The sequence below is a fragment of the Phacochoerus africanus genome, chromosome 1 (genome assembly GCF_016906955.1).
Source record: "Phacochoerus africanus isolate WHEZ1 chromosome 1, ROS_Pafr_v1, whole genome shotgun sequence".
Lineage (NCBI taxonomy): Eukaryota > Metazoa > Chordata > Mammalia > Artiodactyla > Suidae > Phacochoerus > Phacochoerus africanus.
In genome coordinates this window covers 172,297,429-172,357,807 of record NC_062544.1, presented here as the reverse complement: position 1 = coordinate 172,357,807, position 60,379 = coordinate 172,297,429, and the positions used below count along the sequence as shown (strand labels likewise).

The window sequence follows — 60,379 nt, the reverse complement described above, 5'->3', positions numbered from 1 at the left end:
GTATATTCTAGAGACTAAGCCCTTGTCCATTGCATCATTTGAAACTATTTTCTCCCACTCTGTAAGTTGTCTTTTTGTTTTCTTTTTGGTTTCCTTTGCTGTGCAAAAGCTTTTCAGTTTGATGAGGTCCCATGGGTTTATTTTTGCTTTTATTTCTGTTGCCTTGGGAGACTGAACTGAGAAAATATTCATGAGGTTGATGTTAGAGAGTGTTTTGCCTATGTTTTCTTCTAGGAGTTTGATGGTGTCCTGTCTTGTATATAAGTCTTGAAGCCATTCTGAGTTTATTTTTGTGCATGGTGTGAGGGTGTGTTCTAGTTTCATTGCTTTGCATGCAGCTGTCCAGGTTTCCCAGCAGTGCTTGCTGAATAGACTTTTCCCCATTTTATGCTCTTGCTTCTTTTGTCAAAGATTAATTGACTATAGGTGTCTGGGTTTAATTCTGGGTTCTCTATTCTGTTCCAGTGGTCTGTCTGTCTGTTTTGATACCAGTACCACACTATTTTGATGACTGTGGCTTTGTAATATTGTTTTAAATCTGGAAGAGTTATGCCTCCTGCTTGGTTTTTGTTTCTCAGGATTGCTTTGGCAATTCTGGGTCTTTTGTGGTTCCATATAAACGTTTGGATTGTTTGTTCTAGTTCTGTGAAAAATGTCCTGGGTAATTTGATAGGGATTGCATTGAATCTGTAGATTGCTTTGGGTAATATGACCATTTTTACAATATTAATTTTTCCAATCCATGAACGTGAAATATCTTTCCATTTCTTTACATCTTCTTTAATTTCCTTGATTAATATTTATAGTTCTTGGCATATAATCCATTTTGAGTTTATTTTTGTGTATGGTGTTAGGAAGTGTTCTAATTTCATTCTTTAACATATAGCTGTCCAGTTTTCCCAGTACCAGTTATTGAAGACACTATCTTTTCTTCAGGATATATTCTTGACTCCTTTGTCATAGATTAGTTAATCACAGGTGTGTGAGTTTATTTCTGGGCACTCTGTACTGTTCCATTGATCTTTCTCTTTTGGTGCCAGCACCATCTTGTTTCTATGACTGTAGCATTGTAGTATAGTTTGAAGTCAGGAACCCTGATTCTTCCAGCTCTGTTTGCATTTCTCAGCATTGCTTTGCCTATTCAACGTCTTTTGTATTTCCATACAAATTTATTTATTTATTTTTGGTTCTAGTTCTGTGAAAAATTCCACTGGTAATTTGATAGGGATTCACACTGAATCTGCAGATTGTCTTGGGTAGTATAGTCATTTTGACAATATTGATTCTTCTAATCCATGAATACAGTATATCTTTCCAACTGTTTGTGTCATCTTTGATTTCTTTCAACAGCATCTTATTGTCTTCTTCTTATAGTCTTTTCCTCCTAAGGTAGGTTTATTTCTAGGTATTTTATTATTTTTGATGAAACAGTAAATGGTATGATTTCCTTAATTTCTTATCTTTCATTGTTAGTATATAGAAACGTGAGAGATTTCTGTGTATTAATTTTGTATCCTGCAACTTTACTGAATTCATTGATGAGCTCTAGTAGTTTTCTGGTAACATCTTTAGGATTTTCTCTGTATAGTATCATGTCGTCTGAAAACAGTGACAGTTTTACTTCTTCTTTTCCATTTAGATTCCTTTCCTTTTTCTTCTCTGATTGCTATGGCTAGAATTTCTAAAACTTTGTTGAATAAAAGTGTCAAGTAGATATCCTTGTCTTGTTCCTGATCTTGATGGAAATTCTTTCAGCTTTTCACCATTGAGAACAATGTTAGTTGTGGGTTTGTTGTAAATGGTCTTTATTATGTTGAGGTAGGTTCCCTCTATGCCCACTTTCTGGAGGGTTTTTTTTTTTTAAATCAGAAATGGATGTTGGATTTTGTCAAAAGCTTTTCCCAAATCTATTGAAATGATAATATGAGCTTTATTCTTCAATTTGTTAATGTGGTCTATTATACTGGTTGACTTGAAGATATTGAAAAATCCTTGCATCCCTATGATAAATCCCACTTGATCATGGAGTATGATCCTTTTGATATATTGTTGGATTTGGTTTGCTAGTATTTTGTGAAGGATTTTTGCATCTATATTCATCACTTATATTGATCTGTAATTTTCTTTTTGTGTGGTATCTTTTTCTGGCTTTGGTATCAGGGTGATGGTGGCCTCATATTTGGGAATTTTTTGGAAGTTTCAGAAGGGCATGTGTTAACTCTTATCTAAATATTTGATAGAATATTTAGAAGCCATTCATGAAGCCAGCTGGTCCTGGACTTTCATTTTACACAATTTTTTAAAACACAGTTTCACTTTCAGTATTTGTAATTGGTCTGTTCATATGTATGGGATTTGCTTGTGGTACAAAAATGCCCCTCTTACCGTCTTTTTGTGGCTTCTTTTTTGTATTTGGGTGTAGAATTTATTAGTAGTTGCCACTATATTTTTTCAGCAGTTGTTCAGCAGTTAGTTGTGGTTTTGTGTTTTCATGATAGAAGGCGAGCTCAAGTCCTTCTACTCTGCTGTCTTGTCTTTAATCTTTTCATTATATCTTTAATAAAAGCCAAGTAATTAAACACAAATTAAATATCTTAAGTGCTATGTAGTGAATGGAGTAGTTTTGGAGTGAATAATGGAAAAAGCCTAAGCCAAATCTTAGGACCATTGTTTGGTAAACTGGGGAAAGATAAAGGACTGTGTAAAATAAAAGGCACTGAAGTAGAATTTCTAAGTCCAATTTATAAAGTGCATTTCTCAGTTTTATAACTTGCTCTTTTGAATTCTATCTTGGTTAATATATAAGCTCAATTGATATGTTATTAATTAACTCCACTGAATACTATCAGAAATGAAGATGTCCTACATGTGTCCTTTAGCCAATTCTGCTGACTTTATGTAAAATTAGTGTTTTATTTGTCAATGTTCTACTTTCTAGAAAGCAAGAAAAAATTTGGATAACTCCTTTTTCTATGTTGTCAAGGGAATTCTTATATAGAGGGTGGGTAGCCTAAAGGAAAAAATTTAATTTACAGCAAGCAGTACTTGCCCAGGAGAGAAACAAACCTAATGCTGTGTTTCACTACAACATTTCTAATACTAGTTATCTTAAATAGCATGAGATTTAAGTAACCCTGATCTGAATCTAACTGGAGATTTTTTGTTAATGATCAAGGGGACTTTAAACAGACATATTGACTCATCAGTACTATGGGGAGAGCTAGTTTTCAATTCTTAATTACCATAACCATTGTGGAGCATGCCCTTTCACTCTAGCTCTTAAAAAAAGTCTCCTTTTCCTCCTTTGAAAATGATTCAGTGAATTTCTTGTCTGATATGTGTACTCTGCCTGCTAATTAACTCAGCATAAAAACAAAAGTTTTCATAGTCTTTGTTTTATTATTTGACAGTAGGGAGAAAGCATTGAATAGGATTGAATAGTAGGTTAAGGCCTGTGTGAAAATGTTTAAAGATCACCTATTACATTTCTTTCTGTTTCTCTGTCTCTCTCTCATTCATTCTCTCTTTGCTTTATTCAACAGTCTCTTAAAAATATACACTTTAACTTTTACAACATTAAGGTGAAAATTAGTAGTAAGCCACAGTAACAGATATAAGTAATAGAAATTATAGGTAATAATTTTCTTATGAGAAAGCAAATATTTCTCAGATAAAAATAGAGAGGTGGAAAAACCTTTATTCTTTTTTTCTTCTTTTAAAAAATTTCTTCTTTAGGAACCTTCATACTGTTTTCCTTAGTGGAAGTACCAGTTTACATTCAATAGTGTACCAGGGTTCCCTTTTCTCCAAATTCCCATTACCATCTATCTCTTGTCTTTTTGAAAACAGCCATCCTAACAGATATGAGGTGATGTATCATTGTGGTTTTGACTTGTATTTTCCTAATGACTAGAGATATTGAGTACTTTTTCTGTACCTATTGGCTATTTTAATGGAAGAAATTTTCATATATTGGGTTACGGGGAAGTCATTCTGGATTCTACACAATTTGGCTTGAACTTTATGCTAACTAGAATAGCCTATCTTATAGCCTGTCAAATATCCAGGGCATATCTGTTTAAACCATTAAAGAAATGAATGTAGTTACCAGATTGTTTAGAATGTCCACTTTCAACATAGGGATAAGTGCCCCACTCATGTCACTAATGCTAGTACCTCTTTGAAGACAAGGTTTTCTTCCCAGACACCAACATCATGCTATCAATGTGTACATGCTATTCTGTCTCTTTTGAAACCTTGAAAGAATGTACCTGTCATATTTGATGTTTATTCTTTTTTTTTTCTGACAAAATATAAAAATGTACTTCAAGCATCCAAAATGGAACCATGTGGCCATTGTGAATGTGGTTTTGGACATGTTCCTGCATCACTGAGAATTTGAAGTTTCTGAACTATATAAAATTCAAGACCACCACCAGCCATTCTCAAAACGTGTGCAAGAGTTACTGAACCTGAATTTAGGTCCACTCAACACACAGGAAAGTCAGTCTACTGACACTGGACTGTGGTGAAGGAAAGTACAGCACTTATTGCAGGGTGCCAAGAAAGGAAAATGGGCAGCTGGTGCTCAAAAGACCCAAGCTTCCTGACAGCTTTTGGAGAAGGGTTTTTAATTGCAACATTAGGGATGTGGGTTGTAGAGTACCTGATAAACTTGTGGATTGTCTTCTGATTGGTTGGTGGTGATGTAACAGGGTGATGTTTGGGGAGTTAACATCATCAGTCCTTTGCTTGCAGTCTGAGGTCAGTTTGCTTGTGCTCAGTAGTTTGTTTGTGAGAGTCTGGTTTCCATGAGAACAACTTAGGAAAGTGCGTCATTGTCACCAAAGTTCTTCAGAGAGGTCCTCTGTCTCTATTATGTGGCTCATCTACTGGTTAAAGTGTTACCAGTTTCCTGGCCCAATAGCTATTCTTTGTTGCTACATGTAGGTTATTTTCCTAATCATTAAATCTTGGGCCAGATGTTTGAGACTCAGGGGAGGCCTGAAGCAAATCCTTTCACATCAAGGGACAGGAGACACAAGGGGCTTGGATGGTCAAGAGATGCCCTAAAGGTCCTGCTTGGTTTCACTAGTAGCTGCCAGGTGCAACTTCATGGCCTCAAGGTCTCCCCTTGTGACTATTCAACCATTTCAGACTCTAATCAATCCTTGCTTAACAAGTACCCTTGCTTCTTGCCAGTTCCAATCCTAATTCCTGACAAAAATTTAACTTTGTGCATTTTGCTTATACAAACGTCCTTCATTTTGTAGTGTTGCAGAATATGATTCAAGCGCTTCCTGAATCTATGAATCCTGAGCTATGTCTTCAATTTGGCTCAAGCAAAACTCTTTTATATTCCTATTATAGATTGTTTATTAATTATTCCCATCAACAATCTGCATGTCTCCTTTGAAAAATGTATATTCAGATCTTTTGCCCATTTTTAAAAGGTTTTTTTCTTGCTATGACTTGTATGATTACTTTATATATTTTGGATATTAACCTTTCATTGATATGTCATTTGCAAATATTTTATCCCATTCAATAGGTTGCTCAATAGGTTGCTCAACAGTTTGATGTAGTTCCACTTGTTCATTATTGCTCTTGCTTTTGGTGTCAAATTCAGGGAATCATTACCAAGACCAATGTCAAGATATTTGTACCCCCAGGCTTACTGCAGCATTATTCACAGTAGCCAAAGTATTGAAACCATTATCAAAAAAAAAAGGGGGGGTTTGCTGCCCAAAATATATAGAAGCCAACATATGGCACTGGTTTTTGAGGAAAGAGCAAGATTTATTGCCAGGCTGAAGGGCAAGGAGACAGGTTCAAATCTGTTTTCATGATTCAGGGTTCAGGGGAAAATTTAAGGGGCTGGGGATAAAAGCTAGTATGCAGAAACACTGTGGGGCAGGTTTTAATTGAAGGGCTTTGGAACTTGGTCATTTATGGTAAGGATGGTAAAGGGGCTTCAGCATCAGATCTTTAAGACATTTCCTTTGCTTCTGAAAGGGTTCTGGCACTCAGGTTCTAGTCATTTCCCATTCCTTTGGTTTGGTGTGAGGGAAGAACTTCGGTGAAGTAAAAAATTTCTCTTCTATACATGCCTTGATGCATGACCAATAGTCCTGTTTTATTTTTTGTTTTGTTTGTTTTAGTATAATGACTTTTATTTTTTTTCCATTCTATCTGGTCCTGTTTTGTGGTCTTTGAGATACAACTCACTATCTTGTTAGAAACAGGATATAGAACCAGTTTGGGCTCTGGTTCTGTGGTTAAAACCTAAATAAGCATCTATAAACAAATGAATGGATCAAAAAATGTGAAAAAATATACATATTTAATCTTTACAAAAGGAGATCCTCTTATTTGCAAGAACATTGCTGAACCTGGAGGGCATTAAGCTGTGTAAAACAAGCCAGACAGAAAAAGACAGATACTGCATGGTATCATTTACATGTAGAATCTGTTTATTTATTTATTTATTTATTTATTTATTTATTAAAGTGAAACTGAGAACAGAAAAGTGGCTCCCAGGAGCTGGAGTGGGTGGAAGAAATAGGGAGAAGTTGGTCAAAGGGTAAAAACTTTCATAGTAATATAAGATGAATAACATTTGAAGATTTAACATGTAACAAGATGACTACAGCTGACGACACTCTTATATAACTGAATTTTGCTAAGAGATAAATGTTCTCATCAAAAAAAGGATTGGGTTTGGGCAAAGAAGATATGGGACTTCTGCCACTCTTCTATAGTACTGCTCTTCTCCACCCAAGATGATACTTAAGGGAAGATCTTTCAGGATTCTCCCCAACTTTATGTTTGTGTGTGTGTATACCTTTCTCTTCAAAATATAATTTTGACAGGTTGTCTTTCTGGTAACTTTCACTGCTTGAGAAGGAAGCCCTCGTAAATTCTATTTAACCAATCCATGTTTTATGTACAGAATCACAAAAAGAAACAGAGGATTCCAAATGTGAAGAGAGAATACTAGGATCAGTACACTTTGGGTAGAATTCTATCATGTTTCAGTCTTGCATTCATCACTTTGAGGCCAGTTCAATTCCAATGTAATCAAAGGTTTGCCATGTGCTAGAGATCAAGAAGCTGATGTTCTAAGTAAGATCAAGGTACAGAATGCTAATAAGCAAACCCTCTTCTGTTCAATTATAACCTATCTAATGAAGATATTTATTATCTAAAATATAAGTATACTATGATTACAATATTAAAATGAGATATTGAAACTTACATAATTATTAGCTCTATGACCAAAGGGCAAGTTCTTAAATTATTCTTGATGCAATTAATTTCATTTATAACATCTTATAGATGTTGCTCATGATAATCCACAGGAAGAGGTTGTGGAAAAGACAAAATCAGAGACAGGGAATGTCTTACAAAGATTAGGATGTGGGATTGAAGGGTAATTAGGAGTGATGACTGATGTGGAGAGGGGTAAAGACCTACTAGTAATAACCAAACCTGATGGCTTAGGATTCAGGAAGCCACCCGACAAGGTAGGGAAACCTATAATTATTTATCCTATTTTACTTTACAAAAACCAAATAGGGGTCTGGATGGACTTTATACTAGAAAGTTAATCTAAGGTAAACAACAGATAATTTTATTGTTGCTGTTGCTTTGTTAGCTATTGCTCCCTCCCTCTACTATATATTCAGGCTAGAGTTCTAGGAAAACATCATAGAGTTAATATCAGTTTGTTGCATCATTATTATTTGTACAATTTTTCAAAAGTACTTTCTGTCATATCTCATGTCCACATTTAAATGTATCCTTCTATTCCAAATTACAACCATGTCCTCCAGGTAGTTAACATACATTATTTTGATTTATGGGTAGGTGGTTTGAAGGAGGTAAAAGAGTGAGAGATGCAAGTAAAAAAGAAAAATGAAAAGCCCTCTCCAACTGAGTATACAATTATTAAAACACACAAGTATCCTAATGATGTTCCATGGGGAACCATAGGTATGATTCATTTATACATTCAACCCATGTAATATATGACCACAAACATTCCTATTTATTTTCCACAAGTAATTTTAATCATTTATTCCTATAGAATTTGTGACCCAACCGCTAGCTGCTGCTTTATTTCTCACTTATGGTTTTATTTGAAAAGATACTAATTTTGTTTAGGATGATATACCCACGTTAAAAAAATATGACTCCTTAAGGAAACTTGATAGTTAAGGGTATCCACGTGAAACACAGTTCTGTAAAATGAGACACAAAATGAGGCATGTACTGGATGGGACTTCTAGTAATGCTATCATTTTTCTTGATTAAAAAGAGAGATGAAAAATTGTGATTCTCCCATTCCCCCAAAGCACAACTCTTTCTGATAGCTGAGCAGAAAAATAAAGAAACCTTGATTTCTGATGGCTGTGGGGAGACTCCCTGGGGGGAAGAGTAGCCCTGAGCTAACTTCCTCAATGTTTCTCCAAAATTATCTCCAAATATTACATAACATATGGTTATTACAGTTTATTCTCCATGGCCTATGTTATGGACTGAAAATTTATGTCCCCCTAAATTTTGTATGTTGAAATTCTGCCTTCTAATGTGATGGTATTATACGGTAACTAGGAGTAGATGAGGTGATAAGAATGTAGCTCTCATGAATGAGATTAGCCCTTAATAAGAGTCATGAGAGAGCTTACTTCCTTCCCTCTTCTCTGCCATGTGAGGATATAATGAGAAGTTGGCAGTGTGCAGTGCAAAAGAGGGCTCTCACTAGAATTTGACTATGTGGACACCATAAACTCCAGAACTGTAAGAAATAAATTTCTATTGTTTATAAGCCACCAACTCTATGGTATTTGGTTATAGCAACCCAAACTAAGACAGTCCAAGAACACAGAAATTTAATTGTACTTTTCCCGCTACTGAGTCCACATGGACAAAAGAACTTTCAGAGACTCAAATTTTTCAATTTGGTTTTGTGACTTCTTCCATGTCCTGAGCTTCACTCACCACTGCTACATGTAGAGCTACCATCTCCCACCTAAACGGCCCTAATCTGTCACAAGAATGGAGTCTTATGAGATGACTGCCATTAATTTTGGTATCCCAGCACAAGAATAGATTTGCATTAAGAAGTGAATTTTGCAGTGATAAACAAGTGACATTATACTGAGTGAAGTGCTCTGAAAAAAAGCTGGCATATAATTTATATTAGTGCCTATAAGGTAGCATTTCAAGGCTTTAAAGCCATGCCAATTGCAGCTCTGGCTGTTTGCAAGCCAGATGTATTCACTTAAAACTTTCTTCTCAACAGTAATACTATTAGCCAGTAAAAGAAAAGAAAAGGAAAAAACAAACAAACAAACAAAAAAATGGGGCTATAAATCAGAGCTATAGGAAATGAGCAACAGCAGCAAGAAAAAAATAGAAAATAGGTATTCTCTAAGGTACAGAAGTTAGAACAACACTTAGAATAAGGAATAAAGACGAATGTTGAGTTTCAAACAAAAAACAATGGCTATGAGGAACTTAGGTCACAGATGAGAAACATGCATTCAAACACAACCCTTTGATTCTCACTAATTTGTTTCCTATTCTGAAGCTCATATACTTTTATGAACCACTGCTGAGATTTTTACTATAAATTTTGACTTAGCCAACTCACATGTTGATTTTCTAGTCTATATCTGATTTTAAATCCTTGAATGGAAACTGCCCCATGGAATCCATCCTCAATGTGGTCATGGGTAACCCTAACCCCAGCTTTCTGAAGTCGGGTGACATACATGATTCCATCATCTCTTAAGACATCATACTGACAGGTGAGGACATAGGTCAGGGGCAATTTATGTAACTTGCTGTCATCAGCCAGCAAGGGGGCTGCCCTCACGTCTAGGAACCCTGGATATTTTTTAGCCAGCTCAGAACTCCCATAAGTTGGACTGTTATAAAAATGCCCTTTCTTAAACTTCTCAGGGAGCAAAGAACTCCAATTAACAAATTTGAATAGATGGCTTGATTCCACCGGTACATGTTGATTGAAGAACATGGCATTTTCAAGTGATCTGTCTGTAGTAAAGTATTCACTCCAGAACCTGACCATGAGTGATTTGGACAGAACTGGAAAATGTGAATTTTCCCGATATGATGGTAAATCCACATCAAGAATCTGAAGGGCAGGATAAATTAAAGACTGGGTCTTGAGTTTAATCTTGACATCTGGGTCATCTATGAGCTGAAAATAATTTAAAGTTAAGTTGCTAAAATAATTTTTATTGAAAAATATATTTTTATTCAAAAGCAATAGGCTGATGAGATAAATTCACAATCTCAAAAATATAATCAAAAACAACAAAAATATATCTCAAAGAATGTTCCAATTTTTAATTATATCCAAGAATAGATGCATATATTTAAATACTATGAATATAAAGTTATTTGTACTACTTACTTATGGGTGGGGAAAGAGATCATCCAATCTGTGATTAAATCTTACAAGCAAAAATGGCAATAAGAGGAAACTGATTTTTTTATGTAAAAAATTTATGGACATATATTATTATACCAACAGGCATTTACATATAAGGAAAATATCATGTCACCAGGAATTCTAATTTTGCTCTGACACTAAACAAATGAATCCTTGGTAAAAGCTTAATCCATTTTAATGTTTATATGTTTTAAATATTCAATTACTCTAGTGCATAAGACAAATTTATGTGTAAATTAATATTAATATATTTGGGATGTACTAAAATTTTCTTATCAGTAGGATGCATGACGAAAAATATCTGGAGAGCAGTAATATTAAGGATTCAGTTTAGGAGATTTTTTTAATGTACTTTTAGTTAGAATGGTCCCATTGTGTCTCATAGATTAGCTTCTCAAAAGTTGTGGTCCTTGGACCACTAGTACCTGCATCATTTGGAGATTTGTTAGAAATGAAAATTCTTAGGATCTATCCCAGACTCACTAAATCAGGTAGAGAGGAATCAGCAATTTGAGTTTTGACAAGTCTTTCAGTTGATTTTGATGCATGTAAAAATTTGAGATCTGGTGTAAGTCATAAAAAGTAATTATTGATGCCGTATGCTTCTGAGAGTAAAGTATAATAGCTAAACTGATGCCCATTTCTGAAAACCTTATACAATATTGAAAAAAAAGCACATAACTATGACATTTCCTTTGATATAAATATGACAATATTCAATACACACACATAAACACACACAACTGCAAAAGCAAATTTCAGCAATGTTCCATCTACTCTCAGTTAACCAACGTTACTATGACTTTAAATGCTTTTTCTGCAAGAGATCTGATTTTGCTTCTTAATCTATCAATGTGGCAAAATTCAGTTATTTTTATAAACTATACCTTTCCTTGCATTATTAACAACTTGGGCATAAGTCTGGACAAAACATTCATTCAAAAAGATATGCACCCCTATGTTCAGTACATCACTATTCACAATAGCCAAGATAGAAACCTAAATGTCCATAAAGAGATGAATGGATTAAGAAGATCTGGTGAATACATACAATGGAACACTACTGAGCCATAAAAAAGGACAAAATGATGCCATTTGCAGCAACATTGATGCAACTATAGATTCTCATACTAAGTGAAGTAAGTAAGAAAGGGAAACAAATACTATATGGTTTCACATTTATGTGGAATCTAAAATATGTCAAAAATTATCCTATCTATAAAACAGAGATAGATCATGGCCATGGAGAGCAGACTTGTGGTTGCCAGTGGGGAAGGGGGAGGGAGTGGGATGGATGGGGAATTTGGGTTGTTGGATGCAAACTGTTACATTTGGAATGGATGGGAAATGTGGTCCTACTGTACAGAACAGGGAACTGTGTATGACTGGGTCACTTTGCTGTACAACAGAAATTGAAGAAATATTGTAATACTTTACATACTTTAATTAAAAAAAGAACTTGGACAGGGTGTATGTTTGATATATATTTTGTCCTAATATTTTATTCATGATAGTAATATTTTAGTTTCCTGAGTGTGATTAGATCATTGTTTTCCTTTGTGAAACTGTCCTTGCCAGATTGGTCACACAGATCAAGCTTCTCTGAAAATAACTGGAAAATGTATACTTTTATCCTCTTCTCTGGCATATTTTTCATTTATCTGGAATTATTTCTTCTTGAATGCTTGATATAAATTACCTGTGAGGTTTCTTACTGGGACTATTTTTTTTTACTATTGATTTAATTTATTTAATAGTTATAAAATGGCTCAGATTTTTATTTCTTATTATGTTTGTTTTGCAAGTTACATTTTTCTTGGAATTTGTCAATTTAAACATTATTAAATGTTTTAATTTCAATTTTTTTCAAAATATCTCTTTCATGAATTAGAATGTACATTCTTAACTAATCAAAGGCTAATTCTTGTTCATATTGAAGGATCTGCAGTATTGTCCTGTTTTCAATCCTGAAAATAATTATTTGTACCTAATTTCTGTTTGTTCACATTTGTCTTTCCAGAGATTTAAAGGTTTTAATAGTACTTTAAAAACATTAATCTTTTGATTTTTGTTCACATCTACTGTAAACTTGTTTTGAATGCCTTAATTCCTATTATAATAATCTTCATTCTCTTTCTTTGATTTCTTGAGTCAAATGCTTATTTCAGGCTTTTTTCATTTTCTAACATACGCTTTTGAGGAAAAACAACTTCCTACAAATATCATCCTAATTGGGAAAAACATATAAAAGACATATATCATTTTAAATAATGACCAATTGATCCTTAATATTTTTTTCTTTTTTGGGGCCACACCTATGGCATATGGAAGTTCCCCAGGCTAGGGGAGGAATCGGAGCTGTAGCTGCTGGCTGTCGCAGAGGTTGTAGCAATGGCAACACAAGATCCTTAATCCACCGAGCAAAGCCAGGTATCAAAACTGCATTCTCACAGATACTATGTTGGGTTCTTAATTTGTTGAGCCACAGTTGGGAACCCCTTTAATTAACAGCAAAAAAGCCAATCACCCAATGGGAAAATGGGCAAAGGACCTGAATAGACATTTCTCCAAGGAAGATATACAGATGGCCAATAAGCACGTGAAAAAATGCTCAACATCGCTGATTATTAGAGAAATGCAAATCAAAACTACCATGAGATACCACCTCACACCAGTCAGAATGGCCATCATTAATAAGTCCACAAATAACAAGTGCTGGAGGGGGTGTGGAGGAAAGGGAACCCTCCTGCACTGCTGGTGGGAATGTAAGCTGGTACAACCACTATGGAGAACAGTATGGAGGTACCTTAGAAAACTATACAGAGAACGACCATATGACCCAGCAATCCCACTCTTGGGCATGTATCTGGACAAAACTTTCCTTAAGAAAGACACATGCACCCACATGTTCATTGCAGCTCTATTCACAATAGCCAAGAGCTGGAAACAACCCAAATGTCCATCGACAGACGATTGGATTAGGAAGATGTGGTGTACATACACAATGGAATGCCACTCAGCCATAAAAAAGAATGACATAATGCCATTTGCAGCAACATGGATGGAACTAGAGACTCTCATACTGAGTGAAATAAGTCAGAAAGAGAAAGACAAATACCATATGATATCACCCATATCTGGTATCTAATATACAGCACAAATGAACCTTTCCACAGAGAAGAAAATCATAGACTTGGAGAAGACACTTGTGCCTGCCTGGGGGGCAGGGAGTGGGAGGAATCGGGAGCTTGGGGTCAACAGATGCAAACTATTGCTCATGGAATGGATTTACAATGAGAGCCTGCTGTGTAGCACTGAGAACTATGTCTAGATACTTACAACAGAGCATGACAATGGGAAAAAAATTTATGTATACATGTATGTATAACTGGGTCCCCATGCTTACAGTGGGAAAAAAAAGAGTTGTTGGGGGAAATAACAATAAAAAATAAATTAAAAAAATGCGTTATTTTAAAAATTTCCATACAAAGAAGGGTACTTTGTTATTTATCCTTTCCTCATTGCTTTCCTATATTATTGCACTGTGGTAAAAGTCTAAAAGTTGTATGAACTAAATTCTGTGATTTTTTTTTGAGACTTGATTTATGGCCCAGTACTTGGTCAATTTTTAAAAGTGATTATGTGTACCTGTGCTTGTTTCTGTGTACTTTGTAGGTCCATTGAGATAAATGTATTGATTGTTATTCCAGTTCTTTATAGCATTATTATTTTTGCTGGCTCTTCTCTTAATTACTGTAAGAGGTATTTTTAATTAATTTCTCAATGTGGTTGTAAGCTTGTGTATTCCCCTGTAGTTTTGTTAATAATTTTTTTCATGTTTACAGCCATGTTATTAACTCTATACAGATTTACAATTGGTATGTCTAATCTTGCTGATTTAAACATTTTCTGTAATGATATGGTCTTCTTTACCTAACAATTCTTTCTGATGTTATTTCAGGGTACACCTTTTCCATTTATTTACTTTTATATTTTATGTATACTTATGTTTTTAATCTGACAGTTTTGGTCCTATAACCAGATAATTTTTAGACCACTAGTATTTATCTACTAAAATAACTGGTTTCAATCTACCATCTTATTTTGTGCATCTTTTTTTTTTTTTTCTCTATTTTGCCTTCTTTCAGGTCAGCTGACCTTTTGGACAAATTTTTCCTTGTGATAGTTTATAAGTTATACACTGTTTTCACTCTTTAAATGATTGTTCTAGGATGACAATGTGTATTCTCAACTTCTCCAAGACTAATGAACTTATCAAAGGCCAATTCTTAATCTTTATTTCTTCTTAGACAATAAAAAGAGCTTATAAAACTTAAAATCTATCTTGCCCTTTTTCCTCACATTTTATTTCTGTATATCTTATTATCTTAAATTACCCAAGTTTATTAAGATTTATCCACATCTTACCACATTCTTGCTCTTTTCTGCTGTCTTCATTTTCATTTTGTCTGAAACACTTTAAAGTATCTTTTAGTGTGTTCTGTTAAAAGCAAGCTCTCTTGATTTTTATTTATTTGAATATGTCTATACTTTGCCCTTATTCTTAATATTTTTGTGGAGTACAGAATTAGATTGACAGTTGTCTTGTGTTGCACTTTGATAATATCATTCCACTGACTTAAAATTTACATTCTTGCTATTGAGAAGTAAGTTGTATGACTTGTACTTCAGTGAAGGTACTCTTTTTTTCTCTGTCTTAAATTTTCCTTATTTTTGCATCATTGTTAGTTATATATAATTATTTTATTGTGGGTGAGAAGTTATTTTTATTTTACTTTATTTTCTTTTCTTTGGTTGCAGTTTTATTTGAATCAATATGACCTACCTTTCAGCTTATAATTTGTCTCTTCAGGTGTGTAAAATCACATGAGCAATTCCAGACAGTTTTGATTTTGATAATTTTATTTTCTAGTTTTAGAATTTTTGTTTTTCAAAACCACTTTTCTGTTGAAATTTTCAGTCTTAATTATAAATTAATTGAAAAAGTAGGGGAGTTATTTTATATTTGTGGTTGATAACCACAGTATCTACATTTTGTGGAATGTCTTTCCATTGACTGTTGATTTTTTGCTTTCCTTCATGACTTCCTGTTTACTTGTTTTCCTGGATATGTTTTATCCAGAGCCAGATACTGAATTTCCAAAAATAGTTACAGCAAGAATTTAAAGTCTATGATAGGAGTTCCCGTCCTGGCGCGTGGTTAACGAATCCGATTAGGAACCATGAGGTTGCGGGTTCGGTCCCTGCCCTTGCTCAGTGCGTCAGGGATCCGGCGTTGCCGTGAGCTGTGGTGTAGGTTGCAGATGCGGCTCGGATCATGCATTGCTGTGGCTCTGGCGTAGGCCGGTGGCTACAGCTCCGATTAGACCCCTAGCCCTGGAACCTCCATATGCCTCAGAAGCAGCCCAAAGAAATAGCAAAAAGACAAAAAAAAAAAAAAGTCTACGATAATACTATATTTCTTCAGGGAGAATTTGTATATGTTGCCAAGCCACTCCAATATCAACCACTCACACCACCTTAATTTAAATTCAAGGCCTGAGATTTCCTGTGACTATCTAGGTGATGTGAATTGAAGCAAAGCTCTAAATACACATAAGATCTATTTTATATCAGGTCCCCCTGACACTGACAGCATATCATTTCAGGGCCTCAAAGTGAGGAGTGGTTTATGAGTACCCATGTATTTGGAGGGCCCTGGAATTTGACTTCAATGCTATACCCCAAAAGACTTCCAAAAGCCCATCCTGGTTGAATATGCCTTTAATTGGCATATGCCTATAGGGCAAAGAGGACATTGAATGCTAGCTTATTTTTTTGTGTGTGAAAATTTATCTTATTAGTTTCTTGATGCTTTCCAGAATATTATGATATATTATACTATATAACATTATACTATACTATATAATATATTATCTGGGTTTTCTGGTTATCTGGTTTCTTAATAATTACAGGTCAGAATTGGTTCACCTAATAGAAGCCTAAACCACATAAGAGGAAGGGCTCATTATACAACACAGTAAAAAGAATTGATGCTTGAAGAGATTAGGTGGTCTGCCCAATGTCATAGCTGACACTGCTTTAGCTACAAAATTCTGTCTCTTGAAGTGTTCTTTGTATTGCATTGATGCCTTTCAGAGCAGCAATGTAGGGCTCAATTTCTGGGAAGTATCAGGTTTATATTCTCCTGTACTTTTAGAACAAACCAGAGAACTTATGTTTCCTTTGGCTAGAAATCATAAGATTACCCTAAAGGTACCAATAGCCAAAATTTATATACTCTAAATTTCCTATAAAACGAATAATAAAATAAATAAAATTAACAGAAAAGTTTGTTTTGTCACATAATAAATTTACATGCAATATTTATTATTAGAGTTAGTTATTAAATTGCAGACATTCATTTGAAAATCTATAAGGAATTTTTTTCCTATAGGACATTGTTTCTAAGCCATCAGTGCCCTGTGAACTTCCTAGGTCAGATACTTGGTGTCAAAAACACTTTTACTTACAAACTATCAGACTTATAGTAATGTAACACTTTAAGCTGATAGTTAATAGGCATCTGGTTTTAGCTAAATGCCACAGAAATAGTGTGATAAGTGATATCTGAAAATTATAATTCCTTGTGTAAATAAATATTATCTATTAACTTGCTAATATTTTTCTCTATAGGCAATTAGGTTTTCCTGATAAAAACAATTTTCATGCAAGTTTTAGCATACTCTGCTGAAGAATACTGGAATCATCTGATTCTCTATGGTTATGATGATTGATATCACTGGTTAATTTCACAGTATAACAAAGCAGTATGGTACTTAGATGACCTATTATTTTTGTTTAAACTGATGATCTAGAGAGGATTTTATCATTTTATTTTAAAAAATATGACAGGAAGTAAGGGTAAAACCACTAGATATATAATGTTCTCTAACACTGATCTCTATGTATCTCTAATCTCATATATTAATACAATAACATAATTGCATTGATATTTCTATGCTTGAAATAACTATATTTAACTATAGAATATTTTTTTAAAAAACAAAACAAATCAGACCATCATACCTGTTGAGTCACTGCTGCAGCTAAATTCCCTCCAGCACTGTCTCCCAAAATACCAATTCTTTCAGGATCTACACCATATTTGTCAAGAACATCTTGGTGTAAGAACCACTTCAGTGCATTATATACATCTTCAAATTGATTTGGAAAATGATGTTTAGGTGCTAGTCTGTAGCTGTGGGCAAAGTAACAATGTTCTGTAAGTCAGCTATTTTCGTTTTAAAAATGTGTGTGAGAATTCCCATTGTGGCTCAGCAGGTTATGAACCCAACTAGTATCCATGAAGATGCAGGTTCAATCCCTGGCCCTGTGCAGTGGGTTAAGGATCCAGCATTGCCATGAGCTGCAGTTTAAGTTGCAGATATGATTTGGATCTGGTGTTGCTGTGGCTGTGGCATAGGCCAGCAGCTGCAGCTCCCATTCAACCCCTAGCCTTGAAACTTCCACATGCCATAGATGCAGGCCTAAAAAGCAAACAAACAAACAAACAAAAATGTGGTGATAAATTTGTATTTATTATACTTTATTAGTAACCAATAAATAGCAAATAAATCTTAGGAATTATTCTATTCCAACTTAATGATCAAGTTGACATGCAGTCACTACTGTTTTTTCATTTTCTATTCTTTCTAAATTTATTGTTTATTATTGATTACAGACCTAGAATGCTTTTTGAGAATGGCTTTTTGCCTATATTCCCATACGTTATTTGGTGACTATTTTTACTTATTTATTTTATTTATTTATTTTTTATTTTTTGTATTTTCTAGGGCTGTACCCACGGCATATGGAGGTTCCCAGGCTAGGGGTCTAATTGGAGCTACAGTTGCCGGCCTACGCCACAGCCACAGCAACACGGGATCCAAGTCATGTCTGCAACCTACACCACAGCTCATGGCAACACCAGATCCTTAACCCACTGAGCAAGGGCAGGGACCGAACCTGCAACCTCATGGTTCCTAATCGGATTCGTTTCCACTGAGCCATGATGGGAACTCCTGGTGACTATTTTTAATGAAGGATTAGACATGAAATAAACTATGCTAAAAGATTTCATCACCTAGTCCTCAAAACAACCCAATGATATAGAAAATATATGACTCTCTGTTTACATATTAGAAAATGGAGCTAAAATGATATTTACTGGGCATAGTCATTTAATTAATTCTAGGGCCAGGCCTTGAACCTCATTATCTGATTCTGAAGCCCTCCTTCTTCTTCACTCTGCAAATTAAGAATAGGCTAAAAGTCCAGTGGAGGTCATTTGTCCATGAGATATAATAGTTTCATTTTATTCTAACAATTTGACTTCCTGTTTTAGATCCCTGTTTGACATAACTATACAACTCTTTTCTGGTCATGCTCAAGCTCACTTTCTCTATTCTCACCTTCTCAATTTCATTTGAAAGACTTCCAAAAGAATCAAGGAATGACCAAGACGTCTCTGAGCATCTTACTAGATAAGGCACCTGGCTAAAACCCAAACATATTCCAGTTCTCTTACTTGGTTGAAATGACAATGGCATCAAGTCTTTCAGCGGTCCGTCTTGACAAAAAGTCAGTATCAAACCAAGCTGAAATAAAAGACAATAAAATTATAGACTGACAGATGAACTGGAGGGTTTTTCCTTCAGCAGAAAGCCTACTACTAACATTGTTCCTCATTGAAATGTTCTCAGAAAAACATTTCTAAAGTTTCATCACAGCAACAGAACATATATTCTTCTGCTCAGTGATCCTTTTACATGCTCATTGTCCTTCCCCACATTTTCACAATGGATAATTTTAACCAGCTTCATTATCTTCAAAATACCTGCTCCCTTTATTTAGCAGGGGTTATGTATTGACAAACCCCAGGAAGTCACAGTCTACTGGAAACAGGAACAGGGAGGGGCAGGCATACCAAAAGCAATATTACAAAATATTACTTTTTTTTTTTTTAATTTTCAGGGCCACACCTGCAGCATATAGAAGGTCCCAGGCTAGCGGTTGAATGGGAGCTGCAGCAGCTGGCCTACACCACAGCCACAGCAATGCCAGATCCAGGCTGTGTCTGCGACCTATACCACAGCTCACGGCAATGCCAGATTCTCAACTCACTGAGTGGGGCCAGGGATCTAACCCATGTCCTCATGGACACTAAACAGGTTTGCTACCACTGAGCCACAATGGGAATTTCAAAATATTACTTTTTTAAATGGAGGGGTACAGAAAGTGCTGCATGGGAATAGTATTAGACTTCATCAAAACCACCAGAGGAAGATAAAGAAGTGTAAAGAAGAAGCAGGGAAAGCTGAGAGCTGATTAATGTATTCATATTTTCTAAAAGCAGACAAGAAAGTATATGTTTTCCATTTTTTGTTGTTGTTTTTTTTGCCATGCATATGAAATGGGGATAAGTTACACATGTTTGCTATTGGGCTTGGGGAGATTCTCCCTTTTGCATGTAAGAAATTTTAAGAAAATAAAATAGAACTTGCCAGAAACAATAGGAAGAAATCATAAAGTGCTAAAGGGAAAGTACCAGCAGTATGACACTGTCAGAAAGGTTACATCACATAGGCCATGAAAAGAGGAATACATATTATCTTGTGATTTTTCAAAGTTCAGTGTTGAATATTCTTAAAATGTCAAATACACTTTAAGTTTTAAACTTTTATTTAACATTTACTATGAAAAGTCATGCTTATATTCTGGACTAAAACACATCTTTTTATCTTTTTCTTTAAAATAGAAAGCTCAGTCAAACACTATTTTGTTTCAGGGCTTATTCTTACTAAGTTCCCTTACCTTGTAAGCATACTCCTATTTCTTCAGGTATACTCTGAATGCAAAGATTTTTCAAGAAGTGCTTTGGGCAGTGGGGACTCATGAAAACTAATGAAGCATGTCATAGTCAGATTTTGTCTTAGAAATATCGCTTTAATGCCAGCTAATGACTTTCCCACCTGAATTTGTAGAAAATGATAGGCAGGAGAAATTGCTCCAATTTATATTTCCAGTCTACATCAATACCTCTTTTCTTCCTATCACAGAGAAAGTTATGTTCCTCCTCATGTATGCTGTCACATCTCTCTGCACTGAGTCCAGTTTCCTCCTAGAATTCTCTAGGTCTGGCAAACATCATCCCATCCTTCCACTCCCACCACTCCCACTTCCACCTTTATCTTCAGCTTATAAACATGTTCATAGACCTTCTATATATAAATACAAAATATATAATGTAAAATACATATTTATATGTAAATAAAATATAAAATTTTATAAAAGTAAAATTATATGTAATAAAATGTTATATATTAAACATATATAGAAAACACATAAATAACTGAAATGGATATGTTTTCATAAAATAAAAATAAAATATCCTTACTCAATTCTGTGCTTCTTTTCCATCTAACACTTTCTTATTTCCTTCATATTTTTCTTATTTCCTTCATCTAAGCTTACTGAAAGACTGGAGTCACCATCTCCATTTCCTCACTTCTCATTTACTATTCAACTCACTTCATTTTGCTTTTCATTACAACATTCCATCATTTCCACAATTAACAAGTTTAATAATAAATCTATAAATTCAGGAAATACTTTTCCTTCTTACCTGTTACTTGCTATAGCTTTTGGTATTAATTATTCACTTTTGGAAAAGAGATTTAAAATAATTCCTTTCAACAGCATGTGTCCAAAGAAATAAATTTCAGAGAGCTGAATGTCCTCTGTAATAATGTTTAACAGATATGCCTTCCTGAAATGTCAGAGTCAACATCTTAACAAAATGTATGTTAGGTGATTAAAATTTTAAACACAAGATACATACCAGCACTCCCCAAACACCAACCTCCACCATGAATATAAAATAACCCCCTTCTTAATGTCTGTGACTTTCGTTTTGGTACATATGTACGGACAGGAACACTGTTGAAAGTTGTCTCCATCACGATGACATTTTCATCAGATGTGGGTGGGACTTCTTGAAAGGTCATTAAGAAATTTACAGTGTTTATGAAATGACTGATTCCCAATAGTTCAACAAACAGAGCCTAAAGGGAGAGAGAAGGGAAAAGAAAAAAAACAAAACAAAACCCAGATTACAAATATCAAATGCCAATGCTGTTTATGAACATAGAAATATGCGTTTGTGCTTATAAAGGTCCTCTGTCACACTGTCGAGTGAATTTTAATGGGTTCAGAATCCTTATTATAATAGTTGCCTCAAGTAAGAATAAGATATTTAAAGATTTACTGAGGTATAACAACTTGGCAGATTTTATGCTTTCTACTTTGAGTAAAAAGATAAGCAAGTTAAATTCTCCAAATAAGCTTATGGTCAAGTGGAAGAAATGGATACACAGACAATTATGAAACAACATGACATGTACAGAGAACTTTGACAGAAGTCAATAGGGAGATAAACTAGTTGCCTGGACATAGGACCCAGGGAGGGGTTTTCAAATAGTAGGTGAACTCTAATATGAGTATTGGAAGGGGAGTAGAGTTTGGCCGAACAAATAAAAGAGTAACTCTCACTTGAGGCCAAAGGAACAAACACAGGGAAACTCCTATTAAAATCAGAGAAATGCAGGAAGTAAAACTATGAAGTAGGAAAGCTAGTAAGACTATTTTAACAAAGCATGATTGACAGAGAATGTAGTCTAGAGGGAATTCTCAGAAAGGAGAACTTTTAAGACATGCTGGAATTAGGTTACTGACTTGCTTACATTTAAAGATAATAATGGCCTCGTTGCCAATATCAAATGTGACATATTAATGCATGAAATGTAGTAGCAAAATGGTTATTGAATTGAACACCTGTAATAGTCCCTATAAGGGAGAGGTTTGAGAGAACAAGTAGGTGCTGCAATGAAATATTACGGTGAAAATACTGAGTTCAAGCACTGACTGTACCTGAAAGACTATTAAAAGAATAATTATATCCCTGGGGCTTTAGTTTTTCAGCTCAAATCATGGCAACTAAAGCAGATGCTCTGTATACCATTTTTTTTTTAAAGAAATCGCTTATTGCTTATATCTCTGTCTGTAAGTAGAACCAATGCTTATTCTTGCAGATCGAGGAATTAAAATGCAAGGTGAAGTCACAGTCCTGACAAATATCTTAGTTGAAAATTAAAGCCTAGACTTACTTTCATATCTAAGTGACATTCTGAGTACTGAGTTAGAAACATGTGTATGGATTCTGAACATCCTCAACTCCCAATCTGTTAAGTATTCCCTAACAGAAACAAAAGCAACCAATTTCAGCAGTGGATGCATTTAAGGAAGATTAGATGCTGAATTTCCCTGGTACTGTAGAGGAAGATATCCAAAGGCCTATAAAAATAAAAATATTGGATCCAATATATTATTTTAACTCATAATGTATCACCACACTATGTATTTCAGCAAAGTTCAGAGGAGCTTTGATATTGAGAAATATCTTAGTGAGTGGAGCTCTAGATGATGTAAAATACCCACGATGGTAATCATCTGCTATCCAGAAGTGACAGGGGAAAACTCTGACATAGACCAAGAACTTAGAGTTTCAACAGAGATAATGAGATTCCAAAGTGTTGTAGGCTAAGCAGCAGAGATTAAATATCAAATACAAGGTGGGGTTACCATTGTGGCACAACAGAAATGAACCTGACTAGTGTCCAGGAGGATGTGGGTTCCATCCCTGGCCTTGCTCAGTGGGTCGAGGATCTGGTGTTGCCATGAGCTGTGGTGTAGGCCAGCAGCCACAGCTCCAATATGACCCCTAGCCTGGGAACTTCCATATGCCATGGATGCAGGCCTAAAAAGCAACAGATAGATAGATATAGATAGAAAGATAGACAGAGATAGAGATATATTGCTGTACATGTATATCTATATATATAGATATACAGATATCAAATATGATGCTTATGTAGTTATAGAAATGAGCAACAGTGTTGAAAATCTGAGTCCTCTAGCAGCAACTAAGTGATGTCCAAAAGACTGAAGTGGTAGGGCAACTGACTGAAGTCAGGCTTAATCTGTATTATTACAGCTTTTCATCCAACTTTCAGAGCTAAGCCTCTTCACAGACTCAGACCCTTTGAATGAAGGAAAAGTCGGTATCCTCACTGGAGGTGCATGAGACACAATTACAAGTATGTACCATAAGTCAGCCTCCAAGCTTTTCCCAGGAGAACCAAGAGCTTTGGCTTAGATGACTTTTAATTGGAGAAAGAGGAATACCCAAACTTTGGAAACAGAATACTAAGTACTGGTTCTGAAGTAATATTAATTTCTGTGGATTCCAAATCAGCCATGGCTATCAAAGAGAGTAGGGGTTTAAGGATATCAACTATGAAGTGGGGTTTTAGACTGATTCCATCTTAAAATGGGTTGAGGGGGTCTGAAAATCTATGCTCTGTTTATTTCTTCAGTTTCTCTCAATGGATACTTGAAATAAATATAGTTGGCAACTGACAGTATCCTTATATTAGCTGCTTATTCCATCAGTTGAGAGATTATTAAGGAAGTCAGGACCATGTAGAAACCCCCAAAACTGCTCCTCTCTACTGATACAGTAGAACAAAAGCAAGAGTATATCCCAGGGAATCAGAAAGAGCCATGCCACAACCAAAGATTTGAAATCTTAACAGGTGATGAGTTCTGCTCTGAGATATTTCTGTGCTTTTATTCTCCTTCTTTTACCCCAGTTGCAGTTACTAAGTCTCTTCTTTCTTCCTTTATGCATAGCACCTGTCTATGTAACCTTCAAAGGACTCCAAATTCACCAAAATAAAATGGCATCAAAGAAACAGTCATTAAAATAAGCACACCTTTACCTTTTAGCAATTATAAAACTTATCATTTTACCCTTTTGTTGTTGTTTAGTTCAAAAGTTTCCTATTTTTTAAAGACTCCCAACTGAATGTTCATTTTCTCTAACAAAAACTGTACTTCCTGCAGCCTTCCTGACTTTTAAAGGAAAAGATACAGGAGTTCCCGTTGTGGCTCAGCTGTAACTGAAATGGAGTTTTAACTCAAGAACAACCCCCCCCCCCACCTTGGCTAAGAAGGCAGCTGCAAGCCTTTCCAGCTGTGCTAATCACTATGCCATCCTTCTTGTAATAATGTAACAACTGTGTGCCCTATGTCCAAGCCAGTAGCCCTGCTAATCATGTACCCAGCATTGCTTATCAGTTCCGCTTCTGTAACCTTGCTTGCTCAGTTTCTTAGGGAGGAACACTGTCTGCTTGGGGATGGGGGAGGTCCGGGATGCTTACATGGGAAAATCAAGACCTTGTAGTGTATAAAAGTTACTGAGAACAAAGACCTGGTGCTCAGACTCTGGAGGTGACTCCTCTGAGCCTGCACCGGTGCTGAATAAACCTGGCTTTTCCATATCTCTGAGTGCTGTTTGTCTCCTTCCATTGCCACAGTTTTTGAAGTTTCCACAACATAACAAACCTGACTAGTATCCATGAGGACACGGGTTTTATCCCTGGCCTCGCTCAGTGGCTTAAGGATCTGGCATTGCCCAGAGCTGCTATGTAGGTCACATATGTGGCTCAGATCCTGCATTTCTGTGGCGTAGGCCAGCAGCTGCAGCAACCATTCAATTCCTAGCCTGGGAACCTCCATGTACTGCAGGTGCTGCCCTAAAAAGACAAAAAATGAAAAAATAAAATAAAGGAAAAATTACTTCTAGCCTGCTTATTGGATTGACAAGATTATTGAGGAGCATCCCCTTTAAGAGCCCTATTTCCTGTGGAATCTTTGCAGGAAGAAAGCAAAGAGTCAGGCAGTAATGAAGGGACTCAGGCCAACCTCAGGGAAGTCCCTGAAGTCAATTATCTTCAATGTACATGAGTTATGATATGACCTCACAATATGAACTGAATCTTTCCTGTGTTCAAAACATAGTGCTAAAAAGTTTAATTAATGCTCGACGCCTGTGATATAATACCCAACCTGCAAGATGTCTGTGACATAATTTCCAACTTTCATGGACTATTGCTAAAAGCAGACACTTACATAAATAAGCTCTAATAAAAGGCAGAATAAAGAAAGACCTTGGGTGGTTACTCAAGATAAGAAGAGAGGGATCAATTCTGACACACATGAAGAAAGTTTCTTATGGGTACTCTATTTTATTTCAATCTGTTAGATCTGAAAAATTACGGTTGTTCAAAATTTTTAGATTTAGCCAGAAAGGCAAGAAAACTTGATCAAAGGCCTGAAGGAAAGAAATTTCAAAGGGTTTACAAAAACCTTTTTATTTGGAAGCTAATGAACTTCCTTGGCCTATATGGTTGAAATTATAGTGGGAAGCTCTGTTGAGACTGAACAGTGGGGAGTTTTTTCAGAACACAGTGTCTATTTTCCTTTGTACAAGTATTAACAAGCAATTTAAGGTATTCTAACTAGCCAATGACAAAATAAATGACATATATATTTATATGTATCATTAAATATAATGATCAAAGAAATTACCTCTCTGCCTTAACTTGTGATGGGGTTATGTCCTGATCAATTGATCCATTGTAAACTGAAAATGTCTTAAGTCAAAAATACATTTAAATACACCTAACCTACCAAACATCATAGTTTAGCCTGGCCTATCTTAAATGTGCTCAGAGAATACTTACATTAGCCTACAGTGGAGAAAAAACCGTCTAACACAACATTTACTTTATAATAAAGTATTGAATTTGTGTATTTTACTGAATACTGTAATGAAAGTGGAAAACACAATGGTTGTAGGGGCACAGAATGGTGTAAATGTATAGGTTGTTTACTTGTGATCAAGGGGACTGCGAGCTATAGCTCCCTGCCACCTGCCAGCATCTGAGAGAGTATCTACTACATATCTCTAGCCTGAGAAAACATCAAAATTCAAAATGCAAAGTACAGTTTCTACTGAATGTGTATCACCACTGTAAAGTCAAAAAATCATAAGTCAAGCCAACATAAATCGTGGACTGACTGTATTAAAGCATAATTTTTTTTTAAACTGTTAGCATTGTGAAACATAATCTGAGAATTAAACTGACTATATTCCATTGATAATTTTTAATTCCATTTCTAGTTATTATTCTCTATATTTTAGTCTAATGTTTCAGACTATTTGATCCAAAATTGACAGTATTATCACGTGTACATATACTGTACTCAGGATTGTAACTAGATTTTCCTGAAGCTAAGAAGTTAATTATAGTCAAAAGAAATGGTAAAAGATGCATATAAGCAACAAATAGATTGATGATACATAGGTACATAGATGACTAGACAGAAAGATACACACAGTATTATATATAGTCATTTATGCTGTCTATATTTATGTTGAGTTGTATATACTTATTTATATCCATATCTAAACCATGTCAAAATCTATATTCATATGCATATCAATATCCATGTCTATGTTTATGTTGACAAAAATTCAATTAACAAGTTAAGAAGAAAAAGGGGGAATTTTATTTGAAGCAAACTGAGGGTTATAACCCAGGAGACAGACTCTCAGAAAGCTCTGAGTAATGTCCCACTTGCTATAAGTCAAATGCACCATCATAGCACATTTTTGAGACAAGAGGTCGTATATCAAAATGACATACTGATATTTTATGTAAAGGTTCACCTAGGATACACAGTCCAAGCTAGGGCATACAAAGTGGGCAGTAAGTCACCATGACCCCCACAGAGTTGGGAAAGAATGCTATTCATTTAAGAAGTTACTTTACTAGTATCAAAAGAAAGGGAAAAAATTTGATCTTTACAGTCTAGCAGGCACTCCCACCTTTGAGGAGGTCTAGTTAATGTGTAATCAAAGTGATACTGTGCATTAGTGAGGGAGGAAAGGCGCCCAACACAGAAAGAACTTCACCATTTAATTTTTTTTGTCCTGCCTTAAAATCTAAATTTTATTTCATCATTGATCTCTATAATACTTTACGTATTTTTCCACAAAGTTTACTTGGACATTATTTTTAATATTTTTTTAAGTTTTGTTAAGGTTCAGCTGAGAATTTTTCCATTCAATTTCATCTGGCTGTAAAATCACACACATCTAGTAATAATACTGGCAGATGCATGGAGATAAATATAAATATATTTATAATCTTTACCAGATTTTATGCTATTTATGTACCCATTCAAATATGGTATACATTAATATATTCCCAGATTTTCAATTGAGTATACTGAAATAGGAGAAGTTATAAGACCTGTTCATGCCTAGACAATAAGTGCTAGATTTGGACTCAAGCTTGGGTCTGACCCTGGAGCCAGGTGTCACTCCTAACTAGACAATATGTTGCCCCTCAGTGGCCATCATTATGAAAAGCCCATTGAAGAGAGAGGGTGACACCATTATGTTCATTGCAGCACTATTCACAATAGCCAAGACATGGAAACAACCTAAATATCCATTGACAGATGAACGGATTAATAAGATGTGGTACATATATACAGTGAAATACTATTCAGCCACAAAAAAAGAAAAATAATGTCATTTGCAGCAATATGGATGCAATTAGAGATTCTCATACTAAGTGTAGTCAGAAAGAGAATTGCAGTTACTTGGGACAGACAATTATGGAAGATAATATAAGGGAATGTATATATCTATATGTATGACTAGGTAATTTTGTTGTACAGCTGAAATCAGCATAACATTGTAAATCAACCATACTTTAACTAAAAAATACAATTAAAAAAAAGGAAAGAGGGTGACAGTGGATACAGTAGTCAAGGGTCCCTCTGTATTCACAGAACTTTCATGGGTATGAGAAACTGAACAAAAGCCTAACTCTGAGGGCATCTTGAGGTCTGCTTGAGTCCAGAAGAATGGTGGTATTTCCCAGGGCTAACTCACTTCCCAGGCTACTCAAGCTACATCTGGTTCAAGAAACAAAAAAATTCCCCTCCTTACTGGAGCCCAGCAGCTGATCCAAAAAGCCTTCAGGTGTTAAAATCACAAAAGGCACAAACCTTCAAGAAATGACTGACGTCTTCTCACAACTGCAGCCAAAGGAGCAGAACTTCATGCAGGTGAAAGTGAAACACAAATGCTTGGACAGTGCCTGACAAGCTTGGGAGACTAATTATTCTAGCTATAATGATACTACAGGCCTTCTCCACATTCTGGATACCCTTCGACACACAGACAGCTCCACACATGCTGTCCTTGCCTCCAACACTGTGGTATCCCCTACCTGCACCTCTCTGCAATGACAGAGGAGTAGAGACTCCTACCTGCAGCAGACCATCTTCCATCCTCTTTATTTCTACAGTGTTAAATGTAGAAATAATTTCAGTCAGGTCATAAGCATTTATTTATTTAACAAACAAATTTAAAATTTCTACAACCTATGACATATGTGTCCACATTTTTTCCCAAGAAAGTAATTTATGCTAATTTAGTTGACCGGCTGGCTTTAATCAAAGTTAAATACAAAAAATACAAAGCTCTCTTTCAAAAGACAAACAACTGGACTCAAATATTTTATCTGTAAAGAATAAGATAATTTAGATTCAAATAAATATTTTTAAATGACAGAAAATTGTATACATTATACAAGTTAAAGACGTGTATTTTTATGAAAACAATAATTATAATACATTGTGTAAGAAAGTACTAGGTATGAAAAATTTTAAAGTGACTTTGTAATTTCACAAGTTTTTAGAGTTTATTAGGAAGTGTAACAAATACATAACAAAAAGAATAAGAAGTCACCAGTGAACTACAAATATTAACCAATATCCCTGTAGTCTGAATTGAACAAAAGGGTTTTATGGTTTCTTTGACCTCCTCTTTGGTAAAATATGATTAATTACAGCAGTAGCTCATGGAAATATCTTCTCAGATCATCTTATTCCCCTTATACTGACACTATACCCTAAAAGAAATTTTTGATGTAAATTAAAAATATCAAATGTTAGGAATTCCCTTCGTGGTGCAGTGGTTAATGAACCCGACTAGGAACCATAGGGTTGCGGGTTCAGTCCCTGCCCTTGCTCAGTGGGTTAACGATCCGGCGTTGCCGTGAGCTGTGGTGTAGTTTGCAGACGCGGCTCGGATCCCGCATTGCTGTGGCTCTGGCGTAGGCTGGTGGCTACAGCTCCGATTTGACCCCTAGCCTGGGAACTTCCATATGCCGCGGGAGCGGCCCAAGAAATAGCAACAACAACAAACAACAACAACAAGACAAAAAAAAAAAATCAAATGTTAGGGAAAATTCTAACCAATGTAGGAATGTATACCCCTCAGTATAAGGACAGAAATTTTTTTTGTATCTTAATCAGTCATAAAAGGATCTATCACCTAAAAAAAAGAATAATAAAATTGAATTTCTGTTAAGAAACTGTTCATGCCATTGGCTGGACCCAAGTTAAAGTTTTGCATATAAAGTGTGGTTATTGAACAATTTGGAAACTCAAATGATTACCATGTTTCAAAATGTTCATTCTTTAGAGGCAAACTAGTGTATTTTTGACGAGGCTATAGCAGCAAAACAAAATAAAAAGGGCTGGAAGAATCAATGGCAAATTCAGAAAAAGGATAAGAGAAGATGATAAAACTAATATATACATTTAAATAGCCTCAAACCTAGAAAGCTTAAAATTGTCCCAATGCAACTAAAGAAAACCTTGCAATCTGGTGTAAGGGTGAAAAATGCTTCCACAAATGCTAATAATCCCATACCTGGGACAGGTATGATAGTGTTATTTGACTGCAGTGTTATTTCTTACCAAGACTGGATGAAACCTCAGAGTCCTTGAAGAGTCTCAGATTACCTTACTGGTAATGCTGAGTAGATTATCAGAGTTAGCATTTTAGTTAACTACATTTGATATTCTTATACTAGGAGATAGTGCTGCATCACAGATTAGTTGACAGATGATTGCATTCAATGTCTTTGATTTATCTTCATCACTGGATTATTAAACATTTGAATTACCATTATTTAGCTTATGTTCAAATTGACTGGTAAAGCACAAAGCAGGACCAGATGGCATTAAAATCAAGCAAGAAGTTGTGTTTTTTTTAGATCTCCTATATCTTATTTTTTCTATTTTTTAATTTTTTTTATTTCCCAAATACATTATTTTTTTTCTACAGTAGAAACAAATTGTTTGTTCTTTTGTGGGTGGGGGTTAGGGAAAAAGGGGAGGAGGAGGATTAGAAACAATCCAGCTGCTTCTTCAACACGTGATGGATTCATAGAGGTTTTGAAAATATGCTATATTATATGATAATCTGATGTCCTTCTATAGCAAATTAATTTTTTTCCCTAAAAAAAAAAAAAGAGTGAAGCCTTTCTGGTAAATCTACATTTTTCTTCTGTTGTAAACCACTCAAAACAAGGACAAAAAACAACAAATAAATAATCACAAAGATACCAGTTAGTTCTGGGCCCAGTAATCAAGCCTTGTTATGTTACAGTCCTACTCATGGGAGTCTTTGATCATAGCGAGTTTCTTTTATTCTTGGAGTATATATCTGTTGTCTTTTTCTATAAATTTATATTTATGTATATATAAATTTATATAAATATATGCATAGCAATAGGATTCCCTGAACAAAAATAATTTAAGAAAAAAAAAATCTCAACCCCACCTCTATTCCCAAGTACATTCTTATAACAGTTTGTCAAAAAAAGCCATCTCATCCAAATAGAAATAATACAAAGGTGCATGCATAACTTTCATGCAAGGTACTATGGACAATAAAAAAAATAGTAATAGCTTCCAACACATGAAGAAAACAAACTAGAAAAAAGTTGGTACAAAGTGGGTGAAACGAAATGAATAACATAAGGAGAAACAGCACAGAACAGAAATACAAATATTCAAGACATAGGCAGATATTTGGAGGTAGTCAAGGGGTGATTAAAAATGGTACCGGTAGAAATCAGAAAAGGAATAAGAAAAAAAAGACCAAATAATTTCAGAAATAAATACCAAATTAAAAGAAACTCAAGGTATTATACATGACAGAAATGAGAAAAAAACAAGTAAAAAAATATAAAAATGTAAAAAAAGATTTAATAGTACAAAAGAGAAAATGATGTTTGAGAAGACAAACAAGGACTACATGTGGATATAAATGTGGATACCTATATATACTCATAATTAATCCAAAAATAAATAAAAACGTTAACAAAATAAATACTTAAAAGGTATAATTCAAGAATAACTTTTAAAAAATGACTTGAAGATATATTCCACTGAAAATTACCCAAATCCAACAACATATGTACAAATAAAATTACTAAAAATGATCAAACCATTTAGAAGAAAATAAAAATAAGAAACGCATTGCATTTATTTAGAGCTACACTGGATGTCAGAAGAGTATTAAAATACCAAAAGAAAAGAAAGAAAATAAGTCAAGGGTTCAATATCTAGACTGTCTTCAGATCGTTTTTGTTTTGCTTTTGCTTCTGAAAGGCAATTTGCTACAGAGTTAAAGGAGCTAATGCATGGCTTCAATTTCAAGTAATCACCCTCATTAGAAATGAACCACAGGTCTTGGAGGGCCAGCCACTCAGTGGCCCTGTTTTTCACCCGCTCATCCTAGTACAAGGGGAAGTCATGAGAGTCTAGTTTCTCTTGGCTTTTTGCCAGTTGACTTGTTTACAAATATTTCAGTAAGAATGCATCTGTACATCTGAATACAAGATTATTGCATAGAATTCTGTAACTAATCATAGTGATGCTCAATCTTACTGTTTCTCAAGTTCATACTTTAAAGTGCTTCATTCTGGAAGCAATTATGCCATGAAACTCACAATAAGTCTTATTTGTTTTTCTCAGTCAGCACATTTCCTCTTTTAATATTTAAAATTGAAACTAACTGACTACTTCCTCCCCCTTCATTCTGTTATGGCTCTTAAGGAGTAGTTATAATATTTTTTAAAAGTTTTAAAGCAAGCAGCAAACTTTAGAAGCAAAATATCCAAAACAGCAAAAATTTTAAATATAATAATAAAGGTAATTCTTTTCTCCTGATTAAACTGTCAAGTATTCATTCAATAAAATTCTATACTTACCAAATCTGTTACAGCATTTATATATGTGGCAAATAACACTAGTTTCCAGGGCTCTTCAATATTATCCGGGAGAGGTGTATAAAAATAATATGCCCCAAGGACCCCCACAATCAGAAACAAAATAGTCTTTCTTCCCATGATGTTTCCCTTCTGTACCTGCTACTTGGCAGCACATCGAGTAGACTTTTAAAACATTCAGATGCTGCATTTTTATACCATTTGGCCTCATCAAAAAGTATTATCTAACTTCTTGGACACAAATTATTGCTCAATTTGTCATTTTGCAGGCTATCTACAAATCATTAACTCAGTAAAAGTACAAAGAACTCTGTGAAATACATAGTTTATATTATCTCCAGGTTCTATCACATACAACAGTATGTTGCTAGGCAGTCAGTAAACAACCATTTATATTGCACAATTGCTAGATGCAGAATGATTTACTAAGAAAAGGCCACAGGAAAATACCAGAAACTCAGTGTATGCTTCAAAAAACAAATCTCAGAGCTGAGGAGAACAAATACTTTCAAAGTATTGAGAGCTTTTATGAAATAAGATGGACTTTATTATTTTTACTGTCATATGTATTTTACTCTACTATCTTGCTACAAATTACACTTATTAGTGAAAAATACTATATAAAATTATCCAACAATCATGGACATAACTAACAGCTTTTGAATACTTACTCTGTACCCCAGGCAAGGTACTAAAACAATTAAATGTTAATCCTCAAAAGTAAATTATTGTCATAAGAGGGAGAGAGAAACTAAGACAGAGGAAAGTTCAAAAAGTTGTACAGACTCATTCTCTAGTGTGGACTGAAGTCAGAACAGTCTTCCATGAGTGCACATTAATACCTCACTTGTCCTAGTCTTTAATTAGCCTCAGATTACAGATAAACAATTACATAGGTCATACAAAGCCAAGTAGCAAATGTCAGAAACATTTACTCTATCCTGAATATCCATGTGCCTCTATGATTTTTACATCCCTTCTTTTGCCGTTAAGTGAGGTTATGGGACTAGTGCTAGCCAAAGAGACCTAAAGAATGGACTTCTAGACAGAAGTAGTTATGATTCATAAGACCTGGAAACTATCTTTTAAAACAGAGGCATCACAAATTATAGGTAGTTTGGATTGCTAAGTGACCCAAGGGTTCAGTTCCTCAAACTCCATAAGAATTTTCATAAAAAGAAAATAAATTTCAGGTAAAGCTTAAAGTACTATATGACTGTATTAATTTTCATATCATCACTTAGTTCTTATATCAACCCTGGAATGTAAGAACTAATATTATGAGAGACTATCTTTCCTGAAGTCACATCATTTATCACTTTAGCTACCATTTCCAAAGCCATCATTATAGCTGAGATCTTCTTGCTCTGAGGTCTTTATACCTGAATCTCTGCAAATTAATGAGAAGTGGATATCCATAGCATTATGGATTATTACATCCATGTAGTGTCACTGTTTAATTTTATCTGAACAATTTCTTGAACTTTCAGGACTTGTATGTACCCCTCTTTACCTATCTGTATTTGTCTTTTCTCTGTAACTCAGCACTGAGCAAGTACTGGCATCAGCTTCTCTTTCCACACTGTTTCATCTAGGACACAGATTTATTTGGGGAAGAATAAATAATTCAAGAAAAGTGAGGAATTCCCAGTGTGGCTCAGCAGTAATGAACCTGACTAGTGTCCATGAGGACGCAGGTTCAATCCCTGGCCTCACTCACTGGGTTAAGGATCTGGTGTTGCCACAAGCTGCAGAGTAGGTTACAGATATTGCTTGGATCTGGCACTGTTGTGGCTATGGTGTAGGCTAGCAGCTTCAGCTCAGATTCGACCATATGCCACGGGCGTGGCCCTAAAAAAAAAAAAAAGGAAAGAAAACTGAGAGGATTTTGGTATATAGGGCAATAAGGCATCTGGCCTAAAGTTTAACCAACACTACAATTACTTAACAACACATCAGGTCTGGCTAATATGCATTTGACAAAAGATCATATTTAAAAAAAGAGTTCAACTAAAAAAAAACCAAAATCAAAATAATAATAAATAATAATGAGAACAAATGACATAATGTGATTTTTTTTTCTTCATAGAAAGCCTATGATAATTTTATACTTCTACAGTTTACTCATAAATCCTAGGGAGAAAAATCTACGATGATCTCAAACATGACCGTGGTGCTCAGTAATTCTCTGACTTGCTCACGATGATCAACTTTCTTTTCCATTTCTGCATTTGTTACTCTAAGCAGGTTCCATTCTCTCAAGATCCATCCAAATCCTTCTCCAGTAGCCAACATCAATGTACCTGCCTTCTATGTGATCAAAATGGTATTAGGTTCTGGGAATGCAAAGATGAAAATAACTGTTTTCTGGTTTCAAAAGGCTCATATTTTTAGAGAACATATATTTAAGTCAACACTCTCTCTTGAAGAGGGGAGTGGGGGGCTAAAGGAATTTCTTCAAAAGGTTACAAAATATTTCATGAAGCAAGATAAATATAAGAGATGAATAATAATGTGCAAATTGTAAAGGTTTATGGCAAAGGTTACAATGAGCCATATATTTTGGAAAGACTGATGAGTTGGTAAGTTACTAACAGCAACACTTTCCAGTCAAAATTCTTTTAAAATAAAGAGGACTGAAGGAGATGGAGTAAATAAAAATTTTTAGGGAAATCTCTCAGTCAAATCAACTATTCTTTCATACGTCAAGTTCTATCTCAGTTAATATACAACTGTGGCTGATAGTATTCTATTTGCTACTGATTAATTGCATTGATTTTTATTGGTTGAGCATTGTAAGTGTATGAGTGTGTGTGTTTACTGTCTAGAAGTTGGATGACCACTTCCTTCCTCGTTGCTAAGGGGCTTCCTGCACGGAAAGAAGGGTGGTATAAGATGAAAAATTTCAACTTACATCATTACTTGCTAAATGCTGTACTTCATATCGACTGTACTATTGCCAATCCTCTAAAAGAACCGTGACCTTGATAACCTTGACAGGTAAGATCCTTTCTGAAGGTGGTTGAAGATTTTTTCCGACCAAGGAATAATGCAACTTGTTTTAATCAATAGCATACAGATCTATGGACTCATTTGCCCTAATTGTTTAGCTACTTTTCAATAGTTAATTAATCATTAAATACCATTACCTCTAAGAACCATTATTCACTTCCTTTCTAGCCCTTAAAAACTTTGACTGTTTTCCTCTCAGAAAAGTACCTAGTACAATTCTTGCCTTGCAATAAACTTCCTTTTTAACATGTTTTCTGTGTATGTGTTCACTTGGGAAGAGTAGTAGACAGAATGAAATGACTTTTTAAGATTCCGACTAAAGTGAAGTAATGTGTGAAGATTGCCCATGAGTATGCCAGGAGCTGTACTATGGGCTTTACAACAGTTTTTTCATTCAATTTTTATAAGTACTCTATGAGTTCTGTATTATATTACCAATTCTTGTTAATGAGGAAAATGAAGATCAGGGAGGAATAAGGACTTTGTTCATGGTCATGAAGTAAGCAGAGCTCTGTTAAATAACCATAATCTTTCCTAGTTCTTAACCCTTTTTTTTTTTCTCTTTCCTTTTTTTCTTTTTTGGCCACCCTGCCAGGGATCAGAACTGAGTCACAGTTGTGACCTCTGCTGCAGCTGCAGCAACACCAGATCCTTTAACCCTGTGCCGGGCCAAGGATCAAATTCGTGTCCTGGTGCTGTTGAGATGCTGCTGATCCTGTCGTGCCACAACGGGAACTCCTTGACTCTTCTGCTAAGAATCAGGGTGTAAAACTACGTAGGTATGTTTGGCTACAAAATTTCTGCTTTTTCTTTTAACGTCAGTGGTTTTGTATCTTCCTTCAGCCTTAATGGAGTTAAAGTATATAGGATTCCATTAGTAGTGATGATTCACAGTGGGAGTCATATTCAACTAAGAACTTAAGTATCTCTTAACAGTGCATCAAACTTTAATGTGAAATTAAGAGGGTGGGGTAACCATAGAGATTTTTTTTAAATCTCAAATTATTCTAACACTGCCTTTTCTATAATGTTAAGAATCATAACATATACTGCCCTGCCTCTATGAATACACTCTTTCATTTTTAGTTTTTATTTAAGTATAGTTGATTTACAATGTTGTGATAATTTCAGCTGTACAACAAAGTGACTCATTATACATGTACACATGTCCATTCTCTTTCAGATTCTTTTCCCACATTGATTATCACTGAGTATTGGGGCCTATACAGCAGGTCCCTTTGGCCAATCATTCCATATACTTAGTGTGCATATGCCAGTCTCAAAACTCCCAGTCCATCTGTCCCCGTCCCCACACTTTCCCCTTCAGTGACCATAAGTTCTCCAAAGTCTGTGAGTCTGTTTCTATTCTGAAAACACTTTTATTTAAATAGTTCTAACTTAGACCTGGCAGGAATGGGATGGTGAATTCTTACTCCCAGTTGCTGGAGGTGAAAAATCTAAACAAGCAACTGGGGAATATGAAGTTGTACAAAGATATCAGTGAAATGTTTTTAACCGAGAACATGTTATTGCAGAAATGAAATAAAAGTTTTGGAAGTCTTACTTCAACTTGCCAAGGGAAATCTGGACACCAAGAAAAGAAGCCTTTAATCTTGGACAACCTGACGTTTCCTAATCACCTAAAGTACTATGAATGCATCTTAATTTGTTTCTAAGTGTTTTTCTAGTAGATCCTCTTGTGGGGAAAAAAATAAGATATAATTTTGGAAGAGATAAAAACTTAAGCAAATATAAAAAGTGTAAAAATATCTATTCAGATTATCTACCCCTTTTATAATTTAATTGCTTGGGGGTATTTTTGGTTATTGCATTATGTGAGTACTTTATATGCTCTGGATATTAAACCTCTTTTTGAATATAGGATTTGCAAACATTTTCTCCCTTTCAGTAGATGTCTTTTTATTTTGTTAATGGTTTCCTTCAATGTGCAGAAACTTTAGTTTGATGTAGCCCCATTTGTTTATTTTTGCTTTTGTTTCCTTTGAAATTATAAGTTATGATGGTGCAATGTAAAGTATGGAGAATATAGCCAATAACATTGTATTAACTTTGCAGATGGTAATTAGACCTATTGTGGTGACCATTTCACAATGTATACATTGTCAAACCACAATGTTGTACAACTGAAACTAACACAATATGGTTAAGTCAATTATACCTCAGAATACAATACAAAACATCTCTTTTTGACTTAAGTATAATGTCAACAAAATTTAATTCTTAAACTCAGGATAAAATGTCTAAAACATGCCACAATGAACAGAAATACATAGATATCTATAAATTTAATTCTCTAGGGAAAATGGAATATGAAAATTTAACTCTTCATCTTTAAGGTCTATTTTTTCTGTTATGTTACTAAAAATTTAGAAACTTGAGGAGATTTTTAACACAATAATTTCAGAAGCAATATGATGAAAGAATATTAAGATCAGCAATCATAAAAAGCATTTTCAGAAAGGTGAGTTCCAGCCCAACAGTGTTAGAAAGCAGGGAACTTGAGTTCTAAAGAAAATCAAGACCAGAGAGCCAAATAAACCTCCATTACATCTTATTCCACATAATAAATGTGCTTGGCAGTCTAAAACAAAACTCTACAATAAAATACTGCATTGTAATATTATTTTGAGCATTTTATAGATGAGGTAACTGAAATTTACATAATTGCAAGCTTATGATCATAATAAAGGTTCTTGACACAATTACTTCATCTAGAGTACAGGCATGCTAATACTTATCTTTCATGGTTACTCTCTGGGTTAAATTTGATAATGAAATTAGAAAGCTCAGCATACATCATCAAAAAATCTACAAATACTAAATATGGAGAGGGTGTGGAGAAAAGGGAACCTCCTACACTGTATGAGTGGGAATGTAAATTAGTGTAGCCACCATGGAAACCAGTATGGAGGTTCCTTAAAAATTAAAAATAAAGCTATCATATGATGCATCCCACTCCTAGGCATATATCTGGAAAAGAGAAAAACTCTAATTCTAAAAGATACATGTACCACAATGTTCATAGTAGCACTATTTACAACAGTCAAGACATGGAAGCAACCTAAGCATCCACCAACAGATGAATAGATTAAAGAAGATGTGGTATATATGTATGTGTGTATGTATATGTATGTATCTATATATGCTAGATATATATATATATATATATATATAAATGTATATATACACACACACACACTGAATATATTGCATTGTATATATATTCCATATATATTCCATTGTATATATTATACACACACACACACACAATCACACACACACACACACACACACACAATGGAATATTACTCAACCATAAAAAGATTGAAATATTGCTATTTGCAGCAGCATGGATGGACCTAGGGATTATCACACTGAGTGAACTAAGACAAAGAAAGACAAATATTATATTTCACTTACATGTGGAATCTAAAACATAATATAAATGAATTTATTTACAAAACAGAAATAGATCGCAGCATACAAAACAAAATTACTTGTGGATACCAATGCAGAAAGGGGGGAGGATAAATTAAGGATTAATATATACACATTACTACATTAAAAAAATAGATAAACAATAAGAACTTACTGTATTTCACAGGGAATTATATTTAAAAGAATCTGAAAAAAAATACACATATAGCTGAATCACTCTGCTGTATACCTGAAACTAACACAGTATGTCAATTAAAAAGAACACACATCAGAAAAAAAGAGAGCTTAGCACACAGGTTTTGACACATAGGTAGCCATTAAAAAACAGTAACATCAGGAGTTCCCATCGTGGCGCAGTGGTTAACGAATCCGACTAGGAACCATGAGGTTGCGGGTTCGGTCCCTGCCCTTGCTCAGTGGGTTAACGATCCGGCGTTGCCATGAGCTGTGGTGTAGGTTGCAGATGCGGCTCGGATCCTGCGTTGCTGTGGCTCTGGCGTAGGCCAGCGGCTACAGCTCCGATTCGACCCCTAGCCTGGGAACCTCCATATGCCGCGGGAGCGGCCCAAGAAATAGCAAAAAGACAAAAACAAAAAACAAAAAAACAGTAACATCATAGTTAATGTTATTACTACTGTTCATTTTATTAATATTGTTGTTATTAAAGTGAGAAAGGGACACAATCAAGATTCAAGCCCAGGTACATCTGAACCCATACTATGTATTTCATCTCTCCATGATGCTGCCTAGACAGAGGGGCTGAGGTAACTGGAAATTCAATATTTTAATATAAGTCATTTAAGAATAAGGCCGTTCAGACTTGTGGTAAGACTGGGAAAGGCCATGTTTATATAGTGCAGAAAGAGAAGTTGGAAGAAGATATTCTGAATAATGAGTGTCAAAGTCTTATTTCCTTTGATCTTTATGAAACAATCTTTTTATAATTTTGCAAATGGGCAAAATAGATAATGCACAAATTAGTCATTCTAAGCAGAATTTAAAGATTTTTTTTTTTTTTGGTTTTGTCTTTTTTAGGGCTGCACTCGCAGCATATGGAGGTTCCCAGGGCAGGAGTCCAATTGGAGCTTTCGCCACCAGCCTACACCACAGCCACAGCTACTCAGAATCTGAGCTATGTCTGCGACCTACACCACAGCTCAAGGCAACACTGGATTCTTAACCCACTGAGCAAGGCTGGGGATGGAACCCACATCCTCATGAATGCTAGCTGGGTTCGTTAACCACTGAGCCACAATGGGAACTCCAGAATGTTAAGATTTAAAGGAGCACAGCTTATACATATAGAAGAATTGTGTGGTCCATCCCTGTCACATACCTGTTTTTGAAAAACAGTACTACTAAAAAAATGTATGTGGAGTTCCTTTTGTAGCACAGTGGAAATGAATCCAACCAGTACCCATGAGGATGAGTGTTTGATCCCTGGCCTTGCTCAGTGGGTCAGGGATCCAGCATTGCCACTGCCATGAGTTGTGGTGTAGGTAGCAGACACGGCAGTGCTGTGACTGTGGCACAGGCCGGCGGCTGTGGCTCTGATTCGATACCTAGCCTGAGAACTTCCACATGCTGCAGATGTGGCCCTAAAAAAACAAACAGAAAAAAATTACTCAAGGCAGGCCTTCAAAAGGTGTTAAAGAGAATCACCTTCTTTCTTTTCTATGAGGAAATACTGAGTAGAGACAGCATGGTGGGGAGTGTAAAGGTCAGGAGAAAAAAGCAGTGCATTCAATGGTAAAGTTGCATCTGTTTCTAACAGCTTTATTGAGGTATAGTTGCTATACCAAAAAATTGCACATATTTATATGCAATTTGATGAGTTTGGACCTATTCACATACCTGTGATACCTTTATCACATTAAAGGTGATAAACATAACCATTACCACCAAGTATTTCCTTGTGTCCTTTTGCGTGTGTGTGTGTGTGTGTGTGTGTGTGTGTGTGTGTGTGCATGTGGTAAGGATATTTAAAATGAGATCTACCCTTTTAGCAATTTTTTTAAGTGGACAACACCATGGTATTTTTTGTTGTTGTTTGTTTTTTGTCTTTTGTCTTTTTAGGGCCTCACCCACAGCATAGGGAGGTTCCAAGGCTAGGGGTAAAATTGGAGCTGAAGCTGCAGGCCTAGACAACAGCCACAGCAACACAGGATCTGAACCATGTCTGCCACTTATACCACAGCTCGTGGCAACACCAGATCGTTAACCCACTGAGTGGAGCCAGGGCTGAACCCTCATCCTCATGGATACTAGTTGGGGTCATTACTCTCTGAGCCATGACAGGAACTCCTGACAACACCATGTTTTAAACTATAGGTACTATGTCATACAACGGATTCTTAGAACTTAATTTGTCTTGTATAACTATACATTTATACTTGCTGAACAACACCTCCCATTTCCCCTGCACCCATCTTCTAGCAACTACTCTTCTATTCTCTGCTTCTGTAAGGTTGGCTATTTTACACTTACTCATAAAAGAAGATTCATGTAGTATTTGTCCAACTGTCATTGATTTATTTCACTTAGCATAATGTCTCTAAGGTCCATCCCTATTGTTGTGAAAAATAAGATTTCCTTCTTTTTAAAGAAAGAATAACATTCTATTTTATATATAACCACATTTTCTTTATCCATTCATCTGTAGATGGATGTGGGTTGTTTCTATATCTTGACTATTGTGAATAATGCTGCAATGAACCTAGGAGTGCAGATACCTTTTCAAGATCCCGGTTTCAAGTAATATATAACCAGGTGTGGGATGCCAGACCATATGGTAGGTCTTATTTTTAATATTTTTTGTTTGTTAATTAATTTTCTTTTGTTTATTTAATTAATTTTATTTGTTGGGTGTGGCATATGGAAATTCCCAGGCTAGGGGTGGAATTAGAGCTACAGCTGCTGCCCTAACAGCCAGAGCAATGTGGGATCTGAGCTGCATCTGTGACCTGCATCACAGCTCAGGATCTGGCATTGCCCTCAGGGATAGTAGGCAGATTCATTTCTGCTGAGCCACAATAGGAACTCCTATTTTTATTTTTTTTTTGTCTTTTTAGGGCTGCATCGGTGGCATATGTAGGTTCCCAGGCTAAGTGTTGAATCAGAGCTGTTGCTGCTGGCCTATGCCAGAGCCACAGCAATGCCAGATCTGATCTGCATCTGTGATCCACACTACAGCTCAAGGGCAATGCCAGATCCTTAACCTACTAAGCAAGGCCAGGGATCAAACCCACAAACTCATGGTTCCTAGTAGGATTTGTTTCTGCTGCACCAAGACAAGAACTCCTATTTTTAATTTTTTAAAGGAATTTCCATACGGTTTCCACAGCAACTGCACTATTTTGCATTCTCACTAACAGTGTACGTGGGTTCCAGTTTTTCCACATCCTTGCTAACATTTGTCTTTTGTTTTTTTGATAATAGCCATCAAAATAGGTATGAGGTGATATTGTGGTTTTGATTTTCCTTTGTTTGATGATTAGTGATATAGAACATATTTTCATATATCTGTTGGTCATACGGTTATCTTATTAGCAAACTCTAAAACCTCTACCAAAAAACCTTCAAATTTAGTACAGCTGCGGGATACAAAATCACCATACAAAAATCAGTTGTGTTTCTATATACCAAGAATGAACAATCTGACAAGAAAATTAAGAAAATAATCCCATTTAATAGCATCAAAAAGGATAAAATATTTAACAATAAAATTAACTAAGGAGGGGAAAGACTTATACACTGAAATCTGCTTGAAAACATCATCAAAGAAATTAAGGAAGAATCAAATAAATAGAAGATACACTGTGTTCATGGATTGAATGAGTTAATACTGTTAAAATGTCCATACTACCCAAAGTGATCTATAGAGTCAATGCTATTCCCATCAAAATCTCAATGGAATTCCTTACAGAAACAGAACAATAATATTAAAATTCACATGTAACAATAAAAGACCCATAACAGCCAAAGCAATCTAGGGAGAAAAAGAAAAAAGCTGAAAGCATCCTATTTCCTGATTGCAAAATATACTGCAAAGTTATGCTAATTAAAACAGCATGGTTTGCATCAAGAAAAACATATAAACCAATGGAACAGAAAGCCCAGAAATAAACCCGTGTGTGTATAATCAACTAGTCATTGACAAAGGTGCCATGATGACATAGTGCAAAAAGGGTAGTTTCTTCAACAAATAGTGCTTTCAAATATTAGATTTCCACATGCAAAAGGAGGAAATTGGATTCCTATCTTACAACATACACACAAATCAACTCAAAATGGATTAAAAATTTAAACTTAATACCTGCAACTGTAAAACTCCTATAAAAAAATCACAGAAGAAAAGCTCCCTGACACTGGTCTTTGCAATGATTTTTTTTGGATTTTAAAACAAGAGCACAAGCAGCAAAAGCAAACATAGGAGGGACCACATCAAACTTTCTCCATAATAAAGGAAAAAAAATCAGAGTAAAATGGCAACTTATGGAATGGAAGAAAATATTTGCAAATCATGTATCTTGCAAAAGGACTGGTATCCAAAATATATAAGTAACAGCTACAAATCAATAACAAAATAAAGAATCCAACTAAAAAAGCAGTATATACTTTTGGGTGAATCTTTTTTAAAATTTTAAACTATTTAAGATTTTTATTAATAATAAACCCATTTTATTTTAAACAATATTAACTATTGAATATTATTATTTTGTATTTAATTTTTTTGCTTTTTAAACAATATTTATTATTTAAAACTATTTTATTATTTTTAATTTTAAACATTTTTTAGACTTGATTTACAGTGTTCTGTCAATGTCTGCTGTACAGCAAAGTGACTCAGTCATATACACACATATATATACACACATTTGTTATATTATTTTCTATAATGTTCTATCACAAGTCAGTAGATATAGTTCTACGTGCTGTACAGCAGGATCTCATTGCTTATCCATTCCAAAGGCAATAGTTTGCATGTATTAACCCCAAACTCCCAGTCCATCCCACTCCCTTCCCTTCTCCCTTGGCACCCACAAGTCTGTTCTCCATGTCCATGAGTTTGTTTCTTTTCTTTAGATAGATTCATTTGTGCCATGTATTATATTCCACATATGTGATATCATATGGTATTTGTCTTTCTCTTTCTGACTTACTTTACTTAGTATGAGAGTCTCTAGTTCCATCCATGTTGCTGCAAATGGCATTATTTTGCTCTTTTTTATGGCTGAGTAATATTCCATTGTGTATATGTACTACATCTTCTATACTCATCCATCTGTCAATGGACATTTAGATTGTTTCCATGACTTGGCTATTGTGAATGTCTCCAGACATGTCCTGTATATATAATTTCCATGTCGTCAAAGAGCTATGCTCTACTGCCCCATATTTAGGAAATTTCTCTGATATTACCTATGGCACAAAAAGTATCTCAGCTTTATGATTATCTACTGGATTTCTGTAATGGAAGCTGTCTGCACCAAAGCCCAAAAATAGACTAGCAGCTGTTCTTCAAAAAAGCAATACTTTGTTATTACGTCAAGTAGATTTTGATCTTGAATCTGAAAGACACCACTGGATGGCAGTTCTTGGTTTCATCTGCAAGTGTCTGAGTAGTGAATACCTCCAAAATCATGTATGCATGCCAGTTTTGTTCTGGATTCCAGTCAAATTCAAAACTATTTTGGAAGTTCCCTTGTGGCTCAATTGGCTAAGAATCTGGCATTGTCATTGCTGCAGCTTGGGTCATTGCTGTGACACGGGTTTGATCCCTGGCCTGGGAACTTCCATATGCCATAGGTGTGGCCAAAAAAATTCAGAACTCTTTTAATGTATAGTAATGTATAGTAGTTAGCAGGGTTCCTATGATGGTATATACATCTACCATTATCTAAATAGCCTTCAGGGATTGTGCTTCTTTCTTATTGTTCATCAAGCAAAGACAGTATCTGTTCTCTATATCCATGGAATGTATCTCAATATCCTAAATCAAGTTATTCACAGAAAAGTTAGGCTTGTTCCCGTATTTTAGCTCCTTTAATTAACCATCATGAGCTAATCATGTGCATCAATATAGTCTTTGGTTTTGCCCTCAGAGAGATTATCCTGATATTACAAATATAATGAATTACTTTCCAAGAGGATACAGAGCATGAATTTTATGTTTTAATTTCCTGTTTCTTATGGGAATTCCCCACAAGTCTTGATATATATGTTTTTCAGTATCATTCAATTCAAAGCATTTCTAATTTCTATAGTGAACTATCTTTTTGAACATATGTTATTTAGTTACCTGTTTATTACTTTCAAACATCTGGGATTTTCTAATTACCACATTATTAGCTCCTAACATAACCACTGTAGTCAGAGAATATTCCTACATGGTTTTAATCACTTTAAATTTGATAATAATTGGGAGTTCCTGCCATGGCACAGTGGTGTAAGAATCCAATTGCAATGGCTTGGGTCACTGCAGAGCTTGGGGTTTTTCTCCCCACCTCGGTGCAATGGGTTAAAGGATCTGGCATTGCCACCACTGTGGTGTAGGTCACAGCTATGGCTCAGATTCAATCCCTGGCCTGAGAACTTCCATATGCCACTGGTAGAGCCATACAATTTTTAAAAATAAATAAATAAATTTGATAATAATTGCTTTATGGTGAATAGTATTTTCAATGTTACATGTGTACTATGACATTTACTTGTTATAGGCTTAATATTTGTAAATTAAATCATTTTTATTAGTTATGTTATTGACATCTTCTCTAGTTATTAATGTCCATCAGTTACTGAAAAAATAAGTTAAAATCCTCCACTGTGGATCCTTAACCTTTGAAAATCCCTGAACCTCCCTGAGAACTCAGAGAAACTTGGATAATAAAGTGAAAAATCTATAGACAGCATAACATGAAGCAAAATATAAGCCACCATATAAAGTATTCACTCAAATCTCCAAGTATGGACGCTGAGAACAATTCACCACCTACTCCAAGGCCTGTGTGGCATCAGCATCTGTGAAGAAGGAAGCAGAGGAAAGCAACAGAGCATTTGATGGACTAAGGACTGTCTAATACATATTCACCAGAAATCTTAGCAAGAAATCTGGAAAACAGCTGAAACTGGCAGGAATTTGTACAACCTATTAATAGGTAAGTACTAGTTACCTGCAATTAGATTTTAAGAAGATGAAATAGTCTGAACCCTACTACCCCCAACACTAATCAATCAGTGCCTCTTCCAGGACAGAGCTCCATAATGAGAAGACACTGCTGGGAATAAAACCCAAATTGAGCAGGAGAGGGAAAAAGATGATGCAGATGAAAGAGTTGGAAGCTATGAAATATTTCACAAGAGCAACAGAAGAGGGAGTTCAAGAGTCATAAAGTTAGAGAAAATGTAAAATTCCTTCCCTTCTAAAACTTCAGATATGTAATTTCATGTAAAATGAGCATCAGAAAATGACTAGAGTTAAATATCACTCAGAATTAATATAAGAACAAACATAGTAAGAACCAGACAAACCTCTCTACATGCAACGACAGCATAACAGAAAAATTTGTCCACAGAGCAGAGGAAAACTCTACCCTAATGTTTTAAATTTACCCAAAGTTATTATGACAATGATCTACAATGTGAAAGAGCAACATAAATCAGAATTATAAAAATTCAAAAGTTAATAACACTCAAGAAATAATTCAGAAAACAACATAAAACACCATTTCAAAAATGAAGACCAGAACAGCATAGACATGAGGGAGAACAGAGAATACAGATAATGTCACAGGAGAAATATAGCTTGAAAATTAGGAAAAAGTTTAAAGTAGAAAATAATTTAATGGCTACATACTGTATGATTCCATTTATGTGATACTCTAGGAAAGGTAAATTCACAGAGACAGAAAATATGTCAATAACTGTGAGAAGCTAAGGCAAGAGGAGGAAATGTTTTGGGGATGATGAAGTTGTTATGTGCCTCATTGTAAAGAAATCTACACAATGGTATGTATCTGTCAAAACACACTGGACTGTACACCAAATACAGTGAACTTTATAGCACATAAATATGAAAAAAGTAAATGTGAAGAAATCATGTATGATATTAAAATGTTTTAAAACCAACAAATGATGAACACAGGGAAAGAATACCCAATACAGATATGATGAGATAAAGAAAAACAAAACAAGGGAATACACCAATTAGTAAAAACCATAATTTAAGATGTCTGAAATAAATAAATAAATAAATAAATAAATAAATAATATATATATATACACATATATTTGAACTAGATATTGATAAAATAAATGTTATACCTGGGAAAAATTGAACCAGAATAACCAACAATAAGACATAGGCTAGTAAAAATTATTAGACTTTAAAGAAAAAAATAATCTCTTACACAGTAAGGAAAAAAGACCAAATAACTTATAAAGAAAAATCAGAAGTCTTCAAATATTTTATAGCAATTTTTAGGCCAAAATTTTTGTATACACATTTATATACGTGTGTATATAAATATAAACATATGTGTAAATGATTTTCTATTCAGTAGGATTTAATTTCAAATATAGCAGCTGAAGAGAAACTACTGTAAATATCCAAGAACACAAGAAATATCCCAATGACTTCTTCCTTTGGAATGTTAATGTGAAGGCATCACACACTGAGAAAAGATCAAACAGCCAAATTACTGGAGAGACATCAAAACAAAAACTGGTAGTGAACATTAAGTACACATTTACATGTGCAATTAAGAACAAATGTGAGCATGAGAGAGTATAGCATATAATGTCTACATGCTCTGAAAATGCAGCTAGAGTACAATTACTACTTAAAAAAAAAAAAAAAAGACCAGCAATGAGGATACCCACCCCAGATATTTCTTATTTTTTTGTCTTTTCTGTCTTTTTAGGGCCACACCCACAGCATATGGAGGATCCCAGGCTAGGGGTCTAATCGGAGCTATTGCTGCCGGCCTAGGCCACAGCCACAGCAACACTAGATCTGTGCCACATCAGTGACCTACACCACAGCTCATGGCAATGGCAGATCCTCAACCCACTGAGCGAGGCCAGGGATCGAACCCATAACCTCATTGTTCCTAGTAGGATTCATTTCCCCTGCGCCATGATGGGAACTCCCAGATGTTTATTTCTAAATATCATTATCTAATAAAAGAAACTAGGGATCCTTGAAGAAATGGTTTATTCTTGGACTGGGGAAGGATAAATACAAAATAAGCCAGAGCTTCTTCAGTGAGAGAAATAAGGAAGCACTCAAAAATCAAAAGGATGGGGCATGTCAAAGGCACACAAGAGCCAACCTGAAATAGCTGCCAATGACCAAAGTTCGAACAATTTTAAATAAGTACATGGTACTTAGCTTATAATCCAAAATACAAAACAAACACATATGAGTCTCTACTGATAATAAGTAAATGAATGAATTTATAAACAAATGGGAAAGAAGAGACAAATTTTCCTTACTGAAAAAAATCCAAATAAATGATGCAGATCTTTCCCTGTAGGGGGTGGAGTTTAATTCTCCACACTCTTAGACTTAATGACTTGCTTCCAAAGAATAGAGAATGGAAAAATGGAGGAAAACATAACTTCACAGTATAGACATTTGACACAAACTACTTTGGCCAAATGAATAAGGTTAACAATGTCAGTTGTGAATTATGCTGATAGCATTGTACGCCTACCTGATATGATGATGTGAAGAATATTTCACCTCTAATCTTCCTTCCAAAAATCCATAGTCCAGACTTATTGTGAGAAAACATGAGACACTGAAACTGAGGGACATTCTACAAAATACTTAACTAGTGCTCCTCAAAACTGTCAAGGTTGTGAAAAACAAGGACTGAGAAACTCTGTTGGAGGAAGTTATCAAGAAGATGTAACTACTGGCTTCACCTGCAAGCTGTGCCCTGATAAATGGAGACTCCTCACCTTGGCCCTTGTCCTTGGAATATGCTTCCCATTTGCCTTTGCTGCTTTCAGAAGCTGCAGCAAGGATACAGACTTGAGACAGTAATGTGGTAATGAGAACTGTGTTGGCTGTGTATGTTATCGAACCCAGTTAAGAGTTCTGTGTAGGAGTTCCTGTCGCGGCGCAGTGATTAACGAATCTGACTGGGAACCATGAGGTTGCGGGTTTGATCCCTGGCCTTGCTCAGTGGGTTAACGATCTGGCGTTGCCATCAGCTGTGGTGTGGGTCACAGACGTGGCTCAGATCCCACGTTGCTGTGGCTCTGGTGTGGGCTGGTGACTACAGCTCCAATTAGACCTCTAGCCTGGGAACTCCACATGCCGTGGGAGCAGCCTTAGACAAGGCAAAAAGACAAAACAAACAAACAAACAAAAAAACCTCTATGTAAAGTCTCTGTAAAACATTTATAGCACAGGAAACTATATCCAATCTCTTGGGACAGAACATGATGTAAGATAGTACAAGGAAAAAAATGTATGTGTGTGTCTGTGTGTGTGTGTGTATGAATGGATGGGTCAGTACACTGTATAGCAGAAATTGACACAACATTCTAAATCAACTATATTTTAAAAAAATAAAAGATTCTGGCTGGCAAGTGCAGAAATCTACTCGTCTTGTGGCCACATAAAACAAGCCTCAGAAGTTAAATTTCCTGCTTATTAAACTTGTTATCTATCAATCTAGAGTGATCTACCAGTTTCTTTGGTTTCTCCATGCCCTCCATTTAAGAAGCAGGTTTCAGATTAGACTGGGTTTCAGATTACAGGAAGCTCTTAAAGTTCTGAACTAACAGTATCACAGTCAGAGGAGACAGACAATTAAACACAAAATGGCATCCTAGATAATATCTTGGAAGAGAAAAAGACATCACTGAAAAAAAAAACCAGTGAAATCAGAATAAAGTCTGGAGTTTAGTTAAAAGTAATATACTAATGTTGGTTTCTTAGTTTTGTGAAATGAATCATGGTTATATAAGATATCAATGGGGGAAATGGGTGAGAAGTATATAGGATTTCTCTGTACTATCTTTGCAAATTTTCTGAAACCCTAAAATTATTTCAAAGGAAAAATTTTATTTAAAAAATGGAAAGCAGGGAGTTCCCGTCGTGGCGCAGTGGTTAACGAATCCGACTAGGAACCATGAGGTTGCGTTTTTGGTCCCTGCCCTTCCTCAGTGGGTTAACGATCCGGCGTTGCCATGAGCTATGGTGTAGGTCGCAGACGCTGCTCGGATCCTGCGTTGCTGTGGCTCTGGCGTAGGCCGGTGGCTACAGCTCCGATTCAACCCCTAGCCTGGGAACCTCCATATGCCACGGGAGCGGCCCAAGAAATAGCAACAACAACAACAACAAATGGAAAGCAAATAGGGAGAGCACATGCAAAAAATTTTTAACTATTTTCAATAACCACATTGCTGCTGATGGTATGTTATTCTGAAAATGATTTCTATGTGATGTTGGATAGAGCAGATGAAGAATTATATATTATAATTCTGTCATCTCCAGTGTACAGGAGAGCAGGGAGTCTCAGCACAAAGAAAAGGAGATAGAGAAGTATGTCAAAAATGTTGATAAACATGTCATAGTTCAGGCTTTGAATTGAAAATATCTGAATGAACTCAGGAAACAACTTATCCAAGGACTAAACATTGTTAGTGGTAATAGGCACCACTTCCTATTTACAATCTCAACTGAAAGTGTTTCAGTGATTCATTACTTATGATAACGTTTTCTGCTGTGTTTGCTAATTCAGTCTTTATTGTGTTAGTAAAATTTCATTTATTATTTTCTTTAGATTTATATAAATTAGGACCAGTTATTAATTTTTATGATGATTTTTCAAATTTTGGATTTGGTTCTTCTGCTAACTTTTTGATATAATAAATTATGTCGGGGAAGGATCAAGATGGTGAAGAAGTAAGACATGGTGCTGACCTTCTTCCACAAACACATCAAAAAAACACATCCACATGTAGAACAGTTCACACAGAACATCTACTGAATGCTGGGAGAAGAATTTAAACCTCCAAAAAGGGCAAGAAACTCTCAACATAACTGGGTAGAACAAAAGAAAAAAAAAAGAGAGAAAGAGAAGGAGTCAGGATGGGACTAGCATTTGTGAGAGGGAGCTGTAAAAGAGAAAAGGAACACACACCCTGGGAAGCCACCTCAAAAATGGGGAGATCAGCTGAGACAGAGGGACCTCAAAGTTGCTGAGAAAAGCTCAGCAGCTGGACTGAGGAGGGCAAAGTAGAGTGAGAGCCACACAGATCATCTGCACCACCGTCCTGGACACCACAGCTTGAGACATTCAGGCTGAGGCTGAACACTCAGACTCAGGCTCCAGAGGTCAGTTCCAGGGAGAGGACTAGGGTGGGCTGTGTGGAGACAGCCTGAGGAGCTAAGGAGGGGTATGCCACAGGCTGGGGAGCAATGTGCTACAGTCTTGGGAGTGGAATGCCAGAGCAGAGGGAACCTGGGGAGGAGGTCTTGGTCCACAGAAGAAGCAAGTCACCATTGTTGGAAAGGGTGAGAGGAGGTGGGGCAGACCACATAGGAATCTCCCTGTGCAGGCATGGGTTCTCAGAGGGTGGAGCAACTCTGGTGCAGGCCACAGGTGGCAAGAAGCCACTTGCTGAAGCTACAGAAGAACTGGATCCTTCTTGTGTGGGCTATGGGTGACCAGGCACCTCTTGTGTAGGCTAAGGAAGTGGCTTGCTAAGTGAAGCATGGTGTATCTTGTGTGACCTACAGGTGGCCAGAGGGAGGTGTGACCTGCCATCACTAGGGGCCTGTGAACAAGATACCACAGTGCAGCCCCAGTCACCTCAAGGTCAGCAAAAAAGAGGGCACTGCAATGGAGCACTGCCCATTGCTGCTCCACCCCCATGTGAAGACACCAGCCCTGCTGTTGCCACTGCCAAATGCTCTGGGCAGTGCCCCGAACCTTGAACACTGTTATTTCCCAAGACCCTGCATCTAGGAGCAGCTGGTGCAACACCTCCTAAGTGGGCAAAGTGGGATGGGGTGCTTCTTGCATGGTTTACAGGTGGCAGGGGCAAAGCACGCAGGTGTGCGTGGTCTGGCACCACTAGGGGTCGTGAACAGGCACCAATTGCATCCCCAGTCACTTTGGAGGGCACCACCAGGAGGGCACTGTGGCTAAACTCTACCTATTGTTCCTCTCACTCCCCTGGGAACTCACACACCCTTCTCCTGCCACTGCTAAATGCTCTGGGCACCTCATAAATATGCCTAAGGTTCATTACCACTCCCAGAGCCCTGTAACTAGGAGGATCCTGTGTCACCTTCCTGCAGGTCCTTGCTACTCTTAAGAGCCCAGCAACCATGCACTGAATACTAGCCCCACCCATTGCCTCCTTCTCCCTGGAAGCACACTGAGCACCCTGGGGATAACAGCCTGCTCACACCAAAGAAAGAGACAGCAAATTTTGGCAAATTCCTATGCCAAAAATAAATAGTAACCCCACAAAAAATACAAAAGGATGCTCTTGGAGAAGTAGCCCTCCAAGACTACAGTCTGGCTTCCCTAAACTCATAGAAAAAGAAAAACATTAGCAAGATGAAGAAGCTAAGGAAGAATTCCAAGTTAAAAGAACAGGAGAACTCATCTGAATCAGCAAACAATGAAACAGACCTCTGCAGTCTGACAGACATTGAGTTCAAAAGGGAGATAGTGAAAATACTGAAGGAATTAAGGCTGAATATCAAGGAATTAGGGTGGATATGAACAGTAATGCAGATTCCTTTAGAAAGGAACTAGAAAATTAAGGAGGAACAAAGAAAAATTAGAAAATCCATTTGCAGAGATATAAGCTGAGCTAAAGGCACTAAAGAGCAGAATTAATAATGCACAGGAATGAATTAGTGGCTTGGAAGATACAATAATGGAAATAACCAAAGCAGGACAGCAGACAGAAAACCAAATGAAAAAAACATGAGAGCAACATAAAGAGATCTATGGGATAATATACACTGGACCAACCCACACAGAATAGGAATTTCAGAAGGAGAAGAAAAAAAAGGGGGGTTGAAAAATACATTTTAAGAAATTATGTCTGAAAACTTTCCAAATCTAAAATCTAAAGGATTTCCTTTCCAAATCTAAAGGAAACAGATATCAAGATACAGGAAGCACAGAGGGCCCCAAACAAGTTGAACCCAAACAGACCCACACCAAGACATATAATAAAAATGGAAAAAGTTAAAGATAAAGAGAGGATTTTAAAGGCAGCAAGAGAAAAGCAAAGCATTAATTATAAGGGAACCCCCATAAAGCTATCAGCTTATTTCTCTACAGAAACACTACAGGCCAAAAGGGAGTGGCAAGATATATTCAAAGTTCCAAAAGGAAAAAATTTGCAGCCTAGAATACTCTACCCAGCAAGAATAACATTTAAAATAGAAGGGAAATAAAGAATTCTCCAACAAACAAAAGCTAAAAGAGTACAGCAATGCTAAACCCATTCTAAAAGAAATAATGAAAGAGCTTCTCTAAACAAAAAAAAAGTAAAAAAGAAATAGAATGGAAGAAACCACAATTGGAGAGCAAACCACTTAAATAAGCCAGCATACAGATCTAAAGGGTGGGGGGGAGTGTAAAAATGATGATAAACACAAGGAACAGCAAAAGAACAAACATGAAGATGTTAAAAAAAGACTTCAAAATCAAAGAATGTGGGGAAGGAAAGTAAGAAAATTGAGAAAAAAAAAATTTTAATAATGTGTTTGAGCCTATATGACTATCAGGCTAAAGCAAGAAGATACAGGAAGTGGTTAACATCTAAAAAAAACAGTGTCACAACAAATCAAAACCAAAAATTACATTTACAAAAACTAAAAAGAAAAGTACACAAGCATAAAATAAATGGAAATCAACCAACCAAAACAAGACAAGAAGAAAGGAGAAACATAGAATCAACCAGAAAACAAGGTTTAAAATGGCAATAAATACATATTTATCAATAATTACCTTAAATGTCAATGGACTGAATGCTCCAATGAAAAGACAAAGTGTGGCAGACTGGATAAAAAAGCAAAAACCTACAATCTGCTGTCTATAAAAGACTCACCTTAGGGCAATGGGCACATATAGATTGAAAGTGAGGGGATAGGAGAAGATATTTCATGCCAATGGACAAGACAAGAAAGCGGGAATTGCAATACTCATATCAGACAAAATAGACTTTAAAATGAGCGTCAAAAAGAAAGACAAAGAAGGATACTATTTAATGATAAAAGGATTGATTCAAGAGGAGGATATTCAACTATTGAGGATTACAATCATCAATGTATATACCCCTAATATAGGAGCACCCAGATACATACAACAAAAACTAACAGATATAAAAGGAGAAATTGATGGGAATACAATCATAGTAGGAGACTTTAACACTGGCATCACATCAATGGACAGATCTTCTAGACTAAAATCAATAAGACAACAGAGATCCCAAATGACACAATAGGAAAGTTAGACTTAATTGACATTTTCAGGACATTACATCCAAAAAATCAGAATATACATTCTTCTCAATGCACATGGAACATTCTCAAGGATGGATCATATACTGGGGTACAAAACTAATCTCAACGAATTTAAGAGTACAGAAATTAATTCAAGTATCTTCTCTGACCACAATGGCATGATACTAGAAATCAATCGCAGAAAAAGAAATGAGAAAAAACTGACCACACGGAGACTAAAGAACATGCTACTAAAAAAACCAATGGGTCAATGAGGAAATCAAGAAGGAAATTAAAAATACCTCAAGACAAATGATTCTGAAGATGCAACCATTCAAAATCTATGGGATGCCAAAAATCTGTGCTTAGAGAGATATTCATAGCAACACAAACCTTCCTCAAAAAAGAAGAAAAATCTCAAATCAAAACTTAAACCCACCACCTAAATGAATTGAAAAAAGAACAAACAAAACCAAAAGTCAGCAGAAGGAAGGAAATCATAAAGATCAGAGAGGAAATCAATAAAATAGAGATTGGAAAAACAATAGAAAAATCAATAAAACCAAGAGCTGGTTCTTTGAAAATGTAAACAAAATTGACAAACCTCTGGCCCGACTCACCAAGAAGAGGAGAGAAAGACCGAAATAAACAAAATTAGAAATGAAAAAGGAGAAGTCACAATGGATACTGCAGATTTAACAAATTCAACAACCTAGAAGAAATGGACAACTTTCTAGAGACTTAACGCCTGCCAAAACTAAAAGAAGAAACAGATCAACTGAACAGGCCGATCACTAGAAATGAAATTGAATATGGAATAAAAACACTCTCTACAAACAAAAGTCCAGGACCAGATGGCTTCACAGGCAAACTCTACCAAACATACAAAGAGGAACTTAAACCCATCCTCCTTAAACTTTTTCAAAAGGTTGAAGAAGAAGGAACACTCCCAAAGACATTCTATGAAGCTGCCATCACCCTAAAACCAAAACAAGACAAAGATACTACCAAAAAAAGAAAATTATTGGCCAACATCTTTGATGAATGTAGACACAAAAATTCTCAACAAAATTTTAGCCAACTGAATTCAACAATATATAAAAAAGATCATACACCAGAACCAAGTGGACTTCATCCCAGGTTCACAAGGATGGTTCAACATATGCAAATCAATCGATGTCATATACCACATTAACAAAAGACAAATCAAAAACCCCATGATCATCTCAAAAGATGCAGAAAAAGCATTTGACAAAGTCCAACATCCATTAAGATCAAAATACTTAGCAAAGTAGGTATAGAGGGAACATATTTCAACAAAACCAAAGCCATTTATGACATACCCAACCAATATAATACTCAATGGAGAAAAGCTGAAAGCCTTCCCACTAAAATCTGGAACAAGACAAAGATGCCCATTCTCACTACTTTTATTCAACATAGTGCTGGAAGTCCTAGCTACAGCAATCAGATCACAAAAGAAATAAAAGCTATCCAAATTGGAAGAGGTAAAATTGTCACTGAATGCAGATGACATGATACTATATATAGAAAACCTTAAGGGCTCAACCCCAAAACTACACAAACTGATCAACAAATTCAGCAAAGTATCAGGATATAAGATTAACATTCAGAAATCAGTCACATTTCTGTATCCTAACAATGAAATATTAGAGAAGGAATACAAAAATACAATACCTTTTAAAATTGCAACCAAAAAATCAAATACCTGGGAATACTCCTGACCAAGGAGGTAAAAGACTTATATGCTGAGAACTAGAAAACTTTAATCAAGGAAATTAAAGAGGATTCAACAAAATGGAAAGATATTCCATGCTCCTGGGTTGGAAAAATTAATATTGCAAAAATTGTCATATAACCCAAAGCAATCTGCAGATTCAATGCAATCCCTATCAAATTATCCATGACATTGTTCACAGAACTAGAACAAACAAGCCAAAAATTTATATGGAACCACAAAAGACTTAGAATGCCAAAGCAATCCTGAGGAACAAAACCGAGCAGGAGGCATAACTCTCCCAGACTTTAGACAATATTACAAAGCCACAGTAATTAATGCAGTGTGGAAATTGTACCAGACAGACATACAGACCAAAGGAACAGAATAGAGAACCCCCAGATAAACCCAGACACCTTTGGTCAATTAATCTTCAACAAAGGAGGGGAGAATATAAAAAGGGAAAGTCTTTTTTGCAAGGGGTGCTGGGAAAACTGGAGAGCTGCATGTAAACCAATGAAATTAGAACACATCCTCATGCCATGCACAAACATAAACTCAAACTGGCTTAAAGTCTTACAGATAGGAGTTCTCGTTGTGGCTCAGTGGTTAACGAATCCAACTAGGAACAATAAGGTTGCGGGTTTGATCCCTGGCCTTGCTCAGTGGGTTAAGGATCCAGCATTGCCGTGAGCTGTGGTGTAGGTTGCAGATGTGGCTCGGATCTGCATTGCTGTGGCTGTGGCGTAGGCCAGTGACTACAGCTCCAATTCAACCCCTAGCCTAGGAACTTCCATATGCTGCAGGAGCAGCCCAAGAAATGGCAAAAAGACAAAAAAAAAAAAAAAGACTTACAGATAAGACAAGTCAACATCAAGGTCCTAGAAGAGAACATAGGCAAAACATTCTCTGACATCAACCTTAACACAAATGTTTTCTCAGGTCAGTCTACCAAGGCAACTGAAATAGAAACAAAAATAAACCAATGGGACTAATCAAACAGACAGGCTTTGGCGCAGCAAAGGAAACCATAAAAAAACCCAAAGGACAACCTACAGAATGGGAGAAAATAGTTTCAAGAGATGCAACTGACAATGGCTTAATCTCTAAAATATACAAACAACTTTTACAACTCAACAGCAAAAAAGCCCAACAACCCAGATGAAAAACAGGCAAAAGACCTGAATAGACATTCCTCCAAAGAAGTTACACAGATGGCCAACAAGCACATGAAGAAATGCTCAATATCACTGATCATTAGAGAAATGCAAATCAAAACTACCATGAGGTACCACCAGTCAGACCAGTCAGAACAGCCATCATTAATAAGTTCACAAATACCAAATGCTGGAGAGGCTGTAGAGAAAAGGGAACCCTCCACTGTCGGTGGGAATGTAAATTGGTACAACTACTATGGAAAACAGTATGGAGGTACCTCATAAATATAAATATGGAACTACCATATGACCTAGCAATCCCACTCTAGAGCATATATCTGGATAAAACTTTCCTTAAAAAAGACACATGCACCTGCATGTTCATTGTAGCACTATTCACAATAGCCAAGATATGGAAACAACCTAAATGTCCATCAACAGATGACTGGATGAGGAAGAAATGGTATATATACACAATGGAATACTAATCAGCCATAAAAAATAACAAAATAATGCCATTTGCAGCAACAATGGATGGAACTAAAGACTCTCATACTAAGTGAAGTAAGTCAGAAAGAGAAAGACAAATACCATATGATATCACTTATATCTGGAATCTAATATAGGGCAGAAATGAACCTTTCCACAGAAAAGAAAATCATGGACTTGGAGAGCAGACTTGTGGTTGCCCAGGGTGGGGGGGACTGGGATGGACCAGGAATTTGGGGTTAATAGATGCTAACCATGGCCTCTGGAATGGAAAAGCAATGAGATGCTGCTGTATAACACTGGGAACTATACCTAGTCACTTATGATGGAGCATGACAGTGTGAGAAAATATATATACATATATATATATATATGTGACTGGGTCACCTTGCTGTATAGTAGAAAATCGACAGAATGTTGTAAACCAGCTATAATGAAAAAAATAAAAATCATTTAAAATAAAAAAATAGAGAGAGAGGACAAGATGGCGGAGGAGTAGGGGGACACGCTCGCCCTCTCCCACAAACACAACAAAAAAAAGCACATCTACAGAATAAATGACTCGCACAGAACAGCAACCAATCGCTGGCAGAAGAACCTAAACTCCAATAACAGCAAGAAGTTCGTGACATTATGGGGCAGAACGGGAGAAAAGAGGAGAGTGAGAGAAGGTGAATCCGAGCGGGACTGGCGCTCCCGAAAGGGAACTGCGGAGGAGAAAGGGATCCCACACCCTGGAAAGTCACCTACACGGGGGAAAGATCAAATGAACCGGAGGAATCTCCAGATGCAGAGAAGAGTGTAACAGTAAGTTGGAGTACAGAAAAGCCGATCAAGAACCAAACGGACCATCTGAACTATGGGCACAGTCACCAAAAATTGAGACGCCTGGGTGGGGGCCAGGCGAGTCCTTGGCTCCAGAGGTTAGTCCCCAGGAAAGGGCCGGGGGACGCCTGGGTGGGGGCTGGGCACCGAGACCTAGGCTCCAGAGGTTAGTCCCCGGGCTGAGGGGGGAGGGCGGAGTGGAAACTGCTTGGGAGGTCTAGAAACCATTTGACGGGGCAGAGACTGCCTGGGAGACTAGAAAACAAAGCTGTCGCAGAGGAAGGGAGCAATACTCTAGGGGCAGGGAAGTGGAAAGCCGCATCAGAGGGAACCTGGGAAAAGAGCCTGGTCTGCACCCGTGCTGGGGAGGGGAGAGAAGAAGGGGTGGGTCTGCATAGAATACCTCCCACAGCCACAGCAAGCATACAGGCCCACTAGCTAGCTGAAAGCTGAGCTTCCCAGTGCATCCCCTCCCCCCACCCCTGCCACTCCCTACGCTCTCACCAAACCTGGGGCTGCCTGCCATCCAGGAGGGCTGGCCTCAACAATTGCCTGAAGCCTACCACCGCGGGGGCTGTCCCTGCACAGGCCTGCTTGCCCTTTGGAGGGGCTACACTTCTGCTGAGTAGCACCAAACACCACCAGCCCCCGAGAAAAGGCCTGCAGCCCAGAAAAGCTAGAACAAGCCTAGCCAGGCAGTGAATAGATCTGCCTAATTCCCAGAAGGTTTTTCTGATTCGGGCTGCCCCGGGGAGGAGCCTCTTCAGTTTCCAACGGCCCTGCTGCCCGCCCTAGCCCCCGGGGGGGGCCCTAGTGGTTCAGCTGCATAGGACTGCCAGCTCCAGGCAGGACCCCCTGCAGCCCAGAAAAGCTGCAACAAGCTTGGCCGAGCCAGGAAAAGATCTCAGATGGTCTTTCTGAGTGGGGCTGCCCTGGGGAGGAGCCTCTTCAGTTTCCAGTGGCCCTGCTACCCGCCCAAGCCCCCAGGGGGTGCGCACTCCTGCAGAATAGCTGCTCAGTACCACCAGCCCCCTAGAAGAGCCCCTGCAGCCCAGAAAAGCTGCAACAAGCTTGGCCAGACTGTGAAAAGATCCGCCTACATTCGCAGGCCGTCCTTCTGAGTTGGGCTGCCCTAGGGAAGAGCCTCTTAGGTTCTCAGTGACCCAGATAGCTGCTACAGCCCCCAGGGGGTGCTACACTCCTGAGGAACAGCTGCCCAACACCGCCAACCCCCTGCAAAAACCCCACAGCCTAAAAACACCAGAGCAAGCTCTGCATGACCAAGTGAAATCTGCTACCATCGTGGTGTGGACCTCCCAGTCCTGTCTGCCCTCAGGAAGCCCTCCTGTGCTTCAAAGAAACACTGTTAGCCCCATCAACACTCCAGAAAAGCCACACTGCCTCAAAAAAGATTGACCAACAACGCCAGGCCCCAGGAAATAGTCCACGGCAGTGACAAGGCAAACATTGCCCGATAACAGAGAGTACAACTCCCTCAGGAGAAAGAAAACAACAAGCAAGATGAAGAAGCTGAGAAACCACCCCCAGTCAAACCAACAGGAGAACTCACCTAAAACAGTCAACAATGAAACA

General features: G+C 36.4%; 1 protein-coding gene across 1 annotated transcript; it reads right to left on the bottom strand.

The window, feature by feature from the left end:
• Nucleotides 1-9,384: 9,384 nt before the first annotated feature.
• On the bottom strand, nucleotides 9,385-32,794 carry LOC125129757 (arylacetamide deacetylase-like). The gene is made up of 5 exons (XM_047784839.1): nucleotides 32,596-32,794; nucleotides 21,387-21,609; nucleotides 19,074-19,143; nucleotides 17,573-17,744; nucleotides 9,385-10,228 (listed from the first exon to the last, which is right to left on the bottom strand). Exons 1-5 carry the CDS (start codon nucleotides 32,731-32,733, stop codon nucleotides 9,632-9,634), a joined length of 1,200 nt encoding a protein of 399 aa, XP_047640795.1. The 5' UTR covers nucleotides 32,734-32,794; the 3' UTR covers nucleotides 9,385-9,631.
• Nucleotides 32,795-60,379: the final 27,585 nt, after the last annotated feature.

Bases quoted from the DNA above. Each gene is read 5' to 3' on its own strand.
- LOC125129757 (XM_047784839.1), bottom strand. From the start codon at position 32,733: ATGGGAAGAAAGACTATTTTGTTTCTGATTGTGGGGGTCCTTGGGGCA. The intron at 19,144-21,386 runs GTATGTATCTTG...CTTTTATTTCAG, and splicing joins TTGGTGTTTGGGGAGTGCTG to CTTGGTTTGATACTGACTTT. The intron at 17,745-19,073 runs GTAAGAGAACTG...CTTTGCCCACAG, and splicing joins GCCATTGTCATTTCAACCAA to CTACAGACTAGCACCTAAAC.